The 71,091-nt window shown below is 34.5% G+C and overlaps 7 protein-coding genes across 11 annotated transcripts; 5 read left to right on the top strand and 2 right to left on the bottom strand.

Moving 5' to 3' along the window:
* Window positions 1-3,166: 3,166 nt before the first annotated feature.
* Window positions 3,167-6,628, top strand: LOC7458551 (uncharacterized). 5 transcript variants are annotated; one of them, XM_024599908.2, is made up of 6 exons: window positions 3,167-3,558; window positions 3,758-3,898; window positions 4,162-4,350; window positions 4,527-4,647; window positions 5,652-5,859; window positions 5,959-6,628. In XM_024599908.2, exons 2-6 carry the CDS (start codon window positions 3,872-3,874, stop codon window positions 6,023-6,025), a joined length of 612 nt encoding a protein of 203 aa, XP_024455676.1. In that variant the 5' UTR covers window positions 3,167-3,558; window positions 3,758-3,871; the 3' UTR covers window positions 6,026-6,628. The 5 variants fall into 5 exon arrangements, with proteins under 5 accessions (XP_024455676.1, XP_052308391.1, XP_002305617.3 ...); XM_002305581.4 differs by having other exon boundaries at window positions 3,169-3,558; window positions 4,521-4,647; XM_024599907.2 differs by having other exon boundaries at window positions 3,170-3,558; window positions 3,758-3,895; window positions 4,521-4,647.
* Window positions 6,629-6,898: 270 nt separating this feature from the next.
* On the bottom strand, window positions 6,899-9,400 carry LOC7458550 (probable pyruvate, phosphate dikinase regulatory protein, chloroplastic). The gene is made up of 3 exons (XM_002304896.4): window positions 8,933-9,400; window positions 7,380-8,019; window positions 6,899-7,279 (listed from the first exon to the last, which is right to left on the bottom strand). Exons 1-3 carry the CDS (start codon window positions 9,374-9,376, stop codon window positions 7,176-7,178), a joined length of 1,188 nt encoding a protein of 395 aa, XP_002304932.2. The 5' UTR covers window positions 9,377-9,400; the 3' UTR covers window positions 6,899-7,175.
* A 4,734-nt stretch (window positions 9,401-14,134) lies between these two features.
* On the bottom strand, window positions 14,135-20,242 carry LOC7479098 (gibberellin 2-beta-dioxygenase 8). Its single transcript, XM_002304895.4, has 5 exons — window positions 20,117-20,242; window positions 19,456-19,537; window positions 16,400-16,857; window positions 15,221-15,542; window positions 14,135-14,395 (listed from the first exon to the last, which is right to left on the bottom strand). Exons 2-5 carry the CDS (start codon window positions 19,492-19,494, stop codon window positions 14,165-14,167), a joined length of 1,050 nt encoding a protein of 349 aa, XP_002304931.4. The 5' UTR covers window positions 19,495-19,537; window positions 20,117-20,242; the 3' UTR covers window positions 14,135-14,164.
* A 16,879-nt stretch (window positions 20,243-37,121) lies between these two features.
* On the top strand, window positions 37,122-42,765 carry LOC112325430 (uncharacterized). The gene is made up of 2 exons (XM_052452266.1): window positions 37,122-39,010; window positions 39,419-42,765. Exons 1-2 carry the CDS (start codon window positions 37,122-37,124, stop codon window positions 42,735-42,737), a joined length of 5,208 nt encoding a protein of 1,735 aa, XP_052308226.1. The 3' UTR covers window positions 42,738-42,765.
* A 6,840-nt stretch (window positions 42,766-49,605) lies between these two features.
* On the top strand, window positions 49,606-52,526 carry LOC7479096 (chaperone protein dnaJ 50). The gene is made up of 10 exons (XM_002305579.4): window positions 49,606-49,807; window positions 49,889-49,951; window positions 50,037-50,103; window positions 50,192-50,251; window positions 50,569-50,619; window positions 50,736-50,816; window positions 51,147-51,259; window positions 51,399-51,516; window positions 51,694-51,820; window positions 52,210-52,526. The coding sequence occupies exons 1-10, from the start codon at window positions 49,683-49,685 to the stop codon at window positions 52,311-52,313; spliced, it is 909 nt and encodes a 302-aa protein (XP_002305615.3). The 5' UTR covers window positions 49,606-49,682; the 3' UTR covers window positions 52,314-52,526.
* A 482-nt stretch (window positions 52,527-53,008) lies between these two features.
* Window positions 53,009-57,972, top strand: LOC7479095 (tyrosyl-DNA phosphodiesterase 1). Its single transcript, XM_006383883.3, has 15 exons — window positions 53,009-53,295; window positions 53,375-53,620; window positions 53,694-53,858; window positions 54,038-54,098; window positions 54,204-54,280; window positions 54,377-54,634; window positions 54,722-54,811; window positions 54,895-55,029; window positions 55,368-55,517; window positions 56,477-56,580; window positions 56,781-56,834; window positions 56,965-57,055; window positions 57,286-57,366; window positions 57,476-57,620; window positions 57,695-57,972. Exons 1-15 carry the CDS (start codon window positions 53,104-53,106, stop codon window positions 57,787-57,789), a joined length of 1,944 nt encoding a protein of 647 aa, XP_006383945.3. The 5' UTR covers window positions 53,009-53,103; the 3' UTR covers window positions 57,790-57,972.
* Window positions 57,973-59,011: 1,039 nt separating this feature from the next.
* On the top strand, window positions 59,012-60,421 carry LOC7479094 (ubiquitin domain-containing protein 7SL RNA1). The gene has a single exon (XM_002305577.4). It carries the CDS (start codon window positions 59,322-59,324, stop codon window positions 60,117-60,119), a length of 798 nt encoding a protein of 265 aa, XP_002305613.2. The 5' UTR covers window positions 59,012-59,321; the 3' UTR covers window positions 60,120-60,421.
* Window positions 60,422-71,091: the final 10,670 nt, after the last annotated feature.

Genomic DNA, 71,091 nt, shown 5'->3' with positions numbered 1-71,091 from the left:
ATTTGATCAGGGATGAATTTAATCAGGGGAGGCACTAGCTCCCCTTTGAATGTTTCAAAAATCCCTTTTAAATTTATAATTAAGAATTTATGGTATTTTAAGAAATTCTCTCCTCCCCAAAAAGAAGAAAGAAATCAAAATTATATGCCATTACTTTAGCTATAGTGGAGTCTGCAATTCTAAAAGCAAGAACTTTCCTACATACTTTGATTTTTTTCTGTATTCTTCCTGTAATCAATCAACCACATGATAGGAGCATTGGAGGTAAAGTGTTGTTGTCTGCAGTAGTGGTGGAGGTCTAACCCTTATTAGAAAATGTGGTGACCCATCACCGAATCAAACAATGGAAAATACTCTTTTTTTCCCCTATTTGATACAAAAGCGGTTCCATAGGATTATTTTTTTTAATAAGAGAAAGCTTAGGCTATTTTGCGAACTCTAGTGAATTTCTGCACATGCAAATTAATCCGCGTGCTTGCATGTATAAAAAACAATTGACCCTATGGATTATCTTTTAAAGAAAAAAACAGAATTTGGGATTTGTTTATATGTGTGTATGTGTGGTGGTGGTGGAGGGCTATCCAATTTTTTGGCCTGACTAGTCCATTACTATTAGGGGTGAATTTAATTAGGGTTGGCTCGAGCCTCTAGCTCCCCTCTAATAGTTTATAGAACTCCTTTTAAAATTTATAATTAAAAAAATTTATGGTATTTTAAGAACCTACTTTCTAAAAAGAAATAAAACCAAAATTATATGAAATTATTTTATCAAATTTGGATTTTGTCTCTAATCATTGTAATGGAAAGTTATTAAACTCAGCTCACATGTTAATTTGATGACCTATCAATCTAAAACTTGATTCGGATCGGGTTTTATCTTAAATTAGATGAAATTAATTCGGTTAAACTTAGTTTAACTTGTCAGGATTTGTGACCCGATCAAAACTCAAGTAAGGTTCGGTTTGACTTTAAGGGGGAAAAAAACAACTTTGTTGAAGTTTTTTAAACAAAAATCTTAAAAACAATATCATTTTAAATTGACTCGAGTCAACTCAAATTAATTCTACCTTGATCTAAATCCCCTATCTGAAGAATGGTTCAATTTAAACAAAGTAGTACACCAAAAGATGGCTATTATGAAATTGTAATGGGAAACGAATGTAAAACTCTACACTCTTTTTTTATGAGTATTGAAATTGAGGGTTGTTTGTTTTTGCGGTTGAAATCGTGTTTCATGATTTTTTTAAGAAATAATTTTGCTTTAAATTATTATTTTTATATTTTTAGATTGTTTTGATATGTTGATATAAAACATAAATTTTTAACAAAATAAAAAATATTATTTCATACATTTTCAAACAAAAAATATTTTAAAAAACAACTACTAACTCACTTCATCCATTGCATTAACATAATCACATCTGGAAAACAATATAACTTCTTAAACAACAGTAATAATTCATAGTAGTCATGAATTGTCAAAGCATAAATTAACTTAATGATTAACTAATTAAGCCCTGCTTTCAAAGCTGATAAATCAGTGAGTGAATAATGTCATGGTCATTGTCGCCGCCAAGATTGCTTTTTCGGTGAGGCTTGCCGAATGTGTAATATTCTAGAATTTTAGGTTTAGCACGCAAGCACTGATGTTATAGCCAAGATTATTGATTGTTTGCATTATCTAGTATGAAATTATAGGTCCACCACTGAAGCTAAGACAGATCGATCGATCTGTTTTAATGAATGATAAGCATGGCTGTTCAAAAAATAATGATACAAAACATGATTTTTAAGGTAGTCATTTTCATGTTTGCTGTAGTTGCTGTTGTCTCTGTCGATATTCTATGAGTAACTTGATTGATTTCAGAAAATAATCGAGTCTTTATGTATAAAAAAAAATTAAAAAATTAATTCTTATGATCTTTCGAGATAATGCTAATCTTATATAGTGATAATTCTTAATATTTGGATTATGAGATTCTCTAGTGAAATCAACTCGATCAATGAATGAGATCTTACGAAAAAATGAATTTGGCAAGAATATTACTGAGATTAACATTAATTACTTGCCTTGTGCTAATGAAAATCAAGTATTAGTTTAAGCAAACTTTTTTCTTCTTCTGAAGAGAGAAGGGAAGGAACACACACACACACACACACACACACATATATATATATATGATGTCTCACAATTGTTTTTGAATTCAAGTATTTAAAATATTATCATCTAACATGGAGGAGACAGGTTTAATAAAAATAAAGCAAATTATTAGTACAAAACTCAAACACAATCAACTTTTATGTGTTCTTCCTTGTTCCAATAATATTAGTCTTTGAAATTCTATATTAATTATTAATTCAAGTCATATTTTAAAAGAGAAATTGACAACATCAAATGTGTCTAAAAATGTTTTATCATGAACTTGGATTTTTTCTTCTTCTTTTTCTTACTGTATTTTTGCAATGTTTAATTGGTTAAATACTGAAGAATTTTTTGCATATCAGAATTTAATTTTTATCAAATCTTAAACAAGTCATTCCTAATAAACTTAGTTTATTCATTCAATATCTTTTTGGATTCATCATCTTTTTTTTCCCTTAATTCAAACTAATATTATTAAATTCAGTTTAATTTGACAGGTAATTCAAGACTCGGAGAATCCAAAACCTGTCCTGGATTAAGTTTTAAAAAATAAATAAGAGTTAAGTTGATGTGATCCAATCAATCCTATGAATCAACATGTGATTCAATTAACTTAATTTGACTTGTAAAATAATAAAATCAATATTATTTTATTTAAAAAATTAAAAAAATAAAATTAATTTAATTAATTCATATTAACTCGAATTAACGAATCTACACCTAAGGTGGAGGCTACCTTTAATAACTTTGATTCAAACAAAGAAAATAATTAACAAAAACAATTATTGCATGAAACCACTAATAATGGATAAATTTACTCTTGCGGATTCCACTAATTACTCCCATGAGTAACATAAAATCTTTCCTTACAACGAGAGTAAAGAATGGTTATTTTTCCATGATTCTTTATATAAAATATATATACTCACCTAATTTATAAATCGATAACAACGACAAATGCTAACAACAACAGCTAATTAAAATAACTTAATTGTATAAATACCAAAGAGAAACGCCCCCATATACAATTCCTCTGCTTGTCTTCATTTCTTTTTTCATTGCAAACACCAGCACATGGCCATAATCCCACTTCTCTGCTATCCCTCCTCTGTTCTTTTCTGAACAGAATTCCTCTCAATCTTCCTCTTCCAAAAAAAAATATAAATAAAAAGAAAAGAAAAGAAAAAAGAAAAACTCTCCCCCCCCCCCCCTCTCTCTCTCTCATAACATAAGACAAAACACAGAGTAGTTAAAAGGCAGTTCATCAACGAAGAACCAAACTTTGCAAACATGCATCTCCCTTTTCCATACTGAATTCTAACAGGGTTCTGTTGAAGAAGATGCATACCTACTCCTGTCAAACAAAGTCTATCTCGGCTAGCTGACAAGTTCTTTCCATTTTTACCTCTGTTAAGGTTTGTGGGTTCTTGTTTTCTCTTTCATTTTTTAATGAATTGTAGTAGTTGAAAAAAAATTAAATAAAAAGAACAAGTCTTTGTTACCTTCGTTTATCTCACAATTTTCTATTGTTTTTGTAATAATTTATGTGTTAGGAAAATATTTTTCTAAGTCTTGACTTATATAAGGGGTCTGTCTTTATTTTCTCTTAATCAGGCGGTGGAAAGTGATTATTGACCCATTGGATACGCATTTTGTGACACTCTACTCCACTATAAATAAAGCTGTCTTCTTTATTTTCTTTTCTATATTTTTTTTCCCGAGAAAGTGATGGAAATGGCGTATAATCCAAAGGTGGTAAGCATTGTTTTGTTTGCTATCTGGGCTCTCTCTATAACAATAATTTTTCTTCCTCGTAAATTTCAAAATTTTCAACTGTTCTATTGGTTTCCGAGTCTTTCTTTTTTTAATGTTTTGTTGTTTGTTCTGTTCATTTATGTTGTTCTTTCCTTAACTGAATAACCATTTTTTTTTTGTTTCTAACTTTATATCCCTCCATTTCTCTCTTCTTCTTCTTCTTCTTCTTTTCCCTCTTTTTTGGGTTCTTGATTTTGGATTAGACTATGGATTCGTCTGGTGGAGATGGTGGATTGCTCTTAGAAGAAACCATGGAAGCACAAAAACTCACTGTTTTGGATCGTATAGATGGATTTCAATACACAAAGGAGAAATCAGATAGCTTTGTTATTGACATGGAAAGTTTCTCTCATGGCATCAATAAAGATATCAATACAAATCAAAGAATCACAGTGAGTTTCTGCCTTTTCTTTCTCCTTTCCTTTCTTCTTCTCTCCTTTTTCTTTTGTGGATAATTTTGTTTGTAGATGATTCAGCAACACGCATGCCATTACAGTCCAATGTCTTTTTGTCAAATCATCATTATCTATATGATTCTTCTTCTTTTTTTATGAATGAAAAGTTGCAGAGGAACCTTTCAAGAAAAGGGTCACCACGGGGCGGTGGTGGCGGCGGCGAGAAGAAGATTCATTCTAATCTCTCTCATCTTTGTGATAAAGAGGCTATTGTTGCTTCAGCTTCGCCCAGAGGTATTAGTTTTGCATTACAAACTCTGATAATTTTGTGTGGAGGCCATGTCCATGTTGGTTGTGCTGTCATTATGATAGTATACCTGTCACCATTTTCAGATAGATTTTTAGAAAAGCTGTAGATACTGTTGTCTCTATTCTTCAATGATAAATGGATCTTCTAAAAAAATTACATATATTTTAGACTGGTTGATTTATAGGTGATTCAATAGGTTTCCAAGTTTTTTTATTGTTAATTTGTTTTTAACCTTTCAGGACATTTAAGTTGCGTTTAATTAATTTTCTAAAAATGATAAATACAAAAGAAATAAAAACACATTTGGTTAAAATAAAAAAACAGAGACATAAAAATAATTTTATTTCAAAAACAGTTTTAGAATAAATTTATATATTTTCAAAACCATCTTTTTAGTCCGAGATAATAACTAAATTCTAAGATGCAATTCACTAGCAAACATTAGAAGCAACAAATTAAGATTGCCATACTTATTGTTTATTGTGAGAAACATAGACTAGTAATTTTCTTTTCATCAATCTCCAACTGCTCTAGTTTTGGGAGGGTAAATTCCAATTATTAGAGAACAGCTTGATGTGTACTACTGATATTTATTCTAGTAGTTTTTTTCCTTACCTTCTTCAATGTGTTGCCAAACCGGCTCTGATAGGGAGAGCAAGACAGATTTAGGTTTAACTGGTGAAGGTTAGGTGGCCTCGATAAGCTAGAGTGTGCACAAAAACAAACCCTCTCTACCACTGTTAATGGGGCCAATATTTACAGTTGGTGAAAGTGAGATGTTACCAAACAGTTGGGTCAACCGAAATGAAACATGGGTGGGTTTAATTAAACAGAAAGTACAGATTACAGAGCATCATCCATTTTGTTGGTCACCCTCCATTGTTGAAGGCATGTGCACTTGTTAAGTTGATGAAAATGCTAGCTACCCATAAACAAATGCTTACACCTATATAGTATAGTGTTTACTGATCTGTAACTGCTTTAATAGGGCCTAGCACGCCTGAAAAGGCTGCGGTGGTAACGGTGGGGACCCCAGATCATTCCAGTAGCCCACAAGTTCATCATCAAATCACTATCACGACCGGCAGCATCAATGGCACCCCAGAAGGCAGATGCATTAGGAGAAACAGTTTCAAGCGCGCATCACCTTCCTGGGTCCTTGATCCCAAAAGGGTTCTTTTCTTCTTTGCCACACTGTAAGCTTACCAACCCTTGAAAAAGCTGCAAAAAGATCAATCATATGTCATGATATTTGTTTACAGGCAATTTATTTTAGGTATTTTCATTTGCAACAGGTCGAGTATGGGAACAATGTTGCTGATATACCTCACTCTTTCAATTGGGAAGCTCAAAACAGATTGATAATTCCCTTGATTGAAACCAGCAACAATATCATGCACCATATTCCATAAGGAGGAAATAACTGTAGTGTACACAAGGAGCATGATGTTCGACTGAAACAGAGATGAATGTAATTAGATGATGATGAGGGTCCCTTTTGCAAGAATAGGCTTCTTTACAATGGGGGTTTGCCGCATAGTAGAAAGAATGACAGAAGATAAGGTGATGGCGAACACTAACCGAAGACCTTCCCTAACCACGGCTTCTACTTTCTTCAGCGCTCAACGTTTTTCAGGGCCTCACTAAGATCTTACAGATGAAGACAAGAGCAAATAATGATGTGACAAGCAGAAGAATCTTCTTTAAAGAATACAGGGAAGATAAACATGATGCGTTACTCTTATGCAACCCTACACAGCTTAATGGAGGGCAGGGTCAGATAGTTACTATAGCTTTCTTGTACCTTTATTTTGCCGACCCATGCCTTCTTATTGTGTTTCCTCTCTTGGAAAATCCCACTTGGATTGCCTTTTTGTTATACATGGCTTTCATGTGAGTGAAACAAGATCAAGACAGCAAACAACCGTAAGGTTTAAGTTAATAAGACATTTTATGTGCTCGGAAGCATGCGTACCCGAAGCCTTTCACCTTTTACCACACATTGTGCATTCATGGGGTAGCTCAGAGAAGAAAAAATGGCTTAAAAATGAACACTAACATCATGCCTACCATTGAATAAACTGGATACTCACTCAAAGTTGAAGAATTGAAGAGCATAGAGAATCTAAGCTGGGAGACATCAGAAGACAAACCTCAAATGCCTGTCACCGATATCATTGAAAAACTGACAGCAATTTCCTTAAGGATTAGTGCAGGGTAAAACGTAATATGATATGTATCAAGTATGAATCTGATGTAAACAACACTAAACAAGATAACCCTGGCTTCAGCAGAAGCAATTATAAGACAGTTCTAATGATCTATAGTATGGTTTTTACAGTGATAAACGGAAACTCTCAGTAATCACAGAGACGGAAGGGGTATACTTATTTGCTGCGTTCGCTATATTCCATAACAAATACGGATTCATGGTGGATCCATGAAGGGCTTAACACTATACAGTATCCATATCTCATTCTTTGAATACATATGCATCAATTTCAATCTTCAATTAGTAGAGTTTTGAGATTCGTGGCATTGAACATTTGTGTTTCCGATCATGGAATAGCCTTAATATAACTGCTGCGGTTTCTTCAATTGCTTTTCCTGTCACTTCTGCAATCGCAAACAAGTGAAAAGCACCATAAAGGTTCAGTCACTAGCATATCTTCAAAACTTCCAATAAGTAGAACATTTAAGGATTGAAACACATTACCAATTACTGGCCAAACAGGATTCTGTGCAAAGGTCCTGCGAGCAAATTCCAACTCCTCTCTGACATGATCCATCTCAGAGTAGTTACTCCTCACTTCTTCACTGAAACCCAGACTCTTCGCCCTTGCTCTCCTTATCGTTTGTAACACTACAGGATTGATAGTCAAACCAAAAACCTTTTCGGGGTCAACTTCAAAAAGGCTTTTTGGCAATTTCACACCCTTTACAATAGGCACATTTGCTACTTTATATCCTTTCTGTGCCAAATAAATCGACAACGGTGTCTTCCCGGTCCGAGAAACTCCAGCAAGAACAATGTCAGCCTTGTGCAAGTTCTGAGGTAATGCCCCATCATCTTGTTTAATAGTGAATTCAATGGCTTCTATTCGTCGAAAATAATCCTCTGAAAGAGGAAAATTCCTACCAGGAGCTCCACGAGGAAGACCAGAAGGCAAGACACCAAGATGTGAAGCAATAGCTTCTGTTATAGGGCCTAGTATATCTGTAGCTGGGATGCCCCATAACTTACAGACTTGTTTAGCATGTTCAGCCAATGAAGAATCAGCTAATGTGTAGACCACCATTGCACCTTCTTTTGCTGCTTGTTTTATTATCTCCATTAACCTCTCCACATCATCAATCTAACCATCACTACAACATAGTTAGTTCAATCCTAGTGTTGTTGCTAAGGTGTAAACAAATCGTTGTTCAAGAACTTCACCAAAAAATAGAAGATAAAAAGCAGAAGACTGTTGTTTCCTGTAATAATATCAAATAAATTTTTGAACATTCAGTTCGATACAAAAGCATTGACTTTATTCAAATTGAATGTATAAAAATTTAGATACAACCGGTGCACCTTGGAGCACGTATTATGCATATGTAATTTGTTGTTCAACTTGAATGAATGTTAACACATTCTGTCCAAATTGAACCAGTTTTTGCTGATTTTTTATACATTCAAATTGATAAAAAAAAAAAAAACAAAATCTAATGTTTTGAATTCCAAAGAGTAATAAAACACATATGATAACGTGGGTTACAAATTATAGTTATCAAACCCGACTTTACCTGATGACTTGCTAATTCAAATTTTGATTCAGGTTGAGTTTTTTTAGCCATTTTAAAAATTAATCTGATCAAACTAGAGAGATTTAACAGGTTAATTTTGACCTGGTTGACCAAGCCAGATCCTAAGAAAATCCAACGAGTCAACCCTAAAAATTATACTTTTAATTTTTTTTCAAAACACTTTGATTTTTTAAAACTTTTTTTTCCAAAACAACACTATTTTAGAATATATATTGATCCACAAACCTTGGATAGGCTAACTAACCTAATCAATCTGGCCGGGTCTAATAGCTATGTGCAAACAAACTTATTACCCGAGTCAACACTGCAGGGTAGTGGGGCCCACTTAAGTAACATAAGCATTTCTAAAATCTGAACTCTATAAACTAGCATCTCTCATGTTGCCATATAGAATTCCACGAAATTATTAAACGACAAGTCAATCAAGAAACTTAAAAAGAAAAAGTGAAAGTTCATGATTACCCCTGAAAACAGATGAGTATTTACAGGACACCCACGATCAACCAAGCAATGCTCGAACTGGCCCAACGAAGCATTAACGGAATGTTCGGCAGTCCATCCAGTTCCGTCGGAAACCATGAAAATAGCCTTCCCAAAAGTAGCCTCCACGTCATCATATCCGTCACTCCCCGTTAAAGAACTAACCTCTCTTTTTTCACTCTCTTTTGGGTTTTGAACTTGTGGATTCAGCTCCAGACGCTGCGTGGTTCGCTGATGCAGCCGGTCTAGTTTTCTACCAGACCGAATGGACCGAGCTCTCGACCACCGGTTTAGTTGAGGGCTGCCTTTTTGTTTCCGAGCCTGAGGTTCGGAGAGAGATTTGGGGTTAGGCTCGGGAGTGGAAGAGCGTGGTGGTGGAGGTGGTAGACGGTGGCTCGAGAGACCCAACGTGGCAGAAGAAATCATTTTTTCCAAAACTTTTTATGTTCTGATATTTTTTTTTTTTATTGAAATATGTGGCCATAGCTTGTTACCAACTGGCCCAGCCCAATTTGATTTTCTTGTTACCAGCTGGCCCTAAAAGGAAAATTAATTTTGAAACTCCTAGAAAAAAAACATGAAAACTCGTGGAAAAACTCATAAAATTTTCCAGAAAAACCCATAAAACATTAAAAATTAAAAATATTAAAAAAAATACTAACTTATAAAATCAGATCAATTAAAAAATCAGATGTCTATAGTAATAAAATAAATTTTGCAGGACATGGATTTTTCTATTTTGTTTTTCATTTTTTATGATATTTTTAAATATAGATTTATGGTTTATTTCTTCTTCTTTTTTTACGTTCTTAGTTTTTTTGTTTATATATTTTTCATTTTTTTTCTTGTCTTTTAATTTTTTTTATAATCTGGGTTTTTTAAGTTTTTGAAATTAATTTTCAATTTAATGTTTGGAAAATTAAGTTTGTTTTTCATTTATTTGGTCCATGTACTTCTCAAATTATTTTAATCGAAGTCTTGTGCTCCTTTTCGTACGTATTGATTGAGCCTTTTTATAAGAGTCCCACATATAGCATATTGTGCATCGCGAGATTTTAACAACAATATACAGCGTTGGCATACAAATTTAGAATGGTAACAAAACAAAAAACAAATAAAGAATAGAGAGATTAATCAATGTGAAAGAAAAATTTACAAGGTTCTAATCAAAACAATTTCAAGAACAAATAAATGGGAATATCCCTTGCAAATTATATATCCTCTTAAGTAACTTAATGTAACTATATGTTATTGACTTAAGCATGATTAAATTGGTTTAAAAGAAAACTCGATCTGGATTAGACTCGAAATCAATATATTATAAGATTAATTTGCTCGAAATCAACATGATTAAATGGGAATCTGTTGAGTTGGTACTTCTGAATTTGGGTTAGCAATGCTATGGTTCAAAATCCGTGCTAATTAGGCTTCCGGCCTCATATCAATTTTTCACAATTGTTTTGTTCCTCCAAGTCTTTTTTTTTATATATAATTTTTAGGGACAATTAACAAAATCATATTTATATATTTCAATGCAAAAATCCATCAAAATATTCTTATTTATCTACAAAACCCTAAAACAATCTTTGTACTAAAAAATCAAACATCTTACTCTCTAACTCGACATGATTTAACCATTTGGAAGTATAAGAACAAATCTATATATAAAAACCTAAACCTACGTATCATATGAATATGAATGATGTCATATGAACTATACATGATCAATAATATTAATAAAAATATTATTTCACCTGAGTTTTATGTTGCTTATATATGTGCTAATGATGTAATCATTCAGTCCCTCTTTCTTTAATGAATCACAAGTCAATTGCTTTTATTCTAAAATCTCTCATACTTTCTTCCATAAAACAATTAAAAATAATTTAAATCTTGATCAAATTATGACACCACTTGAATGATATGAATTTAAAGAATCCATTTGTTTTCAGAGGGTTTTGAATAGTAGATTTCAATTCTCGTGAGGATATATTCATTTGATATGTGGATTCAATTTTTATTCTATATATGTAAAAATTGTTTATGCTGTCATATCCAATTAATGAAGCAATTAAATGATAGTGAAGGGGAGGCATATATATATGTGGACAAAATAAATAAATCAAATCCAAATTTGTGTCCCACACAGAAAAGCTCACATTATTGGTTATGATTGCCCAAAGTAAGCAAACCATTTCTCACCTATGTTAAATCGATAACAGTGGAAGCAAACTGTTTCCATCGTTGATCTTTAGGGGAACAAGACAACGTAAACAAAAAGAAAATCACAAAAATCATTTGTCACTTCATACTTTTTAAGAAAAGGAAAAAAAGGAAAACTATCAAAAAGAAACTGACGAGAAATTGAACCTTTTAGATTTGAAGAGACTGCCCCATTTGATGAATAATTTGAAGTCCAATTGAGTGAAATATTTGGATTTTTTTTTAGTGAGGATACCACCAGAAAATTATAAGAACAGACTTGGAAAAAAATAAAAGAAAAATAATTAGAGAGTGAATAGCTTATTTTTTGGAAGTCATAACTATATATTATGAAAAACCTTTAAAATATTTCATGTGAATTTTCAATTGAATCAATTGTGGAATTTTCTATGTGAATTACGTGTGCATAAAAGAGAATAGAAGCTTGTTAGCATTAAATCCATTTATTGCTAGGCTGTTTCTAATTAGGACTGAGTTGACATGGCTACTCATCTCCTTGAAAACATGAACTATTAAATTGTGACAAATTTAGGTCAGTCTTTAATGTAGGTATATGTAGTCTTTTTTCATAATTAACCAAAATGATGCATATGAGAGCATTAGTTTTTCCAATCATTAGTAGTTTTGGAGGAGTGGGTATTCTTTACGAGGAAAAGATTACTAATTTTTTTAATGAAATTGTTGTTACTTAATTTTTTAAAAAGTTTTCAAAAGAAACAAAAAAAAAAGCCAACATAATTACAATATAAATTAAATGTGTGCACTCCCAAAAAAAGAGAGGGGGAGAGGCCTAAAAAGAAGAGAAAAAAAAAAAGCAAAACTCTCTCACATTATCTCCCCCACACACTAAAAAAAAATCTCGAACCATTTTTTTTTTCAAACAGAGTCACCACCTACAGGGTCTCCCTCACCGTGCATCTTCCACCAGCAATACATAATTAGACAATACTATAACCTATTCAATATGAAAAAACTAAGTAATCTGATAGGGCTTCATGATGAGTCGTGAAATCCTAAAACAATACATGTAAAATATACAAAATCATGAAACTCATAATAAATATTCATCTCATTAGAATTACTAATATTATCAATAACACAAGTAAAACCAATTTCACTAATTTATTTTTTTATAGATACATCAATCTATGCTAGATTCAAATTTAATACATTTCCATGAATCATTGATGAAATTTTATTTCATCATAGTAATCATTTAACAATCACAGTAACATCATAGTAAGTCTTGTTCACAACATTTTTAACCCATACTTTGATTCACTTTCTCAAATAAACTTAACTCGTGTGATTGTGTGTGTATATGTATACCCAACAATCTCTCTGGTTTACGTTATTGTTTCAATTCTCAATATATTTAATTTATAACACATTTTGTTTTACAAACATATTTGTATCCTTTTAGTTTCTCAAGTATTCAGTTTGTTCCCTACCACTACTCATGTTATTTTAACTTATTATATGTCATTTTAGCTTCCCTTTTGTGATTCATGTAAGATACACATTCATGTTCTCTTAACATATATTTTGTAATTTTAACTTTTTGTGTGATTATTTGCCTAGTTTAACCTCACGTAGTTCGAATTCATCATCATCATGGTTTATCATTTCATTTTATTTTCATATAGACTATGTTATTATCCTTCAATTTATTTAATTTTACTCCTTTTCAAAAATGAAGGCGTGCAATTTATCTCGACTTACTACTTTCAAATGAAAAATTTCTCGAATTTATAAAATTTTGGCAGTGTCTCTCCTAAAAATTAAATCATCTCAAGTATCGACATCAACAATCTACAAACATTCCAAACAAATCCACAGTCCTACCATCCTGGACATTTACCATTACATTATTAATAATGAATACAATTCAACAATATTATAAAAAATCATATACACCTTTATTATTTCATTAAATCACAACTAATACTTTAACACAAATGCATTATTTTATTCTACTAGTCAACTATTTGATTCAATCTAATAACCCATTAATAATCCGGCAAGACAGTTGCATTGATACCACCAACTCCATTTCGAGCAACTTAGTCAATCAAGTATCCTAATAATCAATGACAATGATGTCACTAGCTCAACTCTGGACAACTAGTCAAATAAATGTGTCAATCATCAACCTCGTTGGTGCCACTAGATCAAAACAAGTCAGCTCATCAATTCTAAACGAATAATCAATTATATATATATATAATTCATCTTATATGTTTGTTTTTCTACTAATTAACAAACATGCTCTAGCAACACATTAATTTATTTTTTACATTTAAAATAATAATAATCATATCCATGGCATAGCATGGGCCACGAATCCAGTCAAAAGCTATGTATCAATAATTGTTTTTTCACTTCATCTAAAATGCATCATGTTCTTGTTCCTTCTCCGGTGTTTAGAATGTGGGATATATGCATTTTAAGATTTAAAGTGTATTTATATATATAAAAAATATATATAATAGTTGAGGCCTCAACTGATTTATTGGTTATGAAAATTATAGTTAAAAATGTAATTGATTCAATATTTTTTTTTTTTACCAAGAAATATTTTGGCTCCTAAGCTAATAACAAATTAACAATATATAGGTAGTATATAACATTCAATGTCCTTAGTTTATTAAGGAATTTAAAGTTATATAACTTTACTTCGAGATTTTCAATTTAATTTTAAACAATAGGGAAATCCTTTTCCTAAAAATTTTGTATCCTCACCTGGAATGAATCTTTTCATAAATTAATGACTTGCCTTGGTTATAAGAAACCTTTAGAGATTTTTTTATGTTAATTATTTTCATTTTCCAAGCAACCAATAATTAAAGATATACATTTTCTTTCTTGGAAAACTTGCTAATAATTATTTTCATTTTCCAAAAACAACCAATAATTAAAGATATGCATTTTCTTTCTTGGAAAAAAGAAAAGAAAACCTACTTAATTAATCACAAAATTTATTTAGTAGTATTATACAAGAAACCTAGGGAGCCCTATCTTGTGACCTAATTTTTGAACATCCTCTTGCACTTGTTGTCTATATTCTTTAAAGCTAAATTTCCTATAAACTGAAGGCTCATAGCAACTTTGTATCACCGTATCATAGGAAGGACAGAAGAAATATGCTGTTGAGAATCTTTCAACTCGTGGATTTGTGACAACACGGTGTTCGACACTCTTATAAACATCGTTGCTCCAAGCCTGCAAATTTTCATCATGCCCACCAACTAATGAGTTGATATTTTATTGGTTTTTTTTTTAAAAAAAAAGAAAATGTAACTCTTTGTGCATGTATATAGGGAAAGAATCATGCTAACAACATTTCATAGTAAATTTCTGGGTCCTTTTGGGCATGATTTTATGATTTTTCTTCTTCTTTTGAATCATAATCTAAAAGTTAATTTGTATAAGTAATTTAAAACAAAAATGAATTAAAATACATTTGTTTTGAAAGTATGCTAAGAAAAAATTGACTAAAAACAATTTGTTTTGAAAAAAGAAATGTATTATAATTTATAATTCATAAGTTAAATTTAATATTTTTAACTTTTAATTAATTAAAAACTTAACTCAATTGGTAACAAACTTTCTATTAAGTTAAAAATTATTTCTAACCAAATAATCTTATGATTTAAAACAAAGTTAAAAAATAACTTAAATTAATTTATAAAAATTATACCATACATAATTTTTATTCCCACTATTTAGTAGTAGGTAGGGTGTACAAGTTGGTTCCATCAAATCAATGTTCAAGAATGAAACAATGAATTCACAAGACAGGGTTTTAAAATTGAAAAGGTACTAGGACAAGTTTCAAAATAAGTTAAATTAAAAGGATGGTTGAGAGAAAAAAAAGATATCTTCGGGAGTGCAAAGTGCTTTAACTATCATCAAAAACGAAAACATGTAAGGGTCAAATTGAAAACTTTCAAAACTTCGGAGGTGCCATGGCAGCAAAGTCTGGTTCTGCTCTTTTCGTGCCAAGGATCATTCAATTTCCTATTAAGAAAATGTTCCATTAATTACCTGAAACAAGTCTCCGATATTGATTATCAGTGCCTCTGGGTTTGGCTTGACAGCAAACCATTTCCCATCTTTCACTAACTGCAATCCTCCAACTTCATCTTGGTGCAAAATGGTGAGAAAGTCGCTATCAGTGTGTGGCATGAGTCCGAATACCTCTGAAGGGATTGGACATGGTGGATATCGGTTCATTCGTAGATAACAAGTGCTTGACAGACAATTTTCTTTAATGAAATCAGATTTGCAGCCGAATTTCTCAGCCAAAATCTCAGCTAATTTCTGTGCTAGATTGGCAACTGTTGTAGCAAATTGTTCCATTGTCGAGCTGGAAGTATATTTGAAAAAGAAAAACAGAAAGAAGAAAATTGTTAACAAAATGGACAATCACAAAAAAGCACCTATCAATTCATATATTTCAAGGAAAGAAGTGAAAATTATATAAAAAAAATGAATGCACATGCATGCGTCCATTTGATCAAATTCCAGAAAACAATATCATCTAGCTAGTTGCAGATGGGATGGTCTGATCATTTATAGCTCATTATTCAACTTTTGACATTTCTTTCACGTTAGGAAGTGTGGACTTTGTGTTGATCAAATACCAGGCCATGCATGCAATACACACACACAGACACTATATGATTTTGATGTGCTATATATGTGAAGCAGATGCTGACTTTGCTAGTCTAATTATGTACTAGTAGTTTTATGGTGTGTGTATTGCCTAAGCATTGCAGGAAAGTTTCTAAGACATTTCACAGTGATAAGGCTAAAGATAAAGAAGAAGTCCTACTCTATCACGTGAAAGCTGAACCTAAAAGGTTTGATGCCATGGCTTATGATTTTTTCGTATGTGATTGTGAGCAGTAAGCAGTGCACAATTTTCCCTATTTTGTAAGCATAAAAAAATAAATTTGATTCCATGCTTTCACTTGCTTATTCAATTTGGATCAGCATCTAAATAAAACCATGTGATCCATCAAAATCTGATTTTTGGATAGTTCATCACCTTCAATAGCTACAGATAATCATCTGGATTCAATTTTAAAGGGTAAAAAATAAAAGTTAATTTCAAATATTGAGTATAATTTTTTTTTTTAAAAGAGATATACTAAATAAAGTATAAATTCCACTTCAAGAAAAACAAATTATAGAAATTTAAAGAAATAAATTTGCAATTACCTGAGAGCAGTACTGAAACCATTGGAAACATGTATCTCACTCATAGGAATATGAAAAGCTTCGGACCATGACAACTGCTTAAGGCAAGTAGCTGTAGGTGTCCCCCATCGATAAGTCCCCCTAGAGAAATTCAGAAACTTTTCTTCTTTGCTCTTTTCATTAAAAGGTTGTTTAAAAACCTTAACTTGTTCACTTCTCATTTTGTCCAAAATCTCACGCGAAATCCCATGATTTACAACTTGAAAGAACCCCCACTCCCGTGATGCCCTAGCAATCTCTGACTTGCACTTTTCTTTCTCCAAGTTCTTAAGATTCAGACGGCCAAGATCGATCAATGGAAGCTCGCATTCCTCAATGATATCAACAACATCTTTATGATCAGTTGCCCCTTCTGTGGTTTTTTCCAAGAGGGTCTTGTAGGTCAGTTGGAAAGGTGGGTCAACGTCCATCCTTTGAGCCTGAAAGGAGATGTGAAAAGGAAATTAAGGCCTAGGAAAAATAAAAACATGGCGGTGTATGGATGTGGGCTTTCTAGCCAAGGAGAGATAGGGACAAAGAGAGAGGAAAAGATGACTGGGACAAGAGGTTTTTGTTTCCTTCATCGTCTATTAAAAAGTTTGTGGACCTTGGAGACAAAGTTGATTTCATGTCTTTTTGTGTTCTAGACTTGAAGATATCTAAATTTTCATGTTTTCTTGTTATGCAATTTTGGATTTTTATTTTGATGCGTTTTATTCCAATTAACTATTAAATTCATATGATGAACACAAAGAGCACAAGAAACAATGTTCTCATGATTTTCCATGAAAGTAAACAAGCTTGGTTTTAAATTGTTAGCAAAAGATAAATTTTTAGAATAAAAAACAAATTAGAGCATTTATACTTTAGAATAAAAAACACACGCATATTTATAGTCTAATTGAAAGAATTAAACTGGTCGATTGATTTGATTCGGTTTTATATTTTTATTAAAATCAAATAAGTACAATTTGAATTAATAAGATTTTAATTGTGTTATCTTTTACATGCTTTGAATTGATAAAGTTTTGCTGTTTAATATGGTTTGGTTTGATTGGAGTTGGCTTTTTTATTTTTAATATCTAAATTAGAACTAAAACCAACTGAAGCAATTTTTTAAAGAATTTCTAACCAAAACTATCCAATAAATAAAACAAAATATTCAATTCAATTAATTTCAAATTAATGCTAGAGTTAATTTACTTATCCCTAGTAACTAGCACTCTTCAAATTAACCGCACTTGAGAAGGGCCGGGTGAAATCAATCACAGGCTAATTTATAAAGTGGGGCCTCATTATAAATGTCGGTCATGCCTACATGGCCATTGGACCGATGATGGGCCCTACCACAAAATATGGACATTTGTCATCACAACGGGTTGCTTCTTTCAGCCCTTTTTGGCTTGTGGCTAGAAGCAAAATCATATAGAACAGGTTATCGCGCACAAAATGTTTTTTTTTTTACAAGACATGTGATATGTTAACAAAAAAAAGAAAATCTAATTAAATCAATATTTTAATTTCTAATAAATTTATTTAAATAACAATCCATAATCATTGTATTATAACCATAGTTATAAGATATTATTTGTTTAGCATGTTAATTAGATGACGTGTTAATTTGTGGTCTAACTTGAATTATTTCAATAAAAAAAACTTGATTTTTTTATAAATAAATTAAATTAACTTGAATTAATTTCATTTAACTTAAATTTAACTTGGAATCCTTGTATCCGCTCCAAATCACATAGACCCAAATCCCACTCCATATTCTACTCTATCTCCTTCTCTAACTAAGAGTTTACACATAATTTAAGAGTTTCTAGCTTTATTAATTATTAAGTTATACTAGAATTTGGGGTTACATTAATTTTAAAAATAATGATGATGTTTCGGTTGTCAACTATATAATTTGTAGGTAAGGTGAATGAAAAAATGTTTGACTGGGTTCCTTTCATTTCCTACTTATTTCTTTATGCCCCACTTATCAAATCATATACATAATCAACTATTATTAGTTTGTCTCTATTGTAGTAGACATGAAATGAGAGAATTCCTTTCAATATTATTAGTTTTGTTCTATTTGATTAACCCATGGAATTCCTAGGACTCTCAATAAACTTCTTAGAAAACGAAAAAATTAATATCGCATGAGCTATATATAATTTATCGGATTATTAAGGCTTTAGTTGCGCATGTGCTAGCTGCTCGCTATTCTTTTTGAAGACGTCTTTATTGGATTCTTTGCCATCTACTTGTAGGCTATATATATATATGTAAAATCCTAATTTTGTAATTAACATAATGATCTCGTTCACAAATTGAAAGATAAAAATGGCATGCCTTCTCTAAACATGTGGCCACTCTTTTTTCTCCTGTGTGGAGCATTAATTTGGTCTCGTGTTGTTAATTTGCATAAGGGTACTTGGCAAAGTTTTGGTTTTGACGTCTTGACTCTAATGTCAGATTAAATGCTAAGGTCATGCAGCAAATGATGGTATAAAGCCACTCATAAAAAATAAAATAAAAATAAAAAAAAGCCACTCACTATTAAGAAATATTAATATCTCCCAAACAACTTCCCTATTGCCTGTCGCTGTCTCAGGTATCATGTCAAATTTAGTCATTTGATGGACCCATAAAAAATCAAATAAATAAATTAATGAGTCTAGCTTAAAAAAGGCCTAGTTAATTTGTGCTAGATATAGTAGTTAATATTGGGCAGTGAACATATATTATACACTCAAGTTTCCCTTCACATTATTAGAAATAAAAAGAAAAAGAAAGAAAGAAAGAAACTAGCCAATAATTTCTTTGTATGAATCATAGAAGGAGATAGATAATATATGAATATTATATAAAGATTTAAGTGGGCCAAAACTGTATGATTGATGCAATGGATTCAATGTTATTATGAATCCTATAGGATGATCGGTGTCAGATTCGTAATGAATCACCCATCTAAAACAGTGTATTTGAAGGAATTATGTGACATGCATGAATCACAACTACTGAAGTGTTTCATTTAATAAACTTACCTGGTTTATAATCTGCAAAAAGTTGCTAGATTCCACCATTAAAGCTTTCCTTGATATGCACTTGAATTAAACCTTTTCTGGTCTGCATTCTCAAGAAAATGAAGTGATAAACTATATGTTATTTCAGTCTCTAAACAAAATATAGGGAAAAAAAAATACTATAGTTTGTTGCTGCAATGGATAAACACAAAATATACAATATCAATTCGACAAGACATTCTCTGACGAAATGTTTCCAGCAGAAAATTTATCGGTGATTCTTATCCCGATAAAAATAACCGAAGCAGTATAAGTAATTTTACTGTTGTGAAATAGAAAAAAGAAAAAAGGCTTGGTAAGTATCTAGCTAGCTAATTACTTGCATGGCAGTGCACGGGTAAAGTTAACGTCGAGCTACAAGTAGTTCTCGGCAAAGGGGAAAAAAGAATTAAGCTGATAGTATCATGTAATTTTAAGTACAATATCGTGACAAGCACAATCCTATCCATGTTGAAAGCAAGTGTAGATATATAGAGAGAACAAAACTATGAAAACAAATACAAGACGATGACAGGAAACGAAAAGGATCTAAACGTTCATAGCAAGATAAGATGAAGAGTTTAGAGTAGCAAAGAATATGCGAAAGAACATAGAGACTATTTGATGAGAAGAAATATGGTACCTAAAACAGAGACGCAAAGAGAATGAGAGAGGGAGGGAGGGAGCTAGAGAAAGGGCGTTTGTGTCGTCCACTAAGCTTGGAGGGGAGATATTTTATAGAGAAGAAAAGCTAGACCATCAATGATTATGATCGGCACAGTACTGCAGGAAGAAGATAATATATAAGGGTAAGGAGTATTTGCTTGAGAGGAAATCACGCGTGCTAATAATTGTATTAGAATTTAATTTTTTTAATTTGGGCAATGAAATTAGAGACAAGTAAGCGATCCAAAGCTTATAATAAAGCACATTTAATACTCATTCAATCCCCAATACACTCATATCTTGCTCAAAATTTATGCAAAGTGCCTCTAAACGTAAAATATGATTACTTAATGTATAGTTTTTTTCTTTTAAAAAAAAAAATTAGATGTAGCTAGAAATAGACCGATGATCGGTAATGGAAGTATATATTTAGACGTAACTGAATCAAACCTAAATATTCTAACAATTCAAAAAGCTAGTAATGGGAGTGAAACTTGCTATACCATCCATCTAGATGCATCTTCTCCTTGTCATATGCACCGATTCTTTAAAAAATATTTTATGTATAGTTGACATGACCGATGAACATAGCAGGATCCGAATTCAAGCATTAAGTGAGGAAATTCGAGGCTTATCATTGAATATTTAAGCGTAAATAAGAAGTGGCTGGTTATTTATTTTTTTCCCCCTCTTTTTGAAGAGCACTAGTGGTAGATAAAGATGATTGCCAAGTACAATTTCCATTTTTAGTGTCGACATCTTTAAGAAAGAGATAAGGGAGTGGTAGACTTGGAACAATAAGGACCAAAAGACATGTTGTGACTGAAACATTAGGAGCCAATAAGGGGAGACTTGGTTCAATATCCACCAATTAAACGTCTGGTATCATCGACTTTCTCTTTTGGTATCAACTTTGAATGAACTTAAGCCCTCTCTCTCCCTCCCTCCCTCCCTCCCTCTCCCTACCTATCCCTATCTCTCAGTCTGTCTGAAATGAAATCTGATAGACAAGGCACATGATTAGTACTGGACCCAACCGTATAACTGTCACTGCTGATTCCATGTCGGAACCTACGTGGAGGCAACTAGAGTCACATGCATGTTAAATTTGCACGTCAAGATTTCTAAGCAATGTTAAGGGAGAAATATCAATGTATGAGATTGAGGTTCAAGCATAAAAAGTTCTTTAAACTATTTTTTAGATATTTTTCGGTAGAACATGTTTAAGAATATGTTAACTTTTACTTTTAGGTATTTTTAAGAAATATCTTTTTTAAAAAAAATAAATCAAATTGATTTTTTTAATTTTTTTTAATAATTTTGATGTATTGATATTAAAAATAAAAAAAATCTAAAAACAAAATTATTTTAATATATTTTCAAACGAAAAATATTTTTTTAAAAATACTTACAGTATGCATGTTAATTTCAAAAATAAAAATTATTTTTTAAAAAATTATTTTAATATATTTTTAATTAAAAAATATTTTTATAAAAAAAAGTATTCTTGGTTAACGTGCAAAGCAAAAGGACATGTGGATCATCACTCATGGACTCATGCCGTAGCTTCTTGAAACACTTGTCTATTCAAAATATCATCAAAAGGTATACATGATGTTCTCATAATATCACTCATGTTCTCATAATATCATCAAAAGGTAAAAAAAAATCGTGTTTTTTTGTGGAAAAAAAAACCAAAGGTTTCAATTAGGCAACGTGCCCTGCAACCAATTTAATATTATGTCATGGTGATATATTTTTATGTGTGAATTAAAATAATTGAAACTATATATTTGGTCCAATAAATGTCAACTCAAGGCTTAGCAGAATTCAAAATTATTTGGTATTATAATAACAGTTGTTTATCAAAATATTTTTTATTTTGAAATATATTTAGTTAATATTTTTTTATTTTTTAAAATTTATTTTTGATACTAGCACATCAAAACAATATAAAAATATAAATATATATATATGTATATATATATATATATATATATTTAAAAATATTTTTAAAATATAAAAACAAATAATCTCCTTATCTAGATTTGCGGTATTTCATGCATGCATGTTGTGCCGCTTTCCACCATTTATATGTAATCTCTACTCACCCTCACGAAATATTGAAAAGTATATAGAATAAAAAAATAAATAAATAAATAAAGGCACTTTTCTTTTTAGTTTGACCTTCTCGAATATCCCAGTCTGTTGGATCAGAAATTCTCACATAAAATTATTAATACATTATTACATTAACCGATGAAGATTGAAGTAATGTTTGGTAAATAGGAATAGCCATGATCTAACTAGATGATTAATTTTCTCTTATAGTTTTGTCCCTTTTATCATGTTAATTAAGCATCCTTAAGACTCCCTAATTAGCTGAATTAAAATCAGGGATGGAGTCAGAAAATTTTGTTTGGGGACCAAATTAGACAAAAAATCTAAAGAGGGCCAGAAGTTCTAATTATTCAAATAGCTAGGAGGTAGGGGGGAAAAACTGACGGGGTTGGTCCCCTACTAACCCCCCCTCCCTCCGCCCTGATTAGAGTGGCGATATATTTTCTAGAATCATAAATAAGATTTTTTATTCAACAACGAGGAACTCAAACTGTCTTTTAGATGAATTAATGTTAAGTTTTTTTTTAATTTTTCATATATAATTTTAGAGTTATTTTTCTGACTGCTAGGCTTCTAAATAAATGCATCTATAGTCATCTTGATGCAACATACAAGTGAAATGACATTTGTAGTTCTCTCTAGTGATAATTACAAGGAGAAGGTGTGTGTATTGTGGTTATTGTATTTCAGAGTATGATTATGATTGTTTTTAAAGTGTTTTTTACTCAGAAATGTATTAAAATAATATTTTAAAAAAAAATAATTTTGATATCAGCGTATCAAAACAATCAAAATACACTAAAAAAAATTAATTTTAAGTAAAAAATATTTAAAATTTTTGGGAACACAGGCTATACCGTGTTCCCAAACGTCCCTCATTAAACTGCAAGGCTTGATGATCCATTTGAAATTCATTTTTTACAAAAAAACAGGAGAGTTGACTTACAATCCAACAAAAAACTCATTAAATTTATAAATTTGTTTTTAAATTTATTTTAAAAATAATATTGTTTTGATTTTTTTAATTAATTATAATTAATCCGATTGATTATGACCTAAATTTTGCTTGGGGTGGATTTAATAACTATAATATATATTTATGGAAGGGGGAACTTGGACCCCCAATCTACAACTGAATTTTAAGCCAACCATTCCACCACAACGGACGCCAACTCTTGCACATTAAGCATAAAAAAGAAAGATAGGAGATACGAGGGATAGGACATGGCCCAGGATTTAATACGGAAAGCATGTGATGCATCTCTACAGGAGCAGCGCTTTTTTACTTATAAATGGGCCAAAGGCATGAGATGTCTAAGGTCGTAAATTTGTCCTGCAACGGAGCTACTTGTACAATATTCTCTCATACCCTCCTAGCATGCATACATGGCTATATACATATGCAATTCAAGGCCTACATATATCACAGGGAAAACCCTATCATCAAATGTTAAAGGACACTTGAATTATTGCTGTTGAATCTGCAGCCACATGCACGGTTGATGAATGAATGTCTTGATCATAATTGCCGACGGTGCCTCTTGCACTATATGTGATTTTTTTAGTGTTGTCATTCACAAGCCCTTCTCGTTCAAGTGGGTGTTTGACGATTTGAGGGTAAGTTTGAGCGGTAGAATGGGTTTAGCAGGTTATGTCATTGCATTCAGGTCTTGATGATTGGAAGATAATTGTGTTTAATTTCACAGCATTCAATCATTATGGACTGCCCTAATATTCTGCTCTTTTCAACTTTAATCATCATCCATGTATTGCTACTGACATTCTGAATCGTGGGCACATCGATAGTCCATTTTTGGGCCATGCCCACTGTTGCGTGGAGAAATCAGGACAACTTTACGTGTAAAAATGATAAAACATGAAAAGAAAGAAGTTGTCATTTAGTTTTATTCTAGCTAAAAATATTAATTAATTAGTATTTAAAAATTCCAAGTAAGAGGTTAATTATATCATAAAAAAGATAGATATCATCATATATATTCTATTTAAGATAAACTATAGTGTTATTTGTTTTTAAAGATAAATGTGTTTTAATGTGGTTTGCTTATATTGATATGTATATTATTCAAGATATTGTCTTTATTATCCATCAAACAACATTCAAAGAACAATGTCCGCTATTGAACCATACCATCATGGCCTGGTTATTTGAAAATGATAAGCATGCATATATAAGAGGCTTGTTGTAAGTTGAAAAGAACATATTATCTATTAAGTAACATCCAAAGAACAGGGCTCGCGTCTGGACCATTCCGTCCTAGGCTATTTAATAAATGATAGAAACAATGATTTGAATTACTAAAAATTGAAGTGGTTATAGGGTAACCGAAAATTTTATTGATTAATGTGTGGCTATTTATAGTATTATCTGTCATTATCTTTTTTGGGGGCCCACATAAACATGCAAAAAAATAAAAATAAAATAAAGAAAAAGGGAATATAAAAAAATTGAAAAAATGTTGAAGAAAATATGTGTGTGTGTGTGTGTGTGTGTGTGTGTATCGGTGAGGAGAACATGGAGAATACCTAGAAAATTGCCAAAAACTGGTTGAAAAAAAATCAAAATGTACAAGATTGGAAAATGTGACAGTTTAATTTTGACTAATAAAGGCTCTATTGGTAAAGAAAATTTAATTTAAGAAGGAAAAATCAAAATTAGATGTTTAAGGAATCAATGTAAGAAAAATTGATTTTTTAAGGTTTAATTGAATTTATTGAGGGTTTAAATGTAAGAAAAATTGATTTTTGAAGTCAATTTAGGCTTTAATTAGAGGAAATTAAAGTCTGGGGGTTGAATTGTAATTTTAAAGAGTTAATTTGATCAAATCATGGGCTTAATTGCATAAATATTAAAGTTTGATGAGTAATTAAGAATTTGAATGAAGAAATCTAAAACCAAGGACCGAATTGAAAAGGGCGCACGAATACAGGAGTTGAAATTGATCAAATCAATGGTCAAATTAAAAAAAATTAGAAGTTTATTGATCAATTAAGGGCCAAAATATACACTTTCATAACCAAAGACTAAAATGAAACAGGCAGTCAACTTTAAGGCTGACAATTGAGTTTGACAGGGGTGGAAATTTTGGAAGGCAATTATAGGTGCAATTAAAAGCAATTGGAATAATATGAACTAAACTAAAGTTTTTCAAATTCCAAATTAAAAACCCTAATTTTTAGGGTTTAGCCTAGATGACATGTCGTTCAGCCACTATGTATCTTTTTCTTTGGCAATTTTGGCTGATCAATTAGGCATTTTCAGGCAAATGAATGTGGTGTTTCCAACCACCTCAGGGGTTGTAACCAGCACCATTCGATTAAGAAACACCCGCTTTATAAATATTAGCTACTCTCATTAAACATTTAAATCCTATTTTCTCCAATGATCTTCGTAACATCTTGTCCCCGATCAGCCTCACTGCATTTTCAAGTTCAAGGCTGATCGAGTTGACACTTTCAAACGAATGAATATGAAGCTACAGACCTTCAAATCGAGCAAGATTTGATCCAAACTAAAGGTGTGCACATACCCTACCAACTTCAGGTGGTATACAATGACGATGACATTAGAGTTGCTCTGAAAAAGCCTCAAAAGTGGGTAACTAAGTCATTAAGTGACTGTGATACCCATTTTACTGCTCAGATGGTTCTTATCAAGGGCTTAAAACCTTTCTCTCAAAATTAGAAAGCCAAAAACACCTCACCTTGGCCTCCAAGTTTGATATATATAAAACAAACCCTTTATTGAGTTTGCTATAAAACCATCATCTTAAAATCATTGAAGGTACAAAGTTCATAATTGTAAAACATACCCAAAACTCTTCCAGTTTGATTAGAGAGTCAAGCTTTGATGAATGAGGATCAATCTTTGATCAAATTCATAAAAAAATCCTAGCTTGAAACTCTATAAATACTTGTTGGAAAATCAGGGAAGGGGGGCAGAAAAATAAGGAAGAAAATGGAGGAAGATAGGATAAAGGGCATAAAAAATCAAGTTTTGATGATTGATGTGATGCTATGAAAAGATTAATGGTAGGAAAATGTCTATAAAGTATAGAAGGGGTAAGAGAGATTTTAATTGAAGAAAGACACAATAAATGCCAAAAATCGATGATGAAGGCAAGAATAAAAAAAGATAAAAAATAAAGAAGAAAATATTGAATTATGAACATGTCTTTTGAAATCTGTGATAAAGCTTTTTGTGTCTTCAAATGATTATGATGGTTATCCATCAAAGAAAAAGTTGGATTTGCTATATTGTCTTTGTTAAAAGAATATTGATATTTTAAGTGAAAATAAAATATGTGGCATGATTATATGTTATTGATTAACGAGGAAATAACAAGGCTAATGATTAACAGTGAACATTCTTCTTTCATTTGAATTGAAATATGAGACAACACAAAGATGAAGAAGTATCATGAGATAAATGATGGGTAATAAGTTTTAGTATTTTTTTTAAGCTAATTTTAGTTTTCTTTACTTTCTTTTGCGGTTATTATTTTAAAACTGAAAACAGAATCAACCATTATATTTTTTTCAAATTACATTTTAATCACTAAAAAAAATCATTTGATTGATCTTTCCTTCTCTTCTTTTTTTCTTATGAATTTTTCTTTTATTTTTGAAAAGTTTGTCAATACAAAAACAATAGGTGGATTTATTAGAAATTACAAAATGACCAAAAATTAGTCAAATTAATGACATCAAAAATACATTTTTTTGTGAATCTTGGTATTTTTTTTTTTGTATTTTTCCAAAATCTCCTTAAAAACTATGTTGATAATAAGGGTAGAAAATGAGTAAAGACACCCACCTGAAAAAAAAAATCTTGTGGATTGCTGGTGTATTAGTTGCTAACTAGTTATGCTGTTAATTTAACTATCTTCAAGAGTAGTCGGCAAGGCTACATGCCCACCTGATATTTGTCAGAGAACATTGCCAACCTTATTGAAAGGTATTGACAGGGTTGGATCCCCCTGATGATGAGAGAAACTTGACCCTGCAATCACGGGCTAGGGTTGGAATAAAGTGAAGATAGAGACGTTTCCATGCTTTGACACATTGCTTTGTGAGTGAATCACACAACAATTATATGCAAATTTGGCGAGTAGAAATAGTTCTAAAATTCCACAAACAATTCATGGATGATGTAAAAAATAAAATAAAATAAAATAAAATACACGTATGCCTTCTTTCTTTCATGGTTTTATTAGGAGGCTATTAACTAATATATTTTACAGTGAAGAATTTAGATCCACACCCTTCAAAGTGCAAATAATTTAAATTCCAAACAAGTATGTAATTACTTGGACGTGATTGTCAGTTGAGATGGAATTCATAAAAAAAAAATGAGGAAGAGAGATTTTTGCATATTTGTGACCTATAAGGATGGGGGAGGTTCCAAATTAATTTTATAGAATACATAATTTTTTTTCCCTAAATTGTTTTTGTGTTTTTGATTTTTGGCATCTGTCTTTATACGTTAAAAAAAACTTTTAAAAAATAAATAGATAGATATTTAACATGAGTGAGCTTCTTATAAAACGCTCGCCCATAAAGTCAAGAGTTCAAATCTACATATCAAATCTTATAGTTGGTGGTGTATCTATATCTTTATATATAATCGTAACTATTATTGAAAAGACCTTAAGTTTTGATCTCTATATAAACGCGATGAGGTCGTTTTAGATAAAATAATAGTGTGATAATGACTCGATATTCTCTATCGAAAAACGTGAAATAATGCACCTATCTTTTTCAATATATATAAAAAAGCTTTAAGTGTCCAAACCAAAAAGAAAAAAGAAGATTAAATTAAGCAAGCAAGGATCTTGATAGGTTGAAAGATGAGGAAAATTAGTTACAGGCTGCATGCAGCTATCATCAAGACTCTGTGAGCCAAGCCAAAATCACCACACAGGTAGGATTCTGCATCATAATCTTCATGTGGTCGTAAACAATGATGATGAAATGATTTCGACATTATGACTACCTACACTCCTTCTCATTTCGAGAAATATCTTTCAATAATTACTTTCAGCTCAATAATATCTTCTTAATTATATATTCTTAAGATATTGAATATCATTTGAGCTTTTCCCTAAGCATGTTATACATGGGTCTAGATCTTCCTACATAACAAATAATCCATTCCTAGATTAATACTAATTAAGGTTAATCTACATAAATTGCCGTAATTAACAATCTTAAACGTGAAACAATACAAGCACTAATTAATTAGTCATATATCAGGTTATTTCTATGTATAATTGTTACTAACTAGGGTTGTTAATGGATTAATATGAACCCAATTCAATTCTAATGTAATTAAATAAATTTCATATATAGTTTTATGATTAAAATTTAATTATGATATGAATCTGTTAATCTTTACAAGTGACAGAAATCGAACAGTTCAAAAACAATTATGCAAGATTTGTTTTTTGAGGAAACTAAAAAAACCAATTAATTGATAGTTTTTCAGTATATCAATTAATCGATAGCACAATTAAATATAAATCTTTAATTTTTTAATAAAATTATAAATGTGGATTTCTGATTTTTCGAAGCTCAAAACACAAGCTAGCTACTTGCATATCCTAGGCTCGCATATGCTACAAAAGTCTCTACAATTTTTCCTTCAAACAAGCTCGAGGCTCTGGAAAACAAGTCATCAACGCATGTATTAGCTTCAGTACTGTAAACATGGGTGATGGTCATCCCACTCCGAATGCACAACCTTGTTGCCAATATATATTCCACGCAAACTCCAACCCAAACTTAATTCACTGCCAAAAGCTTAGGTTTAATTTAAGAGTAGTAAAAAATTGTTAGACAATAAATCATATATTAAAATTTTATAATAATTTAAGTTTTTGAGTTGAATTGATTATTCGATATGATATTAGATTTTTAATGATAAACAGTTATAAGTTTTAATTTTATTATTTTTATTTTCTCTTTTAATTTAAATTATTAGTACAAAGTAGTATGAATTTATGTAAGTTTTGAATAAATAAAAGAATATATTAAATAGCAATATAGTTCATATCTTTAGACATGAATTGAAGCAAAAATAATCATTAATTTTATTTAAAAGATTGATAAAAATATTCACTCAGTCTGTAATGGCAAGTTACATAGAAACTACAGCAATATTGGTAATTGGTCCCCTCTCTTGATATTGCCCATAACCATGCTACAAAATGTCTGAAATTAAATCATCTTCTCCCAAGGATCGAATCTTTAACTAACTAGATATCACACAAAGCCAATGAATAGTTCTAACATAACTCTTCCATAACGTCATTAATTAACAAATTAAGCACCAATTACTCATCACACAAAACTAATGAATAGAGATAACAAGACTACTTTTCCACAACGTTTACTAGCTAGTAAGAAGTTCAAGACGAGCTAGCTCAAGTATAAAAGGAGCAATTAGGACAGGAAATAACATGTAGAGTGTTGTAACCCATTTTTGGGTCCCCACAAAATATATATAAAAATATGTATATAGCCAAAGGAGGTTAAGAAAAAATAACAGGAGGCAGAAGCGCTCAGAAAATGGTTGGAAAATCGATCAATAAGGTTAAAAATACAAAGATTGGATTTTTGACATTATATTCTTGAAGGAGGAGAGTCCTGTTGAGAAGGAAAATTTGAAATTTGAGGAGAAAAGCCCAAATTTGGATGTTTATGGACTTAATTTGATTTTTAAATGAATTTATAGGGGATTTGATTGCAAGAAAAATTGATTTTTAAGTCAATTTGGGCTTTAATTAGAAGAAATTTAAGTTCTGGGGCCAAAATATATTTTTTATGAATTTATTAGGTCAAATCAGGGGCCTAATTGCATAAATATTGAAGTTTAAGGGCCAATTAGGGACTTAATTGAGAAAATCCGAAACCAGGGACCAAATTGGAAGAGGCGCGTAAATGGAGGGGCTGGAATTAATTGATTCAGGGGCCTAATTGAAGAAATTAGAAGTTTTTTTGATCAATTAAGGGCTCAATTGCATAAATCAGAGACCAAGGACTAAAGTGAAAAACGCGGCCAACAAGAGGGACGGAGACCGAAATTGGCAGGGATGCAATTGAAGAAAGAAAAGATGATTGAGGGCTGATTTGAAATTTGGCGCATTTTGGCGCCACATTTAAATGAAACGGCGCGTTTTCTCCAAAACGACGCCGTTTCATACATTCAAAAACAAAAAAAAAAGAGAAAGAGCAGAACGGTGTCGTTTTGAACGACACTGTTCATCTTCTTCCCCCGATCACGCAGCGGGGAAGAAGGAGAAAGGGAAGCTTTAATTTGAATTTCTGCCGGCCACTCTCTCGCTTGGAGCCCACCGACCGGACACAATGGCCGACCAACCACCGCGCACCACCCACCGAACCTCGGCAGCCGCGCCCAATGGCCGACCAGCCGGCTGCCCCCCATGAGAGCTGTAAAAAACAGCGTCCTTGGCCTCTATAAATAGAGGCCAAGAACGCTGAAACGAGGGGGGGGGAAAAAAACAAAAAAAGAAAGGAGAGAAGAGAGGGGAGGAAGAAGGAGAACAAAACAAAAAAACAGAGGAGAGAGAGAGGAAGAACCGAAAGAAGAGAGAAACCGAGAGGAGAGAAAAACATAAAAAAATAACAGAGGAAAGAAACACAGACTGAGAGAAGAGAGGGAGGGGAAGAAAAAGAGAAGACCGAAACATAGAAAAAAGGAAACGGACGTCCGGAACAGCTGCAGCGCCGCCTGGAACCGCCGTCCGTGGGCTACGCCTCCGCCACAGCGCCGCCAGAAACGCAGCAAGCCACCGCCTCCTCCGCGCCAGGTAACCCTTCTCCCTCCCCTATTCGGGCGTTTCTTTTTTTCCTTCTCTGCATGCAGAACGAATAGCGTTCTGCATGCAGGGGCGGGGGGAAATTAATTCCCCTCGCCCGTTTTGTTGCTGGGCCAGGCGGGTCCTGGCCCAGAAGAAATTTTTTTTTGGGGCCAAGATCGGCCCAGTACATCCTTGGGCCGATATCGGCCCAGCACATCCTTGGGCCGAGATCGGCCCAGCACATCCTTGGGCCGAGATCGGCCCAGCACATCCTTGGGCCGAGATCGGCCCAGCACATCCTTGGGCCGAGATCGGCCCAGCACATCCTTGGGCCGAGATCGGCCCAGCACATCCTTGGGCCGAGATCGGCCCAGCACATCCTTGGGCCGAGATCGGCCCAGCACATCCTTGGGCCGAGATCGGCCCAGCACATCCTTGGGCCGAGATCGGCCCAGCACATCCTTGGGCCGAGATCGGCCCAGTACATTTTTGGGCCGACCTAGGCCCATCATGGTTTTGGGCTGAGTCCGGCCCAGTGGTTTGGGCCGGCCCAGCCCGATTTAATATTATTATATATATATATATATATATATATATATATATATATATATATATATATATATATATTGTATTTTGTATTATTTATATATATATATATATGAAAAAATTATAAAAATTTGCAAAAATTATAAAAAAAATATATGTGATTTTGTTGTAATATTATTACTGTATTTTGATTAATATTGGTTGGTATTTTACACTGTAAAGATACAAAATCCGGTATTAAAATACCTGGTTTTCATCAAAACATCAAAGATTTTCAAAACAAAAAATGTCTTTTGCTTTCAAAAATTTTCTAAAAATAGCTTTGAAATATTGTTGATTTTTAGGCATTTATTTTATCAAAGTGAATTAATATTTGGTTGTATTTTTTACAAACCCAGTATTAAAATACCCGATTTGCGTCAAAGCGTACAAAATACATATTTTTTAAAAAAATGTTTTGTTTTAAAATACGGCCTAGTCTCTCCAATATATATGTATATAAATATTGTAACATCATATTTTCACACAACAAAGAAAATTTCAAAACAATATATGTATTAGCATGCATTTTGGCTTTAATAACCAGTTTATTCAAGTCATGAGAACTAGGCCAATATTTCAAAAATTCTAAAAAAATCTTTTTGTCTTTTGGATTACGAATTTATACGTAAAACGTATTCTTGACATTAAATATATATATATATTTTTTAGACATTAGAACGGTTAGGCTTTACCCGATAAGATAAGGACCTCCTTATTGAGGAGGACTTTTCTTGAACCGTAGATGGACCAACAACTAGGAAACACACGAAAACACCTTATTTTTTATCAGACAATAAAACGATGCAGCTTACCTTAGGTAGGGTGTATTTGGGGTGCTAATACCTTCCCTTTACGCAACCAGTCCCCGTACCTGATCTCTGAGACCAGTTAGGGTTCCTAGTGACCAAAATACTAGGTGGCGACTCCCACACCATTTTTCATTGCTAAGAGACAACGAATTCCTTGTCTCCCCCACATTAACCAGATATATATATCCCCCCATCCCCCATTACATATTACATTTTTTGTGGGTGGACGATCGCCGCGACGTCGCTCACGTGCGACAGAATGGCGACTCCGCTGGGGACCTTGTGGACTAAGCTTCGTTTTTGTCTGATTTGTTTTTATTTTTGTATGTTTATTATTAATATGCCTTTCCTTTTGTTATCTGCTTATACGCTTTAGATATTTTTACACATATTGTTCATGCATTTGTATAGAACTGTCTCATACATCTTATAGAACTGTCACATGCATCACATACTTTGATTATTGAGAGCACACACAAACTTTAAGTTAAGTGGGGAACTAGCAGCTTACCTTACGACTGTTAGTCAAGGTTTAAGTTTGTGTAAACCCCAACTCTTCGCTGAGTGCTTAGACTGGTAATAGTTGGTACATGTGACCATCTCATTGCCTACAAGCCCCCATATTGCCTCCACGAGGGCAATCACTGGGACAGCAAGAGACCCTTTTTAGAGACTGAATAGCCAACCTACCCTCGTCAAACACAAAAGATTTAGAACCGGCTATAGGGTGTATAAAATACATTTTTGCATAACACAACCTAAACCATAAAACATTTGGTTTTCAGGTCTTTTGAAACGATAAGATGTCCATCATTACCAAATTTACTACTGTGGAATATGGGCAGAATTCTGAATTGTCACAACTATCAGAGGGAGATTGCTCTAGATATGATGCAAGGAAGCTTCCAGTAGTCAAAGACCTAAATTGCGTAGGATATGAGATGAAGAGAATATTGGGCTATAGTCAGAATATTGATGAGGCGGCATTCTTCGGGAAGTATGGGCGGTTATTGGAAATTGCAAAGATAGGAGTATTGAACCCAGCAATTAAAGCCTTAATTAACTTTTGGGATCCCGATTACAGATGCTTTTCCTTTGGAAATGTGGATTTGTGTCCCACTATAGAGGAATATGGAATGTTGATGGAGTTTCCCAAACACTTGCACCAGGTTTATTTTCCTTTGAGAAACGACAAGGTGATTCCTGAGTTGGCAAAATTATTGAAGATTCCACATCTGAGCAGATTTTTAGAAAAGAATGGCAGCGGTTTAAAGTGGAAGTTTTTGGAAGCTGAATTAGAAAAGAAAAGGGAGCAATACGTCTCAGTGCTAGAAAGAGACAGGTTAATCGCTTTGGGGATCTATGGTCTCGTGTTATTTCCAAGCTTAAAAGGGGTTATAAGTCTAGAAGCTGCTGCTGCATTCGTGGAATATGAAAATACTCATGTCAACCCTACAACTGCCATATTAGCTGAGACCTTGCTGACCCTTAACCATTTTAGAAAAACAGGGAAAGGCGCAGTAAGATGTTGTACTCAGTTATTATACATCTGGATGGTAAGCCATGTTGAAACCAAGAAGCCGATCTTTAATAATTTTTGGTGGTTTAACCAAAAACCTTTGAAGATAGTAGAGGAAGAAGAATGGGGAATCCTAGGTGATCAAGGTTGGATGAAAAAACTGCAAGAGTTACCTAGTAGCAACTTTAGTTGGAAGGCCCCTTGGGTTAAATCAGTGGATGTCATAGTAAGTTGTGGACAAAAATGCTGGGTACCTTTAATTGGGATCACAGGTTATGTCAGCTATGCTCCGGCTCTGGTGATAAGACAATTAGGTGGCATACAACACATCCCGAGAACTGTGGGACTTGCTGAATTTTCCGGATTTTTCAAGGATCAATCCGCGCGAGAAGTCCTTGAAACCATCAAACAAGATTGGAGCCATTTAACTCTAATTCAGAAGGAGTCAGAAAGTTTGAGAGACCCTAGCTCAAGCGAGGGATATGAAAAGTGGAGGAATTTGACCCCGATTGCCGCTCCGAAAAAGCCATGTTCTGAAGATGGGCCTTCACGAATGGAAGAAGGGTCATTGAAAAGAAAAAAGGTCAGTAATGAGGAAGACCTTATGGAGCAAATAGAAAGGCTACAAAAAGAATTGGGAAAGAGTAAGGGAGATAAAGCAGCATTAGAAAGGATGATGATGGAAGGAGATAAAAGCAGAGTGTTTCTAAATGAACAGCTCGAATCTAAAGAAGCGAAAATAGGGATGTTGGAGCTGCAATTGAGCAAAGGAAAGGCTGTAATAGAGGAGTCTGAGAAAGAAAGAGGAAGACTGATTTTGGATTTTATGCAAAGCAGCTCTGAGTTGGAAGCATTAAAAGCCGACTTCGATGGCTATCAAGAGAATGTTGAGTACAATCAGGACAAATTCTTGCATGTTAAAGCAGAGTTGTTAGACCGAATTGAGAAGTATGATGAGTTAAACAAGAAATATATGATGATAGAAAGTCGGCTAACTGAATTACAAGAGTTCGAAAGAAAGGGGAATGAAGAGGAGGTTTTGAAGGCAGATTTGGCAGCTAAGAAAATTGAAATTAGAATGTTGAAGGTGAAGTTTGACAAAGAACGAGAAAAGGTGAAACAGTTGACCAACAGGTTGGAAGTTTCAGAAAAACATAAAGAACAGATCGACACCAACAACAATACTTTGAATCGGAACAACATGGTGCTTATAGAGAAGATGGCCAAGGTAGATGAGCAAATGGACGAAGCTGCCATTCACGCACGAATTATTAGAGCCAATGCTCGAAGGGTGGGAAGGGACATCTTTCGTTATCGACAAAGCTTGGCTGAGACAGATGCCTTTTTAGAGAAAATTGAGAATCGAGGCCTCGCTTTCCTACCAGTGGCTAGAGATATGGATGAAGAAGAAGATTGATGTATTTATCTTTTTATTATTTTGTACCCTCTCTTCAAGAGATGTATTAGCCAATATTAATGAAAAGGGGCTTTGACCCATCTTTTATAAATATAAGCCTACCAAAGCAGCAGCTTGAGCACAACTACTCCTGATAAAGAACGTGACAAAAAGAGTCCATGCCCATTACACAAGAGGAATGTTGGCCATCGATCGTTTTTTTTTAAAAAAAAAAACAAGTTTCTAAGAGTATTCATGCATTGTTTCTTTATCACACATTCATTTACATTTTTTTCATGCATCCCAGACCGTGAAACATAGGTCCCACATCCAAAATCCACAACACCCGGTCTCGAGCGAGAATGGAGAACGAAGAAAGAGCTCACTTAGAGTCACATTATCAGACCGAGTTGGAGTCTGTAAAGAATGAAGTTTCTCGGCTAACCGACTTACTTGAACAGCTTCTAAGGGCTAAGAATGGGGAGGGAACATCAGCACGACAGCTTGAAGGAGCGCCAGCAGTTCACATTCCTCAAGCATCTCAAAACCAGGGGGCAAACTCGGCCAATGAACAACAGTTTGTGCCTATTACTCCTATCCTACCACCTCATACTCCAGTCACTGTTGACCTAACAACGGAGGGAGTCCCGGATAATAGGTCTCCCAGTTTGATAGACCAAGACAAGCTGTTTGCTCTGGAAGAAAGATTAAGGGCAGTTGAGGGTAATGACTGGTTTGACCCTATGCGAGCAGCCGAAGTATGTTTGGTACCAAACATCGTGGTACCAAAAGATTTTCGCATACCAGAGTTCATTAAGTATACCGGTTTGGAATGCCCAAACACTCACCTTCGATCCTACTGCAACAAAATGGCGGAAGTAATCCGTGATGATAAAATGCTAATTTATTTCTTTCAAGATAGCCTAGCAGGATCCGCTTTAAGCTGGTACATGAGGTTAGACAGCATCAGGATCAAGAGCTGGAGAGACTTGGTGGAGGCTTTCCTCAAACAGTACAAGTTTAACATGGAAATCGCTCCTGATCGAACAAGTTTAATGGCAATGGAGAAAAGAAGCCAGGAGTCAGTAAGGGCTTATGCGCAAAGATGGAGGGATGAGGCAATGCATGTCCAACCCCCTTTGATAGAAACGGAGATGGTGAGCTTGTTTGCTAATACCTTCAAAGCACCTTATTATGAGCACCTAATGGGTAGCTCCTCTCAACATTTCTATGATGCGGTACGCATAGCTGAAAGGATAGAACAGGGGATCAAAGCTGGGCGAATAGCAATGCCAGTGGAAAAGAAGGGCTTTATTGGAAGAAAGAGAGAAGGCGATGTTAACAATTTGGAGGACGGGTATAAGGGAAAGAAAGTAGATTCCCACAATCCACAAGTACCAACCTCTCAATTCTCACGCATAAACTTTAACCAATCTTTTTCGCCTAATCGAACAAATAACCAATCAAACTACCAAAATCACTACCAAAGACCCCATACGAGATACCCTTCGGAACAACTACCACCGCTACCCATGCCTTTGAAGGACATGTACGCTAAACTGTTGAGCATTGGGCACATAGCTCCTATCCCTACACTACCATTACAACCACCATTCCCAATTTGGTACAAGCCCGAGTTAACTTGTGAGTACCATGCGGGTAATCCTGGGCATGGGATTGAAACCTGTTACGCTTTCAAGAAAAGATTGATGGAGCTTATTAAGATAGGATGGGTATCCTTTGAAGACAAGCCCAATGTTAATTCAAACCCGTTGCCTAAACATGCCTCAAGTAGTAGTGGAATAGGCATGATAGAAGTTGGAAATCAATGCAAGGTGTTGAAGGTGTCTATGGAAAAGATGTACTACATGTTAGTACGATCAAGATTTCTAGAGGCAAATATGGAAGGCCATTCGGAGGGAGGTAGTTATTGTGAGTTCCATGGAAGAGATGGACACTATATTGAGGATTGCATCGAGTTTTGCGAAAAGATTGCAAAAATGTTAAAAATGGGGCAATTAAGAATTGAACCCATGGAGAACAGGGGTGAGGTGAGTATGATAGAAGATCAGATGGAGATGACAGGAGTATGCAGGGTCCAACAAACAGCTAATGGTCCCCCAAGGCTAATCTTGGTTAAACCATCCTACACAAAAGGGAATCACAATGCCATGCCTTATAATTATGGTTATGCCTCCAACGTTCAAGCTCCTCTTCCTTTGTTCCAGACTGAGATAAGTGGGTTGACCAGGAGTGGTCGTTGCTTTACTTCCGAGGAGTTGAGGAAGGAAAAGGGTAAAGAAGTGGTAGATCTTGACAAAGCACTAGAAGTTAATAAGCCAGTAACAGAAGAGGAGTCGAATGAATTCCTGAAGTTGATCAAGCATAGTGAATATTGCATAGTTGATCAACTAAAGAAGACTCCAGCTAGGATCTCCCTTATGTCCTTGATACTCAGCTCTGAGCCGCATCGAAACGCCTTGCAAAAGGTATTGAATGAGGCATATGTACCCCAAGACATTGAGCATAAAACCATGGAGCATCTAGTGGGAAGGATCCATGCAACTAATTACCTGTACTTCACAGCTGATGAGCTTGATGCTGAAGGTACCGGACATAACAAGCCTTTATACATTACGGTTAGGTGCAAGGACTGCCTCATAGGAAAAGTACTCATTGATAACGGATCGGCCCTTAATGTGTTGCCAAAGCACATGTTGGAAGAAATGCCGATCGATGAATCCCATATAAAGCCAAGTACTATGATGGCCAGAGCATATGATGGCTCACCTAGGCCAATAATTGGGACTCTAGAAGTGGAGCTATATGTGGGACCACAAATGTTCCTAGTAACACTTCAAGTTATGGATATCCATCCTTCCTATAGTATGTTGTTAGGAAGACCTTGGATTCATGCAGCGGGGGCAGTAGCTTCGTCATTGCACCAATGCCTGAAGTATATCATGAATGGGATGTTGGTAACTGTCAAGGCTGAGGAGACAGTATCCATGATAAAGAATGTGGCTGTGCCTTTTATCGAAGCGAATGATTGCAAGGGTAACAATATCCATGCCTTTGAGATTGTGAACACCGACTGGGTGCCGGAGAATACAGTGCTAAGAAGGCCAAGGATCTCAGAAGCAGCAAGGATGGCAAGTCTATGCCTTTTGAACCGCGGGATCCCAGTTCAGTATAACTTTATTATCAGGATACCAGAAGGGGTTAATCTGGCAAGGATGAAAAGTGCTGCTCAAAGATTTGGGTTAGGATACCAACCTAACCAAGAAGATTATCGGTGGGCTGCTGGTCGGAGAAGGGCAAGAAGGATGGCTAGAATTAAAGGAAGAGAGCCTGATGAAGAAAAGCTAGAAATCCCTCCCCTTAGCGTGTCATTCTCAAAAGCTGCATACATAATGCAACATGATAAAGAAGCCGAAAGCCTCGATCAAGAGCTGTCAAACCTGAGCATAAATGCCTTGGGGGAAAACAAGGTGGAAGGAGATGACATGAAGACAGTAGCAAGAAAGGGAGATGAAGCGCTCCCACAACTGACGGTCTACACCATAGAAGAAGTCTCCGCCAAGACCTTTGTGCGCAAGTTGGCTCAAGACGAGAAGTTTCAGAATTGGGTGACCCAAGAAGCTCCAGTGGTTTTCAAAATGTAAACCAATTTTGTTTGTCTTAACATGCTTTTGTCATTGCTTTGTTTGGTTTTCATTTATTTTCGCTAGTCGACAATCAAGGCTCAATTGTCGGTTAGATTTTATGTTTGTCATGGAGCCCACTTTTTCTTTAAATAAATTGTGAGATCATGCGCTTTTCACAAATTGCCTTCTTTTTTTATGCATTTACACCAAACACTTCCCGCTTTCAGGATTCCTGAAAGCGGATCTCCTACAACATCACATATATTTAGCATCAAGAATAAATGGCCAAACTTGAACGAGCATGTGGTAGCTATGGAAGAAGAAGAATGGGATGAAAGCAATATTAGTGAATTCACCAGGCTAGTAGAACAACAGGAACAGACTTGGAAGCCTATCGCCGAGGAACTCGAAACCATCAATGTGGGTAGTGATCAGCTCAAGAAAGAGTTGAAAATAGGTACCTTAGTTACTTCTGAACAAAGGACAAAAATGATCGCCCTGTTACAAGAATATGCAGATGTCTTTGCTTGGTCTTATGAAGATATGCCTGGTTTGGATACAAATATTGTAGTACACAAGATACCGTTGGAAGAAGGCTGTAAGCCAATCAAGCAGAAGCTGAGGAGGGCCCACCCGGATGTCTGGATCAAGGTCAAGGCAGAACTCGAGAAGCAATGGGATGCTGGCTTTCTAGAAGTAGTTAGATATCCACATTGGGTATCTAACATTGTTGTGGTACCTAAGAAGGAGGGGAAGATTAGAGTATGCGTGGATTTTCGGAATTTGAATAAAGCTAGCCCCAAGGATGATTTTCCTTTACCACACATAGATGTTTTAGTGGACAATGCAGCCCGGAGTTCCACATATTCCTTTATGGATGGTTTTTCGGGATACAACCAGATAAAAATGGCTCCGGAGGATAAGGCGAAAACAACTTTTGTCACACCGTGGGGGACATTCTGCTATAAGGTCATGCCATTTGGATTGAAGAATGCAGGAGCAACCTATCAAAGAGCAATGGTGACTTTGTTCCACGACATGATGCACAAGGAAATTGAGGTGTATGTAGACGACATGATTGCCAAGTCTAAAAGAGGAGAGGATCATGTTGAAGTTTTGAGGAAGTTGTTTGAGAGATTGAGGAAGTATGAATTAAGGCTCAATCCTGCCAAATGTTCATTTGGAGTTAAATCGGGTAAGCTGTTAGGATTTGTGGTAAGTGATAGAGGTATAGAGGTGGATCCAGATAAAGTAAGGGCCATCCAAGCTATGTCATCCCCTAAGACGGAGAAGGAAGTAAGAGGATTCTTGGGAAGGATAAACTACATTGCTCGGTTCATAGCTCAGTTAACAACGACGTGTGAACCAATATTCCGACTACTAAGGAAAAAGAATCCTGGAACCTGGAATGAGGAGTGTGAGGAGGCATTCAATAAAATCAAGCATTATTTGCAAAATCCACCTTTACTGGTCCCTCCGGTATCGGGAAAACCTCTAGTATTGTATCTAACAGTGACTGAAGCAGCTATGGGATGTGTATTGGGTCAGCATGATGAAACCGGAAGGAAGGAAAGAGCTATTTATTACTTAAGTAAGAAATTCACTGAATGTGAGTCTAGATACACGGAGATAGAAAGGCTTTGTTGTGCGTTGGTGTGGGCAGCAAAGAGGTTGCGGCATTATATGTTATACTATACCACTTGGTTGATTTCAAAAGTGGATCCTCTGAGGTACATTTGTAACAAGCCATTTCTCTCAAGTCGAATTGCAAGGTGGCAAGTTCTATTAGCAGAATATGACATAGTATACATGACAAGGAAAGCTGTAAAAGGAAGTGCAATCGCGGACCATCTGGCCGATAATGCTGTTGAAGATTACGAACCTTTGGATTTTGACTTCCCTGATGAAGATATATTGTCAATAGAGAAAGAAGAAGAGAAGACAGATTGGTGGACGATGTTTTTTGACGGTGCAGTGAATGTATATGGTAACGGGGCCGGTGCGGTAATAATCTCTCCAGATAAGAAACAGTATCCAGTTTCGGTTAAACTACATTTCGAGTGCACCAACAACACAGCTGAGTATGAAGCTTGTATCCTCGGGTTAGAAGCGGCATTAGAGTTGAAGATAAAGAAGTTAGATGTATATGGAGATTCAATGTTGATTATCTGTCAGGTTAAAGGGGAATGGCAGACTAAGGAGGAAAAGTTAAGGCCGTACCAAGAATACCTATCCACGCTAGCAAAGGAATTTGAAGAAATTAGATTCACCCATCTGGGAAGGGAGGGGAATCATTTTGCGGATGCTTTGGCCACACTAGCTGCTATGACTACCATTGATCTCAAGTGCAAAGTACAACCGGTCCACATTGACATTAGAAATGACCCAGCTCATTGTTGCTTAGTTGAAGGAGAGATAGACGGACAACCTTGGTATTATGATATCAAGAACCTTGTGCAAAATCAGGAATATCCAGTGGGATCCTCCAAAACGGATAAGAAAACCTTGAGAAGGTTGGCTACAGACTTTTATTTAGATGGAGAGATTCTGTACAAAAGATCATTTGATGGAACCTTGCTAAGGTGTTTGAATGAGGCAGATGCTAGAAAGGCATTACGGGAGGTCCATGAGGGGATTTGCTCAACCCATGCTAGCGGGCATATGATAGCAAGGAAAATCCAAAGGGCCGGTTATTTTTGGATGACACTAGAGAAAGACTGTATCGACTATGTCAGGAAATGTCATAAATGTCAAGTTTACAGTGACAAGGTCAATATGCCACCAGCTCCTCTATTTAATCTGATATCTCCTTGGCCATTTGCAATGTGGGGAATCGACGTGATCGGACCTGTTAACCCAAAAGCTAGCAACGGTCATAGATTCATCCTTGTGGCTATTGACTACTTCACCAAATGGGTGGAAGCTAATTCGTATGCCCATGTAACACAGAAGGTAGTGAAGAGGTTCATAGAAAAGGATTTGATTTGTCGATATGGTCCTCCGGAAAAGATAGTGACAGATAATGCACAGAATTTCAATGGCAAAATAATAGTGGAGCTGTGTACTAAATGGAAAATCAAGCATTCGAATTCCTCACCATACCGACCAAAAATGAATGGCGCAGTAGAAGCCGCCAACAAGAACATCAAGAAGATTATTCAGAAAATGGTAGTCACATACAGAGATTGGCATGAGATGTTGTCATTCGCTCTTCACGCATACCGCACTACAGTTAGGACCTCGACGGGAACAACTCCATATTCGTTGGTGTACGGTATGGAAGCAGTGATGCCTTTGGAAGTAGAAATCCCGTCGTTAAGAGTATTGATGGACTCCGAATTAGAAGAGGCCGAGTGGGCCAAAGTGAGATATGAGCAACTGAACTTGATCAGTGAAAAGAGGATGGCTGCAATATGTCATCACCAACTGTACCAGAAACGAATGGCCAAGGCATATGATAAGAAGGTTAGACCGCGGTTGTTTCAAGAAGGGGATCTAGTATTGAAGAAAATATTGTCACTACCTGGAGACGATCAAAGCAAATGGGCACCGAATTACGAAGGTCCTTACATAGTAAAGAAGGCATTCTCAGGAGGAGCACTGAAGTTGGCTAGAATGGATGGAGAAGACCTAGCTCGACCTGTGAATTCTGACTCTGTAAAAAGATATTATGCTTGATGTAGGCTCCTAAATCAATAAAGCAAAGTTTGGCCATTGACTTCTTTCTCTTTTGCATTGATCTCACAACAGTCATTTTTGCATGAATCCCAACAGTGCATGTCTTGTGTCATCTCATTTAAAAAGTTTAGCATCGGCTGAACGAATTTCTTCTCTCTATAAAAGCCTAGACTAGAATCACACCCCTACACTGGGGGCAATAAGAGATATTTTCATGTACGAAAGCCTATAGATTTTAAAAACCAAGCTAAAACATTTGACAAAAGCATGACAAAGAGGCAATGACAAGTCATACATTTTGAAAAAGGGCTATTTGAAGAAAGCCAGAGATTTCTTCTCCAAGAATATGATCGGAGGCAACACGAGAGATGAATCCAGCATACGACTTCAAAAGCAAGCTCATGTTAAGAGGGAATCTCAGGAACTCGAAGAAGATGATGGGGCCTATGTTTCAAAACCAGGTACGAATGCATGCATGGCATTTAATCATAAATCATTGCATATATGTTTTTTTGGATCGTTACAGGAGGAGACCTTAATACATTCCAACAAAATTGAAGACGAAGAAAAAAATCATTGAGTTGATTCTAAAACAACAAGAAGAGAAAATAATAATGTTCAAACCCTGCCATCAGGCAGAGCGACATCGAGCAAGCGGTAAAAGGGAATCGCCAGAGGGGACTCCAGGTTCACCGATTTACAAGATAGATTTTTTGGTTTTTGATTAAAGGAGATCGCCAGAAGGGATCTCATTATTTCAGCTTCGAATAAAAGGGAATCGCCAGATGGGATTCCAAGTTGATTAAAGGAGATCGCCAGAAGGGATCTCGTGTTTCGTTATTTGGAGGTCGCCAGATGGGACCTCGTTTTTTTTCATTGAATAAAAGGAATCGCCAGATGGGATTCCAAGTTGACTAAAGGAGATTGCCAGAAGGGATCTCATGTTTCGCTATTTGGAGGTCGCCAGATGGGACCTCGTATTACCTGTTGGAAAAAAAAGGAGGAATCGCCAGATGGGATTCCAAGTTGATTAAAGGAGATCGCCAGAAGGGATCTCGTGTTTCATTATTTGGAGGTCGCCAGATGGGACCTCGTTTTTCATGAATAAAAGGAATCGCCAGATGGGATTCCAAGTTGATTAAAGGAGATCGCCAGAAGGGATCTCGTGTTTCATTATTTGGAGGTCGCCAGATGGGACCTCGATTTTCATGAATAAAAGGAATCGCCAGATGGGATTCCAAGTTGATTTAAGGAGATCGCCAGAAGGGATCTCGTGTTTCATTATTGGGAGGTCGCCAGATGGGACCTCATTTTTCCTTGAATAAATGGAATCGCCAGATGGGATTCCAAGTTGACTAAAAGAGATCGCCAGAAGGGATCTCGTGTTTCGCTATTTGGAGGTCGTCAGAAGGGACCTCATATTTCAACATTGGTTACAAGGAATCGCCAGATGGGATTCTAAGATTTTTTGTTAAAGGAGATCGTTAGAAGGGATCTCGTATTTCAATATTGGTTAAAAGGGAATTGCCAGACGGGATTCCAAGTTGAGTAAGCAATAATTATAGATTTTGGTTTAGAGAGATCGCCAGAAGGGATCTCAAGATGATAAATTTTGATCATAGTTTTTGAAGTTAAGGAGGATTGCTGTAAAAGACAAGTTTCAGGTCAATCAAGCTTCAACCAGATCAGTTTTGGGAGTTCCGTTTAGGGTTTATCTTTATAAAACTTACTGCGCAAAACCTCTGCTCCGTAAGCATTATAAAGAGGGGGCATCTGTTGTAACCCATTTTTGGGTCCCCACAAAATATATATAAAAATATGTATATAGCCAAAGGAGGTTAAGAAAAAATAACAGGAGGCAGAAGCGCTCAGAAAATGGTTGGAAAATCGATCAATAAGGTTAAAAATACAAAGATTGGATTTTTGACATTATATTCTTGAAGGAGGAGAGTCCTGTTGAGAAGGAAAATTTGAAATTTGAGGAGAAAAGCCCAAATTTGGATGTTTATGGACTTAATTTGATTTTTAAATGAATTTATAGGGGATTTGATTGCAAGAAAAATTGATTTTTAAGTCAATTTGGGCTTTAATTAGAAGAAATTTAAGTTCTGGGGCCAAAATATATTTTTTATGAATTTATTAGGTCAAATCAGGGGCCTAATTGCATAAATATTGAAGTTTAAGGGCCAATTAGGGACTTAATTGAGAAAATCCGAAACCAGGGACCAAATTGGAAGAGGCGCGTAAATGGAGGGGCTGGAATTAATTGATTCAGGGGCCTAATTGAAGAAATTAGAAGTTTTTTTGATCAATTAAGGGCTCAATTGCATAAATCAGAGACCAAGGACTAAAGTGAAAAACGCGGCCAACAAGAGGGACGGAGACCGAAATTGGCAGGGATGCAATTGAAGAAAGAAAAGATGATTGAGGGCTGATTTGAAATTTGGCGCATTTTGGCGCCACATTTAAATGAAACGGCGCGTTTTCTCCAAAACGACGCCGTTTCATACATTCAAAAACAAAAAAAAAAAGAGAAAGAGCAGAACGGTGTCGTTTTGAACGACACTGTTCATCTTCTTCCCCCGATCACGCAGCGGGGAAGAAGGAGAAAGGGAAGCTTTAATTTGAATTTCTGCCGGCCACTCTCTCGCTTGGAGCCCACCGACCGGACACAATGGCCGACCAACCACCGCGCACCACCCACCGAACCTCGGCAGCCGCGCCCAATGGCCGACCAGCCGGCTGCCCCCCATGAGAGCTGTAAAAAACAGCGTCCTTGGCCTCTATAAATAGAGGCCAAGAACGCTGAAACGAGGGGGGGGGAAAAAAACAAAAAAAGAAAGGAGAGAAGAGAGGGGAGGAAGAAGGAGAACAAAACAAAAAAACAGAGGAGAGAGAGAGGAAGAACCGAAAGAAGAGAGAAACCGAGAGGAGAGAAAAACATAAAAAAATAACAGAGGAAAGAAACACAGACTGAGAGAAGAGAGGGAGGGGAAGAAAAAGAGAAGACCGAAACATAGAAAAAAGGAAACGGACGTCCGGAACAGCTGCAGCGCCGCCTGGAACCGCCGTCCGTGGGCTACGCCTCCGCCACAGCGCCGCCAGAAACGCAGCAAGCCACCGCCTCCTCCGCGCCAGGTAACCCTTCTCCCTCCCCTATTCGGGCGTTTCTTTTTTTCCTTCTCTGCATGCAGAACGAATAGCGTTCTGCATGCAGGGGCGGGGGGAAATTAATTCCCCTCGCCCGTTTTGTTGCTGGGCCAGGCGGGTCCTGGCCCAGAAGAAATTTTTTTTTGGGGCCAAGATCGGCCCAGTACATCCTTGGGCCGATATCGGCCCAGCACATCCTTGGGCCGATATCGGCCCAGCACATCCTTGGGCCGAGATCGGCCCAGCACATCCTTGGGCCGATATCGGCCCAGCACATCCTTGGGCCGAGATCGGCCCAGCACATCCTTGGGCCGAGATCGGCCCAGCACATCCTTGGGCCGAGATCGGCCCAGCACATCCTTGGGCCGAGATCGGCCCAGCACATCCTTGGGCCGAGATCGGCCCAGCACATCCTTGGGCCGAGATCGGCCCAGCACATCCTTGGGCCGAGATCGGCCCAGCACATCCTTGGGCCGAGATCGGCCCAGTACATTTTTGGGCCGACCTAGGCCCATCATGGTTTTGGGCTGAGTCCGGCCCAGTGGTTTGGGCCGGCCCAGCCCGATTTAATATTATTATATATATATATATATATATATATATATATATATATATTGTATTTTGTATTATTTATATATATATATATATGAAAAAATTATAAAAATTTGCAAAAATTATAAAAAAAATATATGTGATTTTGTTGTAATATTATTACTGTATTTTGATTAATATTGGTTGGTATTTTACACTGTAAAGATACAAAATCCGGTATTAAAATACCTGGTTTTCATCAAAACATCAAAGATTTTCAAAACAAAAAATGTCTTTTGCTTTCAAAAATTTTCTAAAAATAGCTTTGAAATATTGTTGATTTTTAGGCATTTATTTTATCAAAGTGAATTAATATTTGGTTGTATTTTTTACAAACCCAGTATTAAAATACCCGATTTGCGTCAAAGCGTACAAAATACATATTTTTTAAAAAAATGTTTTGTTTTAAAATACGGCCTAGTCTCTCCAATATATATGTATATAAATATTGTAACATCATATTTTCACACAACAAAGAAAATTTCAAAACAATATATGTATTAGCATGCATTTTGGCTTTAATAACCAGTTTATTCAAGTCATGAGAACTAGGCCAATATTTCAAAAATTCTAAAAAAATCTTTTTGTCTTTTGGATTACGAATTTATACGTAAAACGTATTCTTGACATTAAATATATATATATATTTTTTAGACATTAGAACGGTTAGGCTTTACCCGATAAGATAAGGACCTCCTTATTGAGGAGGACTTTTCTTGAACCGTAGATGGACCAACAACTAGGAAACACACGAAAACACCTTATTTTTTATCAGACAATAAAACGATGCAGCTTACCTTAGGTAGGGTGTATTTGGGGTGCTAATACCTTCCCTTTACGCAACCAGTCCCCGTACCTGATCTCTGAGACCAGTTAGGGTTCCTAGTGACCAAAATACTAGGTGGCGACTCCCACACCATTTTTCATTGCTAAGAGACAACGAATTCCTTGTCTCCCCCACATTAACCAGATATATATATCCCCCCATCCCCCATTACATATTACATTTTTTGTGGGTGGACGATCGCCGCGACGTCGCTCACGTGCGACATAGAGCACAAGCTCAAATGCCCAAGATGGAAAGATTAATCAAGACAACGACACTAACGTTTTTGGCAACCTTCTTATTGTTACTTCTGCCCAACACCTATGCTCACCACCTTCTACTTCCACATTGCATGAATCAATTTTCTTTAGCAAGCTATGCCTGTGCTATGCTTCCATACACACCATTTCCACATCCATCTCCACCTTCTCCAGCTCCCAGCCCACCCTCACCCTCCCCGGCTCCGCCTTCACCCTCGCTTGATGTTGAGCACGAGCATCGAGAGATGATACATAAAGAGAATCATCATGGATCTATAGAAGAAAACTGTTGCAAATGGTTGGGAGCTTTAGATAAAGAGTGTGTGTGTGGCCTGCTTCATCGCCTGCCTGTATTCCTCTCGAAACCTGCACATCAATATACCCTTTATGTTAGTAATTCTTGCAACATAACTTATGCTTGTGATGGGTGAGCTCTGTGATGGGCATCGATCTGATCGACGGGAGTTTATTTATCTATGTATTCGTCATTTTAATTTTTGCTTATTTTAAGGATAAAATAATAAAATTGACAAAATATAGGGGTGAACTTAGTGGATGACACAAGTTTTCACCCCTGCTTAATTTGTCAATCATGTAATAATTTGCTTTTCGCCACTATCTTGGAATCTTTGAACTTAATTTAAATATTAATTATATCAAATTTGCTATTGTCATTTGAAATTTACTTTCTTCATATTGCTCATAGAATTTTAGATCATGGTTTGTAGTTTAGTATTATAAAAAATCCGTTTATGATTGTATCACTATCTTTCATCCTATATAACTGAAAATGAACCAAAATTACAGGAAAAAAATTAAATAATTTCTCACTAATTATACCTAGAATCTTAAACTATTCTTACTAAAACATTTCATATTTCTATAATAGACAGGTTATATAAACCATTGCATTTCTCGTTAAATAATTTAATCTTACATTTATTTTTAATTCCTTATTATTTAATATTGATTTGGATCTCACTTAATCATTATATTATAAAAGATATGAATTAATTATATTATTGGTAAATTGATTGAAAATTATTATAGTAAGCAAATCAACATATCTATTATCACATCAAAAAATTGTTAATTATACCCAAAATTATACTCTTATTACATAAATATGAAATCCATGAAGTACAATTCCGATTATATAGAATAATTTCTGATGATGTCTCAAAAAATCCAAGTTGTTTAGGAATAAAGTTCTTGTATTGAATAATCGGTTAATCAATTAGTTCTAGCAATCTCATCAATTCTCCCCAGCTAAGGTGGTTGATAAGTTATATTTGATACTTGGTAGGACAAGGTGACATGTGACTATTATCTGCAAAAGATTTTTTTTTTGTGGAGATGAGGACTCTTCGATACTTAAATAAATATCTTTTTAAAAAGAAAAATACAATAATATTCTAGAGAGAAGTACTCTGAAAATATATATGTAATAGAAAACGAAGATTGTAAACCTCTGTTCTGAAGGCTGAGCTTAGCACACTGCCAATCCTAGTAAGGCTAGGTTTGATTAACACCAGACATAGCGCTCCTACATTGGAATGTGTTTGGTGTTGGCGCGTGCTAACCCGACGCATCCAAGAATTCAAAAAAATTATACCTATATATTTTTCTTGATTCAGTATTTATTGGTAAGGATATATAAAGATATATCGAACAAATCTTGGTTCATCAATTTCTAAAGAAAAATCTAAGCTACTTTGATATCTCAACATCTGAAACATGGTTTTAAACCCCTACACAGAAAAATATAATTTAAAACTTGATTTAGATTTAGTTGCACATAATATTTTATTTTTATCAATTGTTTTGGTAAAAAAATTTAAGCAAACCCGTTTACTCGTGAATTTGACATGATTCCTTCACCTTGGGCTGGGTCAAACCCCTTACCGATTTCATAACTATGTACTGAACGGCCCATATCCAGTATTTCAAACCGTTGACTTTCTCTCCTTTGTGAAATGACATTTTCCCCTCGGCTTCTCTACTTTCCTCTTTATAAAATTGTACACTTTTGTAATTGCACAAAAACCAACAGCCTCTCTTCTCCTCTTCTATTCTCCAAAACAGCAACAAATCAAAATTGAACTCTACTCCGTTACCATGGCGCCACCGGCAACGATTCGGTGTTGCGCAGCAGCACTAACTCTGATGTTCTCTATCCTCATAATCTCTCCATCATCATCAGCTATCTATTGTGACGAAGATGATTGCTACGATCTACTAGGGTCAGCTTTCTTATTTTACTATATTTGCTTCTTTTTTTTTTGATTTTGTCAATTTACTGATTTTGCTTTTATTTCTTACAGCGTTACGCAAAATGCTAATGCTTCAGAGATAAAAAAAGCTTATTATAAACTCTCGTTGAAACAGTAAGTTTTATTTTTCATATTTTTATTTGTTAATTTTATTTAATTTTAATTTTTGATATATATTTTTTGAATGGGTTATGGTTAGTCACCCGGATAAAAACCCAGATCCGGAGTCCAAAAAGCTGTTTGTGAAAATTGCTAATGCTTATGAGGTAAAGAAAAGTATTTTTGCTCAATTTTGTTTATTTTTGCTCATAATTTTTTTTTGCTTAATTTTTTATTTGTTTTTGGGAAATGCAGATTTTAAAAGATGAAGCTACAAGAGAGCAATATGATTATGCAATTGCTCATCCAGAGGAGGTGCATTCCTTCTTCTTCTTCTTCTTCTTCTTTTTTTCATTTAATTCAGTTTTATATAATTTTATTGAATAGGAAGGGATTGGGATTTTTTTTAAACTTTTAATTTAGTTTTATATAATTTTATTTAATTCAAAGGAATTGCAAAAAAGTTCGGGGGAGTGAAGATTTTGGTGAATGATTTGAATTATTAGTTGGTGAATATACTAAGCATTTGTATTTATATGGACCGTTCATGTGCTTATTATAGATGAGTTCTCACATTTATTGAAACTGAGATTAATAAAATTATTAAAGGTGTTTGCTTTTCTTTCTTATAGGTGTTTTACAATACGGCTCGTTATTATCATGCATATTATGGTCACAAAACGGTGAGAAAGCCTATGTTGATTTATTGGAATTTTAGTGTTCTTGCTGCTGGTAGTAGCTGATAGATGTAGCAGTTGGGTTAAATTTGTGTTTTAACTTTGATATGTATGTTTTGTAGGATCCACGTTTTGTTCTGGTTGGTCTTCTTCTGATTCTCTCAGGGTTTCAGTATATGAATGAGATGACAAGGTATAATCAGGTATTGTCCCGAAACTTAACTGCGGCTAAACTTGATATTGTTGTGCCTTTTGGATGTAGCTGACCTAGCATGGGTTCTATTTGCAGAAACTTTAGTTTTGATTTATTGCAATACACATGTCATGGTGGCTGTTTCTTTTGCTTTGAAAGTTCTGTCATGTGCAGTGTTCTTTTTTGTGATGAATATGTATTGAATGGCAGTAAAGCAGGGCAAGGAAATTATAGGCTGAAGGATTTGCAGTGTGATTTTATGTATAAATATTTTGTCGGAAAAAAAGCTTCTCATATGCAGATTGCAGATTTTTTTTTTTAATTCATCTTGTCATTGCAGGCTGTAGCAATGGTCAAGAAAACTCCTGCTTATAAAAATAGACTAAGGGCTTTGGAACTTGAACGCAGTGGAGGAGTTACAAATAAGAAGAAGAGCAACAAGCAGATGGACAAGTATGAAATTATTTTGATCTTTTATGAGATACATCTGACTGATGGTTGTGAATCTGTTCATTAACCTTTATGTCTGATAAGTGTGTGCATTAATCTTGCCAGACTCTCTTTGTGATCATAAGATATATTTTTGTGGCAGGAAAGTGGAGGAAGATCTCAGCAAAGAACTTGAACTGGACATAAAGGGCGCTCATAAACCTTCCATCTGGGAACTTCTTGGTGTCCGATTTATAGTTCTGCCTTACACTATTGGCAAGGTTAGAATACCCATCTTGTTAAATCTCTTTTCCAGCTCAGGCGAGACCTTGGTATATTAGAATATTGTTACTGATCTGTTTCTTTGTTCTTATTGTTGTCTCCACATAATGCTCATTTAGAATTGAATCTTAAGTTATGACTATGAACATTCCTGATTGATTTTCTTTTTCATCCAGCTATTACTGTGGAATGGTTGTTGGTTCTGGAGATACAAGGTGAAACAAGCACCGTATTCTTGGGAAGATGCCGTCTACCTAACACAAAGATCCCTGAGAGTGCCTCTTGATGCATGGGGCAGCATTGGTAATCACTTACAGATATTTCCAACTACCAACTTAAATGTTCATCCGTTGTGTTTGTGTTAATCAATATAAAGGAAACTTTGCCAAGGCATTAAGTAGGGTTTGATTTACAGATTAAAGGATAGCTTAATTATGGATAGCCTTACAAGCTTGTCTTTTAATCAGTTAAAGGTTGCTCAGTATTCGTAAGATTTCATGACCATGTTACACAGTTGGCCAAATATTTCAAACTTTGGCATCGTCAAACATGTCTTTTAGCTGTATAGGAATCATGTGATGGATGCAATCAGCAGTGGCTTCCAGACTCTGTTCTCGCTCTGATTTAACATGTCCGGAGCTTATAAGTAATTGGTTCACTGAGTTGCTGCTTTTAACTTTCATGTTTTTCAGACGAATCAACAAAGGAAGATCTTGTTCAGAGACGTTTATGGGAGAAGTCTAACTTGGAGACCTATTTTGCAGATCTTCGTAAAGAATCCAAGCGTAGAAGATAGCAGATTTTCCTGCTTAAATGCTGACAACACAATTTTTTGGTGATAGATAACAAATATATGAGTTCCTGCTTAAATGTTGTACGGAAATAGTTGATCTATTTAATTATTCTATCATATGAAAGCAACGTGAATTTTGCAATTTAAACAAACTTATGCATTGATAAACATCCAATATATGAAGCTTTGAGTACCCTCTTAGAGGGTTTTATGACATTGTATGAATTCTTTCTCGGATCACTTAATTTTTTTTCCAATGAAATATAAATTTTAATTTTGTCAGCTCTGACATTTTTCTTATTCCAGAAATGGTTAGGCTAGGATTGGTTTCAAAATTGAATCTTTCTTCAAACGACACCGTTTTGTTTTTTCTGTTTAGGCAAATTTCAAATATATCCCCGAATATTGGGATAGTATCAATTTGGCTCCAAAACAAGTTCTTTATCCATTTTCTAAATAATTTAGATTACAAAAACATAAAAAAATAAATAATTCAAAATTGTGCTAGCTAACTATAATTTTTTTTCTATAAAAAGACAATGTTTCTTGCAAATAAATTATAATTTAGATGGAATTCATTGCTAATAAAAAGACTTAGTTACGAAATATTGGATGAATAAAAATGATACAAAATTTATTTAAGGGTGAAATTGAAACTATCTATATAGTTAGGGGTTAAATTTGAAGTTTGCCCTTTCTTTTTCATACCAACAAGACACCTCAATATACACACCGTCTTCTTCCCCAAAACCCTCTCTCGGTGCCTGAGACCGAAACACCGAGTCCGGAAACAATGACTCACTCACCTATCGCCTACTTAGTTCCACTGAGTCCAAGTCTCGAAGAAAACGCTTCAATCCCTAAACTCCCTCTCTCCAACGGCCAAAACACCATCGGCAGGAACGACATTTCGGCCTCCGATAAAAGACTCAGCCGTAACCACCTCTCCCTAACCCTATCCCTAACCTCATCCACTATAACCGTGGTCAGTTATTATTTCTCTCTCTCTCTTTTTTTTACTATTTAATTGTCTCGAAAAAAATTAACGATTAGTTTGTTTGTAGGAGGGGACTAATCCGGTGGCCGTGGTTAAATCGGGGAAACGGAGGAGGAAACTGAGAGCCGGAGAGAAAGCGGAGATAATTAACGATGATATTATTGAGTTAATCCCTGGTAATTATTTTTATAAGTACGTGTTAATTACTCCTAATAGTAATTTACAGAAGCGAGGTTGTTTCGAGGGAAGAGAAAATGGTATAGGTGAGAGCAAGCGGAAGAAGATTCGAGAAGGGATTAGTAGTAGCTCAAAGGTATTTGATTTATTTATTGTTTGTGTAATTTAATTTTTTCTAGTGTATTTGTTTATTTGATTGGAATTTATAGGTTGAGATGGAAAGTGGTGGACCGCCGAGGAATTGCGAGGAGGAGGCGATTAGGGATTTTGGTGTTTCGGAGGATGAATTGGCGTTGACATTTCGGCTTTTGAGAGTGAAAGAGTTGCCAGCTTGGGCTAATACGTCTTGTGTTTCGATAAATGATGTGATTAAGGTAATGGTGTTTTCTTGTTGTTTCTAAGTAAGGTTGTTGTTGTGACTGAATTGGATAAGGATGTTAAATTTGAGCATGAGACTTTGTGCGAATGTGGAAGAGTTATATTGTAGTGTTTATTGGTATATTGATGATGGAAGATTTTGATTGAGTGATTGGTTTTTGGTTTCTTTGTGTAGGGAGATATACTTGTTGCTATACTTTCGAATTACATGGTGGATATGGATTGGTTACTGTCTGGTGAGCTTTTTTTTTTTTTTTTTTTTTTTGTCTCACCCTGCATAGTGTTGGTTTTAGGTAGTTTAATCTGGTTTATTTCGTTGTTTTTTCCGTTTTCTGATGCAGCATGTCCGACAATTGCAAAAGTTCCTAATGTCATGGTTATTCATGGGGAGGGTGATGGTACATTGGAGCATATGAAGGTTTGATTGTAGATGGTTTTTATAGGAGTCTTCAATTTAAGCATTTGAAGATTTATTTTTGGGTGATGGGATTTTGATTTCGGTAGTATGTTATAGAGAAGGAAGCCTGCAAATTGGATTCTGCACAAACCCCGGCTACCCATTTCATTTGGGACACACCATTCAAAGGCTATGTTTCTTGTCTATCCTCGAGGAGTGCGAGTTATTGTACATACAGCAAATTTAATATATGTTGACTGGAATAACAAAAGCCAAGGTTTGTGGATGCAAGATTTCCCTTGGAAGGAGGAGAAGAAGCCTGGAAAAGGATGTGGATTTGAAAATGACTTGGTTGATTATCTTAGCATGTTGAAGGTATAATTATATTGGAGCGGAGATGATTAGGGATATTTCCCCTATGTATTTCTTTCTGTACAATCCTTTTTTTTTTAATGTCTACAGTGGCCTGAATTTACTGTAAAGTTACCAAACCTTGGGAGAATTAGTATCAATGCATCCTTTTTCAAGAAATTTGATTATAGCCATGCAGCGGTATGTTATTCGTCTTATTATTCTTACTGGAATTTTTGTCTGGGAATGTTATATCTTTATGAACCTAGTTACACAATTTTCAGGTCAGGTTAATTGCATCTGTTCCTGGATATCATACTGGTGCCAATCTAAGGAAGTGGGGACATATGAAGCTACAAAGTGTTCTTCAAGAATGCACCTTCGACAATGAGTTTAAAAGGTCTCCTCTTGTTTATCAGGTATGGTGGATTCCTCTTTTACTAGTATAATGAGTACTGATCATGTGAGAATTGAGGTTTGATGTGAACAGGTGCTGAAGTGAAATAACATGTCATCTTAATCAGTAGTTTTTTTTTAGTTCTTTTCTTTTGTAAAAAAAGTTAAAACCTGACTAGTTGATTCATGCGATGCAGTCTGCTGATCTTCCTGTGTTACAGATGAGAGAGTTATTTGAGAGAGTTATTTGAACTCTTCAATGGGCTGTGGGTGAAATCTTGGAAATTACTAGTGCTACCATGCACTTTCTTCCGCTTTGAGAAATTTTATTGAATTGTTTCGTATTCTTTCCTTGTTGCAGTTCTCTTCCCTTGGTTCTTTGGATGAAAAGTGGATGACTGAACTGGCCATTTCAATGTCATCTGGATACGCTGAAGATAAAACACCTCTTGGTCTTGGAGTGCCTCAAATAATATGGCCTACTGTAGAGGATGTCAGATGCTCCTTAGAGGTACTAACGTGTAGGTCTTTTCTTTGAGCTTTTTCCACTGCACCTTGCATTGTTTTCCAGAAATCCTTGGTTATCTTTAAACATTTTAAGGTTTTGAACTTTGGCTTTTCTTGAATAATAGGTTGACCTGGGTATCATTTTAGATTGCTTGTCTTTTATGGAGTTATAAGATGTTGAAAGCATTAAAACAGCCAGCCAGTAAACTTGACACATGGTAGCCAGGAACCAACTTATGTTCCCCACTTTGGGGTTTAGTTGGAGGAAGGGGGGCTAGGGATTGCTTTCAGCTGTCTTCTGAATATTATTGAGATGTGGGTCAAATGAGGCTATGTGCATTGATCTTGTTTGTAATTTTGACATTATCATTAATAAAGCCAGATGGAAACAACCATCACTGTTAACCCACATCTTTATTTCAAATGAATTTGCCTTTGGATATGAATGGTCAATTCAAAATTCTCTTGCCCTGGATGCCAAGTATTTTTATTTATTATTATCTTTTGATTGATTTGAAGTTCCCACTGCTAGAAAGTAAAAGATTGCGTGGTTGTGTAGTTTTGCGAACAAGATGTTAAAGAAATTATGCTCATAAACAACCAATTATGATTGATCCAGTGGAGAAGTTCAATGCTGTAAAGAAAAAGTCAAGTTGACTTGGTTTGACCAATCATATTACACAAGTCTAACACTAATTCTATGGGATTTCTTGTAACTCGTGGTATTTTAATGTGTAAATGTGGGTCTTGTTGTGCTGCTCTATGAGCTATTGGAAAGTTGTTGTCTTGTTTAATGTTATCTATTGTTAATGTTCGAAAATGAAGTTGAATAGTTCAATTCTCATGTTGTATGCTCTAGGAGCCTATTTTATGTTCATATTTTTCCACTAGTGTTATTGCTATGCTTTGCACTAGTAAAAGTCCAAGGCTATTCTCTTATGATTGTTTTACTTTTTTCTTCAGGGTTATGCAGCTGGAAATGCTATACCAGGCCCACTAAAGAATGTTGAGAAAGGATTTTTGAAGAAGTATTGGGCTAAATGGAAGGCTTCCCATTCTGGCCGCTGGTATATGTCCATCTCATTCCCAGTGACAGTTTGGATTACAAAATGCTAACTGCATTTGTATCATTTAAATTCCATTACCAAATCTTGGTTTTTTCATTCATGGCCACTTAAGTTGTGAGCACATGCATTGCCTCTTTTGCTGTGGTTGCTTCTTCAAACTGGGGGAAAGACACTTAACTTTGTGTATTCCATTGTTTCAGTCGGGCGATGCCTCATATAAAGACTTTCACCCGCTATAACGGCCAGAAACTTGCGTAAGGGTTGCTTTCTTTCACTTATAATGGTTTCTTAAGAGTTTTGCGTGGCCTGAAGAAGAGCTAAATGACTGCAAGAAGTCAATCAAGTTTTTACTATTGAACCTGAATTTAAACGTTTTCCAAACAGTTGGTTTTTGCTTACTTCATCAAATCTTAGCAAAGCAGCCTGGGGGGCTTTGCAGAAGAATAATTCTCAGTTGATGATCCGTTCATACGAGGTATGTGCATGAGGAACTATGCCACCCCCAAAAAAGGTTAAAGTTAGTGTTGAACATCAAATCATGTTTCTGTGACAATAATGTGACAATAAGCAAACGCTAACAAATTATGATTTTTTCCTTCATATTTTTTGGGTTAATTTTCATACGTTCACAATTTCATGTGTTTCCTGCCTTCTGATCCCCTAGAAACATCGATGCCTTAATTCATCTTGTGTGATTCCTTCCAGCTGGGAGTGCTCTTTCTACCATCTTCCATAAGAAGATATGGTTCTGGATTTTCTTGCACAAGTAATGGAGGTCCATCCATGGTAATTGCTATATCTGGGCCTTTTGATACTAATTTTTAGTGTGATTTAATGACAAGTCTACCCCCGTTATATGAGATTTATTGACAAGTTACTGCCCTCTGAGTTTCAGGATAATTGTGGATCATTAGTTGATTCTGAAGAGTTGAGAACAACACTAGTGACTCTGAAATGGCAAGGAACAAGCGATTCGGCATCCAAAGTGATTCCATTGCCAGTGCCTTATGAACTCCCTCCTATACCATACAGCTCAGAAGGTCATTATCTCTTTCCCATTCATTTCTGCCTGTTTTTTGTTGCATGCATCTGACTTCTGTTATCGTCATGGCAGATGTTCCCTGGTCTTGGGACCGGCGCTATAGCAAGAAGGATGTTTACGGCCAGGTTTGGCCAAGGACCGTACAGCTTTATACTTCTCAGGACTAGTATAACATACTTCATCTGTTTGTTTACCATTTCCCCTGAGTTTAACCATAAAGGGCTTTACCTCTCTGTAAATATTGTTAAAGCCAAGGGGAAGAGGTTCATTTTCTTTTTTCATTTTTAATGTATATCTGGATTTTTGATGTTTGATGCATAGCTCTTAATCTCAACATGCATGATTAAGCAGCCCCTAATCTGTTTTCTTAATCGTATTAAAAATTCTTAACACTTGAAACAGTTTGCTATGTGAAAATGTTTCTGTAAAACACTTCAAAAGAAGCAAAAAGGGAAAGAAAAATGCTTATGATATAAATTAGCAAATGCTCATTGATAGCGATTTAATTACTTAATGCTATCAATGTTATGGACTATCAAATGTGAGTTATAGCCGTATCCCTTGCTAAATAAAATCAATAATTAAACTAACCAAATAATTAGCCAATTATGTTTCTGCTCACTGCTAAGTGTGTGAGCTCGGTAATGCTGATGTTTTTTGCAAGTTTTTTTTTTTTTTGAAATTAACATATAAAAATCATTAAAAAATATAAATTTCTTATTTTTTCAAGAAAAAAACTTCCAAAAACAGTTTGCATCACAGGTTATGGCCAACTTACTCGGTTTGCTTCAGGTTTTCTCCAAGTCCTGAAGGTTTGAATGGTGTAAAATTGATGATATTCATAGGAAAAAAAGAAACTGATCATAATAGATTACAAGAAACCTACGAGCCATTAGATTCGAATAAATCTCAGGTGATTCTGCAATGTTAATTTCTTTTGTTTTTTTATAATCTATTTTTGCTCTTTTTCTTTAAATGGCTGGTATTTGTGGGAAAACATCAGATCACAAGGAAACTATGAGCCATTAGATTCGAATAAATCTTCTGTGATCCTAGGTTAATTTTTTTAAAATCTATTTTTAGTATTTTATCTTTAAATTAAGGATACATAATTCATCGGAAAAAACGACAATAGATTACAAGAAAACTATGAGCCATTAGATTCATGAGATTCAATTAAGATTTAAGAACAAATCTCACATGATCCTGCAATGTGATAGCTCAAGGCAAACAGCTTTTTACATTCTATTTTTGCTATTTTTCTCTTGTAAAAAAGAGATTTTCTTCGGATGAGCTAGAATTTATCTGTTTCCCATTATAGATTTAATTTTTTTTTAGAGGAAATATTATGATAAGATTATAAAAGAGTGATGCGAGGAAGGCAAAAAAAGAAGATAATATCCAACCCTACCCAAATCCATAGAATTGAAAATAAGACAAGATATGCTGCCAGCAGGATTGATGGCAAAAGGGAAACACTTTTCCTATCTCCTCTCAAAGCCTTCAAAAATCAACACTAATATACCTATATATATTAGTTACATATATCCATACTCACATCTCGCCCTCCATCTCGCGATCGCCACACAGTTAGGCAAAATCGCATACTGTTACAACAACACATAAAAACCGTCCTCACATCCCAACCCCCACAAAATCTCCATTGCCATCCATACCTTATCCACAGCCATCACTGTCAATGGATGTCATTTTTGAGCCCCAAAGAGGCGGGCCATTCTCCATTGAAGTGGGTTTCTTTGATACAGTCTCGGAGATCAAAGAGAAGGTACACAAGTACCATGGTATACCTATAAACAAGCAAACCCTAGTTTTTCATGGCCAAGTTCTTCAAGATGATAAAGATGTAGAATATTGTGAAATCCTCCAAAACTCTCGCATTCAACTCCTTATAACACCTGAAACCGATCAAATACCTCAAGACAAGGTTGAACAAACCTCACACTCCAAGAAAGTTCAGCTGCGTATCAAGATTCCATCAAACCAAACGCTTGTCCCTCTTGAAATGGATATGAGCGATACTGTGCTACATCTAAAAGAAAAGATTCGTGAGATAGAGCCAGTTCCAGTTAAAAGATTAGTGCTACAATCGAATGGTGCGGAGTTGCAAGATCATCAGTCTTTACATGAATGTGAGTTGAAGTATAATAGTGAGATTAGCGTCAACGTAAAGCCATCACCATCTGGCTCAGGATCAAAAGGGGGCTCTACAGGTTTCAAGAAACTGAGGGTGATTGTTGTGACCAAGTGTGGCACTAAGAAGATTCCTGTCGAAGTGAATCCATCGGATAATGTTGGAGAGCTTAGAAAAGAGCTGCAAGATTTGCAACAGAAAAATCAATTCCATCTTCCACAAGAAGGGTACTTTTTCATACATAAACAGGATGTTATGGACGATGATCGATCGTTTCGGTGGCACCGTGTTAACCAGGGTGATACAATTGATGTCTTCAATGGAAGAGTAACCAGTGGATCTTAGTATTTCATGAATTTTCCTTAGGGTAATTTTCCATGACATGTGCTTCAATTTTTCTAGGGTTGTTAACTGTATAAATCAAGGCTCAAGCACTGACTTTAGGCTCAGCATCAACATTCTACTCTTTGAACAAGTTATGATCATGCAGTGTTAGTAAATTTCCTTTTCAATACTTAGATAGCATATATTGCTTTTGTGCTTCGATTTTTAAGACGTAAACCTTTGTGATGAGAAATTACTTTCACACTACTCGATAGTTAATTTGTTCAAGATTATGTTAAAAATTCTTCAGTGTTTTTGGTATATATTTATGGATACTTTCTACCATATTCATAGGATGCTTTCTTTAATTTGAGCAATTTCTTTCTTTCATTCATTTTTCCAATTTTTTGGAGAATTTGATCAATATTTCAAGTCAATGGTAATTAATTTGTTTCTCTTTTGTCATCCCTGTTAATGTCTCAAAAGATTAGCAAAATCAAGAAAGCATCTTCCTTACGTGCATGCTTTGGGATTTAATACATGCTTTTATAACCCATAATTAATTTGTAAAATGTTGAATATTTGGTTGGAATTATGGGCACATACCTTCGATATTATTAATTGGTGTAAATTTAAATTTATAATTTACTCCATAAAAAAATAAATTGTACCTCTATAAAAGGAATTATTCAGTTTATCATGAAACTCGTAAATAATTTTTTTACGTTGAATCCTATATTTATGTGAAAGAGGAGTATAATTGTGTAATTAATTATTCTTTTTATCATTATTGATTGTGGCCACTAGAAACCGTACATCTTACCTTTTAGGAATTTTCATTTTTGTGTGTGGCAATGCTATTCTCGTATTTTTTCAAGGCATGAAAGACAGAAAAGAAGGAAGCATGCGCAGTCTTCCTAATTATTTCATTATGCTTGTACTAATTAAATAAACTGATTGATCCAATCCAATCCAATCCAATAATCTCATTATATAAACTAATTAATCCAATCCAATCCAATAATCTCTCTCTATAAATGAATTTGACTATTATTTCTTTGAAATATATGGTATTTTGCAGACAATTAAGGTCAAGATTGTTATTGATGGTACAAGACACCCTGTGGAAATCCCAGATGATAAACTGAATCAAGATTGTTATTGATGGTACAAGACACCCTGTGGGCATTTTCAAATGATAAAAGTGTGGATTCTTCCTTTATTAATAGATGCGTGAAAAAAATAAATCAAACCAAGAAATATAGTAGATGCGCACCTACAGCAGCAAGAGGGTTCTATTTGATCCGTTCAGGTGAAAACCTTAATCTTTACTAACCTAGTCCTTTCTTTTATGCGAGGATGCAATCTTTCTCAAAGTTCACTTTCTTTTTATTTTTCGAGATTGGCTTGGTGTTCAATGTACTTAGGTACAAGAACGAAAAGAACTCTAAAGGCGTGGTATTGTACTGATCGAATCCGTTTCTCAGCACTGAGTATACCGTGATATATATATATATATATAAGCGTAAGAATACAAGATAAAGCCTGGAATAGGCAGAAAAGAAACCCAAAGGATTCTGCAGAATGGGGGTCTTTTGAAAATAAAAAAACCACAGAAGAAACATTAGTGATTGTTCAACATCAGAAGACCATATTTTATATTTGAGTGTTCATGGTTAGGCCTAACTCAAATTAGATGGAAAAGAAGAGAAAAGGGAAAGTCCAATTGTCAAGTAATTTGACATAATAAGGATAGATTTTATCTTATTAGGGAGAGAAAATCTCTCTAGTATCCTTATTCTTACGAGGAGAGTTAATAATTCTCTCATTAATGAAAATTAAAACTGAAAGAACATTTTTTGAAGGGTATAATTTTTTAAACTCAGATAATAAATATGAGAGTTTAAGGTGAGAAAAATCCACCATTACACAAATGGTCTCCATCAATAGTGATATTGAAAGATTGTTGAGTGAAAAATTGTTTTGATTCATATAGGCAAAACAAATCGTTGGTGGTTTCTTTATTGACATTAAAAAAGTCAATTTTAATCACAGTTGCTATTTTTTTTAGAGCTTGAAAAGTATGTCGAATATATGTTGTTCTATTATGAATATATGTTATTCCTTACTAACAAGTAATAAGTACACACTTGAACAATGTCGTACAATTGAAAGTCTTGTTTTTTTTTTCTTCCCTTTTTTTCTCTCTTGGAGAAGCAAATAACACACATTCCTTGACATGTTAATAGAATGATCTTCTGACAGTCAGTTCACAAGTTCTCTACCAAACCAAAAAAGCATCCAAATCATATTGGAAATATGCTTTAATTAAGAGTTATTGGCATAATCATACCCATCAAAAGCTCATAGCCGACCTAAATCATTCTCTCTGGCAGTACTAGGTCAGAATTAAGCTACATACATCTGAACTTGAGAGAAAAAATAATGGTATGATCTTTCATCGAACTTGATTTTCTTGACGTATGTAGTATTTTCACTTGCTAATATCATAGCTTTATGCCGTGATAAATTCTTGAGTTAACTATGATATAAATGTGTTTCTTGCAGACATTGAAGGTCAAGGTTGTTATTGATGGTACAAGGTTCCCCATAGAACTTCCAAATGATGCAACTGTCCAGGACCTAAAAGAGGCAGTCCATCGTATGTTTAATTTCTATGCTGTGGAGAACCAAGAGTTGCTTTTTAACGGGCTGTTGTTGCTAAATTACATAAAATTAGAAACTTATGAAGTCGTTGATGATTCTGAAATTATCCTCCAAATATTTTTCACTGTTGGAATCATCGGAAAAAACCCAGACGGGCAATACCACAGGTACGAAGTGAGAGCCCACCGGAGTAATACTGTTCAGGACTTGAAGCTGAAGCTCCATATGTACCATGGTTTGGACATTACCAATATGAATCTCCAAATGAGGCCTGAATATTACCTGCAAGATCGTACTTTTTTGTGGGCTAATGAAATTTCTAGCAGCACTGATATTTATATAGTTTAGGATCAGTAGCATGCAGCTTTTGATGTTTCAAATATAGCCAATGGGCTAAATAGGAGTACTGGTGAATAAAGGAAGGGGATGAATTCAGGGAAAAATAAAATAGATTTTAGTTTGTAACGATTTCCCTCCATTCTCCTTGTTTGGTATTGGATGAATTTAGAATAAATAAGATCGAATTTGGGAAAAATAAAATAGCATATTTATAATTTGTAAGAATTAGTTTTACAAAGCCAAAATTATAAAGAAAGAGGCTAGGAACAAATTGATTTTCCAGAAAGAGGCTGTTCATTGGGATGCAGTATTTGAGTTAGTTCTTCATTGCCTGGCTTTTTGGTTGAATGTTACTGGAATCTTCAGATACATGGATTTGAATTTGTTTAGAGGTTCGGAAATCATTCTTTAATGGTTTAACAAATAGAGGTCTACCTAGTTTGTTGCTACCTTGATTGCTTTTTTTTTTTTTTTTTCATTTGTAAATAGTCTTGTAGTCTTGTATTTATCTCTCGTGCTAGCTTGGTGTTCTATGGCTCAATCATTTTCTTCAATAAAATTCCTTGATTATTATAAATAAAAAAAACAAAGCCAAAATTTATATATGGGTTTTTTTTTTCAGAATTGTTTTATTATTATTATTTCTATTGCAATATGCCATATATTTATCTCAAAACAAGCTCCAATATATACATATTTTTTCAAAATAATGCTGACCACCCATCCTCTACCATGATAAATGACATGGAGTCCATCTAAAATCTTTTATGACCATCAAAGCTAGCTTCAAACCCTAGAAGATTAGGGTTCAAGTTTTTTTTTACTCTAAAAATTAAACCTATATCTCAAATTTTCTTGACTAAAATAATATGAAAGAAAACCATCGTATATACCTCTCCAACCTCATAACTAACTATAAAAATATATTTTATTTTTTAAAAATTAAATCAAATCAAATTAAAAAGATTTTTGAACTGTTGAACATCATTAAAAGAAACCATATATATTAAGTTCTCCTGTATTCAAAGACGGCTTGATATTTGTTATACAAGAACTTTCTCTCTTCTTTACACATCTAGAGAAAATGAATGACAAAAAAATTGAATTATGAACAGAAGCGTAAAAGCCCAAAGAAGATTGGATATGAACAAAGTGAAACTTTAGGGACAAAATTGAATATTTCCATGCCATTTGAACATTGAAAGTGTGAAAATGGTATTTTTTAAATGTCAATTTTGGTCCTTGATCTTTTTATTGTTTTTAAGATCTGTTTTCAGATGGTGCTGTTTTCAGAATCAATTAAAATCCTTAGCCTGGCTGTTTTACGATTAACGAATATTTTCTTTGGGCATGCTGAGGATATTACAATGTTGCAATCGGTAAATAGGCAATGAGAAATATGGAAGGCCATTTCCATAAAATAGAATGATTTAACTAATAAAATAAAATAAAATGCAGAGAGGCACATAAACCATGTTGTACAATTGAAAGTAAATAAACACACACATGCCTTGACATGTTAATACAATGATCTTCTGACAGTCGGTCCACATGCCATCTAGCAAACCAGAAAGGCATCCAAATCATATTGGAAATATGCTTTAATTAAGAGTTATTGGCTTAATCATACCCATCAAAAGCTCATAGCCGACCTCTATCATTCTCTCTAGCAGTGCTAGCTGATCAGAATTTAGCAGCACACATCTGAAATTCTGAACTTGAAAGAAAAAACATGGTATGGTTTTTCATCTAACATGATTTTCTTGAACTATGCTGTATTTCACTTGCTAATTTTATAGTTTTATGCCATGATAAGTTCTTGAACTAACTATGATACAAAATGTGGTTTTTGGCAGACATTGAAGGTCAAGGTTGTTGTTGATGGCACTACAATGATCCCTATGGAACTTCCTGATGATGCAACTGTTAAGGACCTGAAAGAGGCAGTCCATGATATGTTCACCTCTTATTCTGTAGAGAACCAAGAGTTGCTTTTTAATGGGCTGTTTCTGCAAGATAACACAAAATTGGCATCTTATCGACTCGTTAGTGATTCTGAAATTACCCTCCGACTACTTTTCACTATTGTGATCATTGGGAAAAACCCGGATGGGCAATACCAGAGATACGAAGTAAGAGCCCATCGGAATAATTATGTCGGGGACTTGAAGCTGAAGCTCAGTGAGGATCATGGTTTGGACATCACCAATATAAGACTCCAGATGGGGCCTGAATCATACCTGCTAGATCGTACTCTTTTGTGGGCTAATAGAATTTCTAGTGGCACTAGAATTTATATAGCTGAGGAGTAGAATGCAGCTTTTGATGTTTCAAATAAAGCCCATGGGCTAAATAGGAGTGGTGAATAAAGGAAGGGGATGAATTCAGGGAAAAATAAAATAGCTTTTAGTTTGTAACAATTTCTCTCTATTATCCTTGTATGGTATTTGATGAATTTAGAATAAATAAGTTTGAATTTGACAAAAATAAAATAGCAATCTAAAACTTACAAGTTTCATGCTATCGTTATTTCTTTCCCTATGCAACTTCTTATGTTCTCTATGAATGAATATTTGTGATGAAATGAAGCTTGCGAATGGGCTAAATTCATGATGGGTATTTGTCGGACAAGCTTGTAAAACAGGGCCAAATTTAAGTGCCTCTAAGACCGGAAATTGTGGCTCAAATTTTACCTTTATTCATAGTTTTTAGACCCGGCCCGTTTCAAGGCCCGGGTTCCGGGTTTGGACCGGGTCATCGGGTCACCCGGGTCAATTCTTTTTTTATAATCAAAACGACGTCATTTTAGTAAAAAAAAAATAAAAGTCAACGGGTTGCAACTAAATCTTGTCGGGTCAGCCGGGTCACGCCAGGTTTTTTTCTTTTTTTTTTTTTCTTCAATCCGGCCTGGTTCTAGTTTCGGATCAGTCACCTTCCAGATCAACCCGTCGGGCTAGGCTGCGTTTGAAAACTATGCCACTATTGACCTAAGTAGCAGCTGATTAAAGTGCCACAAACTTGACAGTTGTGGCAGATATGATGTTTGTCGCTGTTCTGATGCTATATCCATTTTGCTACCGAGGCAACCCCAACCAACATTTAAATTGTCGCAAATAGTGTTTAGAGGTAATTCCACTGGTATACAATATATAGTGGCAGAAACGTTTGCCACTTTATACCAATTTTCTTCTAGTGGTTGATGATGGAATCGAAACTCCTACTTCTCATAAATTTTCTTCTAGTGGTTGATGAGTTTGTTCTAAATTGTGGTGTATATATATTAGGGTAAAATTTATTTATGAGTGATTTTATTCTTTATACTTTGATAGCTAGTAATGGCTAGTGAGAGGAGAAAAAAATAAAAAAGTGAGTTTCGAGTTATTTGAGGATTTTGATGAGACAACAATTTTGCGTACCACTTATATCTTCTATTTTTTATATTGAATTTTAACAAACAAAGCCAATTTCATATGTATTTTTATATAATTAATTATACTTGTGATTTTATATTTCTCTACTTGTTATGGTGGTTTCCAAGACACACACAAAACAGTTTGTGATTTTATATTTCTCTACACGTAAGTGTGTGTGGGTGTATATATATATAAAAGAAAAAAAAACAGTTTTATACATAACAAATAACAAAATAAGCTATAAACGGTGATTTACATAGGCTTATTTAAAGTGACATTGTGAATTATAATAATAAAATTATGATTTTGCCCTCAATGACAAATAAATTTGGTTTTGCTAATGGGAGTAATTAATAGGGTCTTTTTATTTTATTTATTTATTAACAGTTAAAGTATAAAATTACCTTGAAACAAAAAACATTTGTGCTGGGGTATAGGCAGTTTTGGGTTTTTGATTTTTAATGTAACGTTACTGTTTTGCCATTTCAACCAAAAAATTATTAACCTTTTGTTCAGGGTCATTTTAGTCATTTCACTTTACGTTTTCTGTTATTGTTGAGCGGGTGAGGGGTGGATTTGAACTTTTTTATGTAATAAATATTATAAAAAGTGATTAATCCGTGTATTGCACAATTCAACACTTGAAGGATGGTCGTGGTCTTCTAGAGACGAGTGCGACATCTCAGAACAATCAAATAGTGCCTTCTAGGGTGGTGTCTAAATCATCTAAGCAACCCCTCCATCCCTAACCAACGCATGTCTAAACGGATCTCTAGTTTGACACTTACGACATTTTTTTTACCCTTTTCTCTCTCTCTCTTTACTTTTAATATCTAGCCCTCTAAATTTTAAAAGTTGTCCCTCAATTATTATTTTTTTTATATTTGATCTCTTTTCTTTTGGTTTCTATTTTTTTTCTTGATCTTGTTTTAAAGTTTTTATTTTTATTCAATTTCATTCTTCAATTCCAATTCTTTTATATACTGTTATTTTTTTTTTGTTTGATTCTCATTCGATTGATTTTTCTTTCAATCCCAAAATAAAAAATTATAGTTGTCTATTTTTATTTTCCAGTTTTGATATAAGTTCTTTTAATTACTATTTTTTTTAATTCCTTTTCTTCCTATAAAATAGGCTTGGTGTTTCATGACCTAAGCCGCGAGTTTGACGAGTTAACCTAGTTGGCTCGACCTTTATTACCCGAGTTATTGATTTGTCATGCAAACTCAAATTAACTTGGGCTGAGTTTTTTGTCCCTTTTTATTCCATTTCAATGTTGTGTATTTAATTAACTAAGAATTGAGTTGTATTATCTTTTCTCTTTTTGAAAATTATTTTTCACAGGTTATCATGGCCAAATTTTATTTATTTGGCCTATTTATTATCGTTGTCTTTTTCTTTAATTATCTAATTAAAATAAAATCAACTCATTTGACCAAGTTAGGTCTATAACCGAGTTGTAAATTTTTTTTTTATCTTTTTCAAAATTGTTAGGTAATATGCTTTATAACTAATCGGTTGGTTATACATGACATTATTATATTCATGTAAATACATATTTATTATTAATAAAGGTTCAATTTATCTTTAATATTAATATAATATTAGATTAATGACTTTAAAGTAAAGATAAAGTTCACGGGACTAAAATGTTTTTCAAAAAAAATTATAAAGTTGTTATAAGACATATACATTAAACTTACTCGCATGAGAATTTCATATGGAAAAATCACTTATATCTATGGAAAGGCTCATATGACGGTTGTATAAGTGATCCCTAGACTTGAGATCACTAAGTTATCTTATATAGAGAATGTTATGTTTTAATCCTGTTGTATGTTATCTTAATCGAGGTAACGAAATGACAGATATTTGATATAATATAAACTATATGAAAGTACTTGAGTGATCAAGAAAGGATTCATCACCTTAGATGAATTAGAAAAAATATTTTATCTGTTCTTAAATGGTATTGACTGAGAAATTCTTGGTTAAGATGGAATGAAATTTGAAAAAAAATTTAAATTTTATTCAAACAATCAATGATTATTGCGTAGAAAAGAAGCATGATTTCAGACACCTTTTGCCGGAACAGAAAACTTACATTAAAAGAGTGTGTGATGGGTTTCTGTTCATAGATACGTACATACACATGTATAAACGGCCCGAGGGAGATAGATTTGATTTGCATGAACTAGTAGACACTTGTTTCATATTCATTTCATGTTGTCTAGCACAGAAAACAGAATTTCATACACCTTTTGCCAGAACAAGAAAAGCATCAATAACAAATCCAAAACTACCAATATATCTGATTGATTGCATGATCAGACTTTAATTAACAACCAAAATATATTATACTGCTTACTAATTCTCTCCACATATTAGCTCAGAGTTGATTAAGTGGCATACAGTTTCTCAACATTTAATCTGGTACTCTAACCATGGTAAGATTTTAATTCAGTACTATTTTCCGACAACAGCGTATCAGTTTCTCGTTTTCTTATCCATATTTAGGCTCCATAACTAATTTTAAAGTAACTCAAATTGGCTTTTTGACAGCCCATGCACGTCAGCGTTATTTATGGTCACCAAATCTATCATGTGGCCCTCAGGGACGATACCACCGTTGTTAACCTCAAACGACTCCTTGGCCGAGAGCTTGACTTGCCAGTGGAGAATCAACAGCTAGATTATGGTGACATTATTATGTCTAATCACACTCCATTGCAAGCTTATCAAATCGATCCCAACGAATTGATCCTCCTCCGAGATTTGTATGAAATATTTTTTGAAGCAGACTCAACAGATGGGCATGGGATCCGACGGTTTAGACTGCTAGTCCATCAGAATAATAAGGTGAGGGAGTTGAAGAATATGCTTCATTTACATCATGGCTTTGCCATTAGGGATAATATGACACTAAGAGTGGAGAGCCCTTTCGGTCCTATTTACGCTAATGATGATCATAGAGATATTTACGAGTATCAAATTTTCACTGGCACTGTCATACGTATACTAAAATAATGTACCATGGTTTTGGCATAGGAGAGGAAATTAAAATAATATATATGGTATGTCTAGGAAGAATAAATAAAACAAGATGAATTAATGCAATAAAATTAGTTTAATCTTTTTCCTTTTCTGGTTGTTTTAAGATCCTTAATCCTAATTTCCTACACATATCTCCTGTGTCTAGACCATATGGAAGGATCGTGATCAATAAAAACCAAAATTAATATTAAAAAATAATATAAGATTTCTAACCAAAAACTCAATTAGAAAATACAAAAAATTGTTTCAGTTTAGTTTATGTTTCAAATTTAAAAGATTAAAAAAACTTAACCAAACATAACTAAATTTTTTAAAATATAAAACCAAAAAACCTAAGTTCTTCACGTCAAATCCTGTCAAAAAAAGCCCAACTAAAAGATTCACGAAGTAATTTGATTCTTTTAAATAAAAAACAGTATCGCTTGGTTTGAACCAATTGTTTAATTTAGTTCAAATTAAAAATAAAAATGATTCAGTTGAATTTTTTTTATCCAAACCAAATCAAAGTAACCGGTGCTCTCTGCTTTAAGTGACCGTTTGGAAATGCAGTTGTACCTGTATTTCTAAAAAAATTAAATTTTTTTGCTAAAAATTAACTTTTTTTATATGTTTTAGATCGTTTTGATGCGCTGATTTCAAAAATAATTTTTTAAAAATAAAAAAACATCATTTTAATGTATTTCAGCACGAAAAATACTTTAAAAAATAACCGCAACCGTACTCCCAAACAAACCCCGACAATCATCACTACCACAAATAACAACTAATAATTAACGGCAACCACTTCTAAATTCACAAACTTTTTCAGACATATCCTTCTTCCATTTGGGTGGAAGATGGGTCTAACAATTAGAGATGCCGAGAACAAGCCTATAAACTCTCAAATGCACAGACAATAAATGCTAACGTAAGCCAACTCTAAATTCAATAAGATGGTAGAGCCTAAAATGATATAAAAAGAACTGGCCTGAGAAAAAAAAAAAAAAAGAAGACTTGAGGATCAAATTAAATCAAATAAAAATAAAATATATACCAATAAAAGATTGATGATTAAATTTAATATAATCAATAAATAATAATAAAATTGCTGAGGAACAAAATTGTTTTTGAGGAGGGAACTATAAACTTGTTTGATTGTTTCTCCACCATCCTTCATCGGGTTGCTATTTGGTTGCATTCTCAAGATTCAAACTTCAATTATACAGGAAATGACCTCTTAAGATCTTCTGATGGCATCAAATTATGGTGTAATAAGAAATCTTAGGAAGTCTTCTTGTTGTTTGCTGTAGTAGATCAGTTTTTTTTTTTTTTTTATCTCTTGTATTTCTTTTTGGCTATTCGCTTTATGGCCTTCTCAATATACTCTCGATGATTATCAAAAATAATAATAATAATAATAATAAAAATTTAATTTTTTTTTAATTTCTAGAAAGTGTTTTTCAGCTAAAATAAAAAGAGAATATTTTTATGAAAATTAAATTAGATTTTTCTGTTTACATCAACTAATTTTTTTAATAATA

The sequence above is a fragment of the Populus trichocarpa genome, chromosome 4 (assembly GCF_000002775.5).
Source record: "Populus trichocarpa isolate Nisqually-1 chromosome 4, P.trichocarpa_v4.1, whole genome shotgun sequence".
Taxonomy (NCBI): Eukaryota; Viridiplantae; Streptophyta; class Magnoliopsida; order Malpighiales; family Salicaceae; genus Populus; species Populus trichocarpa.
Note: the sequence above shows the minus strand (reverse complement) of the source record. Positions and strands in the feature narration are given on the sequence as shown.

Coding starts and splice junctions, on each gene's coding strand:
- LOC7479094 (XM_002305577.4), top strand. CDS start 59,322: ATGGATGTCATTTTTGAGCCCCAAAGAGGCGGGCCATTCTCCATTGAA.
- LOC112325430 (XM_052452266.1), top strand. CDS start 37,122: ATGGAGCTTATTAAGATAGGATGGGTATCCTTTGAAGACAAGCCCAAT. Junction 39,011..39,418: donor GCCAAGACCTTTGTGCGCAA/GTTGGCTCAAGA, acceptor TGAATTCACCAG/GCTAGTAGAACAACAGGAAC.
- LOC7458550 (XM_002304896.4), bottom strand. CDS start 9,376: ATGATTTCTTCTGCCACGTTGGGTCTCTCGAGCCACCGTCTACCACCT. Junction 8,020..8,932: donor ATACTCATCTGTTTTCAGGG/GTAATCATGAAC, acceptor AGTGATGGTTAG/ATTGATGATGTGGAGAGGTT. Junction 7,280..7,379: donor TCCTGTTTGGCCAGTAATTG/GTAATGTGTTTC, acceptor TTGCGATTGCAG/AAGTGACAGGAAAAGCAATT.
- LOC7479095 (XM_006383883.3), top strand. CDS start 53,104: ATGACTCACTCACCTATCGCCTACTTAGTTCCACTGAGTCCAAGTCTC. Junction 55,030..55,367: donor GGTCTCCTCTTGTTTATCAG/GTATGGTGGATT, acceptor TCCTTGTTGCAG/TTCTCTTCCCTTGGTTCTTT. Junction 57,056..57,285: donor TGATGATCCGTTCATACGAG/GTATGTGCATGA, acceptor GATTCCTTCCAG/CTGGGAGTGCTCTTTCTACC.
- LOC7458551 (XM_002305581.4), top strand. CDS start 3,872: ATGGAAATGGCGTATAATCCAAAGGTG. Junction 3,899..4,161: donor TGGCGTATAATCCAAAGGTG/GTAAGCATTGTT, acceptor ATTTTGGATTAG/ACTATGGATTCGTCTGGTGG. Junction 5,860..5,958: donor CTTTTCTTCTTTGCCACACT/GTAAGCTTACCA, acceptor CATTTGCAACAG/GTCGAGTATGGGAACAATGT.
- LOC7479098 (XM_002304895.4), bottom strand. CDS start 19,494: ATGGTGGAATCTAGCAACTTTTTGCAGATTATAAACCAG. Junction 16,858..19,455: donor TTTTGCAGATTATAAACCAG/GTAAGTTTATTA, acceptor ATCTCCTTTCAG/GCTCAAAGGATGGACGTTGA. Junction 14,396..15,220: donor ATATCGGAGACTTGTTTCAG/GTAATTAATGGA, acceptor GAAAATTTGCAG/GCTTGGAGCAACGATGTTTA.
- LOC7479096 (XM_002305579.4), top strand. CDS start 49,683: ATGGCGCCACCGGCAACGATTCGGTGTTGCGCAGCAGCACTAACTCTG. Junction 50,252..50,568: donor CAATTGCTCATCCAGAGGAG/GTGCATTCCTTC, acceptor TCTTTCTTATAG/GTGTTTTACAATACGGCTCG. Junction 51,260..51,398: donor AGCAACAAGCAGATGGACAA/GTATGAAATTAT, acceptor TTTTTGTGGCAG/GAAAGTGGAGGAAGATCTCA.